We start from the raw sequence: 72,089 nt of genomic DNA, 5'->3' as shown, positions 1-72,089 counted from the left end.
GCTCAGTGTCGGAGTGTTGGGACCTACAGTGGTTTGAACTCCACAGGGCTTGGCTTCCCATACAGTGCATACCAGAGCTCAGGCCAACTCCACAACTGCTGTTGTTCTTGTACCTGTTCTGTGGTTGTACATGGTCTCTGCTGCAACTGGCCTGCATCTTCATGCCCCGACTCCCGTCACCTTCACTAATAGCCATTCTCGTGCTCTCTGGAGGGACTCAAGCCCTGTCACATGGTGTCAAGCTTCACCTTCTCCCCATGAGCCGTCAGTCCTCAGCTGAGGTCACACATTCACCAGTCCACCCCTGTGGCCTCTCACGGGGCCAAGCATCAGCAGCTCTCCACGAGCCCTCCACACCTTTGAAACCAGAATCTAAATAACTCTTGGACATTACCAAGTTCAGCTGCCAGCATGAGATGCAGCCCCAGCCCTCTCTGGACCACAGCTCTGTGTACTGACCCTGAGGAAACATTTGCTGGAATATCTCAACTCAGTGATGCTGGTCCCTTCTTACTGTCCATTAATTTCTCGACTCTAGATGATCAGCATTGATTTTCCCAGGAAAGCAAACGTTTTGCTGTAGTGGTTCTGGTCCCTTCTTAATCACAGCTGATTCTTTAGCCCCCACTGACCAGAACCATAGATTCTAAATTCAAAATATGGGATGACCCCAATAGTCTTTAGGAGAATCCCAAACTTCCCTCTGGTATGTTACAAGCCAGGCCCTGAACTGCTCTAGCATTATCTTCTTAGCTTCCACAGTAGCTCACAAAGCTCTGGACATAAATTTTTTTTTCCAGCCCAAAGTTCAAATGCCACCACAACACCCCTTCCCCCTCCCCAAACCCCACATGGCCAGGTCTGTCACGTCAGTACCCCCACAAACCTGGTACCGACTTCTGTCTTAGGGTTTCTATTTCTGTGATAAAACACCATGCCTGAAAGGAACTCAGGGAAAAAAAGGCTTATTCCAAGCTAATAGCTCCACATCGCAGTCTATCATCAAAGAAAGTCAGGGCAGGAACTCAAGGCAGGAGCTGAAGCAGAGGCCATTGAGGGGTGCTGCTGACTGGATTGCTCCCATGGCTTGCTCAGTCTGCTTTCACGTAGCACACAGGACGACCTGCGCATGGGTGGCATCACCTAGAATGAGCTGGGCCCTCCCACATTAACCACTAATAAAAAAAAATGCCCTAAAAACTTGCCTATAGGCAATCCGATGCAAGTATTTCCTCAATTAAGATTCCTTCTTCCCAGATGACCCTTGTGTCAATTTGACATAGAACTAGCTAGCATAGTCATATATACAGAAGATCTGCTACACTCCAGGTAGACACACACACACACACACACACACACACACTCACTCACTCACCAAATATGGTGGGAAAATATGTAAAATATAAGAAGCTTGGAAGCAGAGAGTCTGACTTTAGGCCAGTGAGTCAGGGGACAAGCTCTCTGGGAAGGTGCCCTCAGGGCTGAGCTTGAACAACCAAGCAAGGGTGAATTATTATGCATGGGAGCAGTGCTCTGGTGAGGAACAGAAAGTGCAGAGGTGTCAGGGCAGAGGAGGCAAGGACACTGAAAAGCTCAGGACATGACTGACTTCCTTGTGGACAGAGTCAAAACTGTAACAAAATACAGGTATAGATATAACTGTGTAAGTATACAATGATGGTAAGAGTAAGACATGCTTCCACCGAATTGTCTAAAGCAGTTCAAGTTGAGCTGGAAGTTTAAAGAAACACAACCAAGGACACATGTTGTAGAATATTATTTTAAGATGTGTTACATTTGTTTATGCTGTGGAACATTTGTTTAATGATGCAAAGATGTGTTGCATTCTTTTATGTTGCATTTGTTTAACTCTGTGAAGCTGTGTTACTTTGCCTGTCTAAAACACCTGATTGGTCTAATAAAGAGCTGAATGACCAATAGCCAGGCAAGAGAAAGGATGGGCGGGCCTGGCAGGTAGAGAGAATATATAGGAGAAATATGGGGAGAGAGAGATCTAGGTGTAAGAGAAGGAGGAGTACTCCAGAGGCCAGCCACCCAGCTACACAGCAAGCCACAGAGTAAGAAGTAAAGAAAGGTATATAGGATAAAGATAAAAGCCCAAAGGCAAAAGGTAGATGGGACAATTTAAGTTAAAAGCTGGCTAGAAACAAGCCAAGCTAAGGCCGGGCATTCATAAGAAAGAATAAGCCTCCATGAGTGTATTTATTTGGGATCTGGGTAGCGGGCCTCTCAAAGAATGAGAGAGAAAAAGTTAAAAACAAACAACTACAGATACCAGTGAAGAACTCCATTTCTTCTACAGCTGCTTTTATCCATGGAAAGCAGCTGTTCATCCACCTCTCCAGTCATCCATTCCACCTGTCAATTCACCTGTCCACTTAGCTATGCATAGATAAAATAAACAGCATTATTATGTATTTTTTTATTTTTTGTGGCTTTTACATCATGCATCTCAATCCCGTTTATTTCCCCATCCCTTCATAGCTGCCCTCCATCCTTGCAACCTTCCTGCGAAATAAAATAAAATTTAAGAGAAAAGAAGAGAAAAAAATGAAAAAGTTTCATCATAGAAGTTGTAGTGTGGCCCAGTGAGTCACACAGTATACCCTTTAGTCCATACATCTTTACTTGCAAGTGTTCATTGCAAAGAGTCATTAGTCTGGTCCGAGGCCTCTGGTTTCTGCTATCAATACTGGATCCTCACTGGAACCCCTCTTGGATATTCTATTGTTGCCCTGTATTGTGGAGATCCTGCAGCTTTGGATCTGTGGGACCAGCCCCTTCATGTGCCCTAGCTGGTCATAGATGGAGTGGATGTTGAGGGTGGGCCAACTCATAACCCTGGTTCTGGGCCTGGGTAGTTGCAGTGTTGGTCAGCCCACCTACTCTCCCCCATCCTCACCACCAGGGTGAGTGAGCTCTCCAACCCCAGCTACTTCACCCTATGCAGCAAGGAACTAGGGGAGGGGCCAGTTCTCCTGCTTTCACACCCTTGGGGCTGACTCATCCACACCTAAGCCACCAGGGCCAGCTCTACTGTGTTACCCAGGTGAGGTGCAGAGGCCACTCTCCTGAGTGCTGAAGCTGGTGAGGGGCAGGGACAGCTCTCCTGCTCTCATGACCACAGCTCCTTCACCTGCCACAGGTGGTGAGGGATGGGGGAGGGGCCATTGCATGTGGTGGGGAGGGCATGATGACAGATGAGGGGTGCAGGGCCAACTCTCCCACTCGTGTACCCTCAGGGTCAGCTCACCCCTGCCCCCACCAACAGGGTCAGCCCTACTGCGCTGCCCAGGTTAAAGTGCAAGGCCTGTTCTCCCAACTGCTGCAACTGGTGAAGGAGAAGGTGGGCTCTTCCACTCTCATGACCCAGGGGCCGGCTCTCCTGCCTGCCACAGGTGGTGAGGGGCAAGTAGGGGGCATCTCTTCCTCGTTCATGCTGAGGCATAACAGAAGAGTAGTGGGGCCATGTAATAGGCTTTCTCTGTCCCACCAGCCAGCTTCCAAATCATGCCACAGAGGCTCATTATTAATTATAAATGTTCGGCCTTAGCTTAGACTTGTTTCTAGCTAGCTTTTTTTTTAAACTTAATCCATTTCTGTTCATCTATGTGCTGACCCCAATGCTCATTTACCTCATCCACGTACTGTCTATCCTGCTTTCCTGCTTCCTCCATGTCTGTCAGTCTGTCTGGTCCTCAGCTGGTTGGCTCTTTGGCTGGGCCCTGGCAGACCTGTTGGTTCCCCTTTTCTCTCTGCCCACCAGCCCCGCCTATCCCTCCTCTGCCTAGCTATTAACCATTCAGCTTTTTATTAGATCGATCAGGTACCTTAGGCAGGCAAGATAAAACAGCAACACATCTTTACATAGTTAAGCAATTATTCTGCAACACAAACAAATGCACCACATCTTTACATAGTTAAACAAATATTCTATTCTACAACAGGACCAGCTCCCCCCATGCTCACACACCTTCGGGACAGCTCACCTGCATCTCCTGACAACAGGGTCAGCTTTACTGTACTGCCAAGGTGAGGTTCAGGGCCTGACTTCCCAAGTGCTGCAGCTGGTGAGGGGCAGGACCAGGTCTCCCACCTGTCATAGGTGGTAAGGGGTTGGGGAGGCATCTCCCCCTTGCCCACTCCACCACATGGCAGATGAGGTATGGGACCAGATCTCCCACACTCACATTCTTAGGGCCCAGCTCTCTCAAGTGCTGCAGGAGGTGAGTGGCAGGAACAATTCTGTGCAGCCCTCTTGGCCTTAGATGGTAACAGGAGCCATGGGCATCAACACAGACCATGGCTGTGGCAGGGCCACGGACTCAGACATGGGCCTTGGCAGCAGCCCAGGCAAGCAGGCCACCCACCTCAGCCTGCTCTTCGCGGCCTTCACCTCTTCAAGTCTGCCTCTCTCCACAAGACATGAACCATTTTCTATCTATCTATCTATCTATCTATCTATCTATCTATCTATCTATTATCTATCTATCTATCTATCTATTATCTATCTATCTATTATCTATCTATCCATCTATTATCTATTATCTATCTATCTATTATCTATCTATTATCTATCTATCTATTATCTATCTATCTATCTATCTATCTATCTATCTATCTCTATCTCCCATACCCCACCACATATTTGCTCACCATAATAGTGCCCAACCACCCAGCACCATACAGGCAGGCCTATGTTTTCTCACCATCCAGGGAAGTCTGCCAGCTTTATAAATTTTAAAAATTGTATGTGTATGAGAGTTTTGCCTGCATGGATATATGATGCCTGCCACAGTCAGAAGAGGATATTGGATCCCTTGGAACTGGAGTTACAGATAGTTCTGAGCTGCCATATAGGTGCTGGGAATCGAACCCCACTACAAAAGCACATGTGCACTTGAAGGCCAAACCATCTCCAGCCCATTAGAAAACATTTGTGTTTGTTTTTAAACATTCTTTTATTGTCTTGCCTTTATCTATTTGTTTTACTGAGACAGACTCCTGCTTTGATGTTTAGGCTATCTGTGAACTTGCAGTTGTCCCACCTTAGACGCAGAGTCCTGGGGGTCTAGGTGTGCCCACCATAGCTGTCTGGAGAAGCAACTGCTTTTGAGCTGCTGGTGTGGGCAAAAACTGTTTGAATGCTGAGGATACATCAGTAAAGAGAAAAGGCGATGCCCCAGGTCCTTGTAGTTTCTATCTTAATGTGGATGGATGATAAACAAATGCACAGCAAGCAAATTTCATCCTGAGAAAATAAAAGCCTTCGGTTATTAGGAAGTAGTGGATTATTTTAGATTCCAGAAAGAAATTAGCAAGCAAAGGATATACGTGGAACACATTTCTGCTCCATCTTTGGTCCTAGAGAAGCTTCCGGTTTCTGGAAGGTACTTTATGGATAGATGGATGGATGGATAGGTAGGTAGGTAGATGGATGGATGGGTGGGTGGATGGATGGATGGATGGATGGATGGATGGATGATAGATAGATAGATAGATAGATAGATAGATAGATAGATAGATAGACAGACAAATGATAGACTAGGTAGATAGAACAGATAGAGAGGATTCTAGCTAGAATGGAAATGTGAATGTGGACTGCTATTAGCCACAATAAGAATTAGATACCTCTGGACATAGTAATTGAAAAGTTTCTGCGGGTGGAGACAAACAGGCTGGAGAGAGAGACAGAGACAGAGACAGAGACAGAGGGACAGAGAGAGACAGAGAGAGACAGACAGAGAGAGACAGAGAGAGACAAAGAAGAGAGGAGAGACAGAGACGGAGAAGAGAGAGAGGAGAGAGAGACGGAGAAGAGAGAGAGAGAGAGAGAGAGAGAGAGAGAGAGAGAGAGAGAGAGAGAGAGCATAATTAAATGCACAGGGGAAAAGCAGGAAGGAGCCACACATTTGGATCACTGGGAGGGATGGTGTGAGAGGCTGCACTTCTCCCTTAATGTGCATGCGCACTAATTACATTTTAAGGGCATGTACTCATTTAGAAGCAAAATAGACTTCTCTAAAAATGCATATGATGATACGCACATCTGAAAGGTGGCCTGGGAGTGAAGCAGGAGTGTTGGTCATGAAAGCTGCCCAAGACTAAGTTCCTTTGCAGTTAACGATGTCTCAGGTGTCCAGGGATGGCCAGCGCATTACACACAATACTATCACCCAGGCTCCCAGCCGCTCCTGAAGCCTCCTGCAATAAAGGAAATAACCGTGTCGAGCACAGCACACATTCTAATGCACCTGTGCTTATTTAACAAACACAAGGCAGAAGGCAGAGAGAAATTAAAGAACTGCGCGTTTCTAATCTCAGCATCCTGTTGGCACCACAAAAAGAATTTGCTAGCATCTTGTGGCTGCTCAACAATCCAGGTTAGTGCCATGGAAAGAGACGACTGAGGCTGACTCTGTGAATGCAACGCTAGAGAATTCTGAGACCACTTTACAACAAAAATAATGGGTCAGGATGTGACTGGCCTTCGGGGGTCTCACTCTGAACGCACCTGCTGCATGTGGGGGGATACTAAAAACCTGGGAACAGGATGCTTGGCTGTATCCAGAGAGGAACTTGAAGCTGTGCCGTCCCAATGCATGTAGAGAGGCTACAGATAACAAGCATGCCCTATGTATTTCAAAAAAGTGAGATCTTTGAAAGATTTCATCATAAAGAAATACTAAGTGTTCGAGGAGATAATGCTAACCCTGGTTTGGACTGATAATGTATGTGTGTATACATCAAAACATGGAACTTCCAAAATATAATTCATGTCAACTTAGAAAAATTCTAAGTCAACGGACATCAAAAATTGTAATTTTTTGAAACTGGAGACAAAGACATACGGAATGGATTTTTGTTCAGGTAGAAAACTAACAAGCCATGGCCTCCCTAAATGGTCCCAGGCAGTGTTCATCTGAGAACCCCTTCCAAGGACAGTGGCACACAAAAGCTGGTGGGTGGGATGCTGGCAGGGGTGTCCCGGGTAAGGGCTCTGACCCCAAAGGCTGAGGGGGCAAGTCAGGTGACTTGAACTCCTAAAAGGCCCTGTAATTTTCAGGTGACTAAACAGGGAAGAGAATCAGTGTGTGAATCAGCTTTCAAGTGTTTAATTTAATTAGACAAGGAAAATGAGGCTCCTTGGAAATCCATACTCGGTATTAACTCCTGTCACAAAGCAGCCCAAGGTAATTGGTGAAAGTGAAAAAGTGGTTACCAAGGCTTAAGCTTATTTATCACAGCTGCTGCACTTTCACAAAGTGAGGCTTTCTGGTGCTAAACCCTCTGCCAGAGCCACAGGGGCCCTGGAGCACGGATTCCAGTGTTTGCACAAACCGCCTCTAATAAGCCATTGTAATAGGGTCAGCACATGGGGTGGGGGCCTGTTAACAGATGCGGCTGACCAGATGCTCACAGCTTGCACTCTGGTCCGGGGTGCCTGTCCGCTTCCCTTCTGGCTTCTCTGGAATGTTAGAATCATACAGCACAAGGTCGGCCACAGAGTCCTTAAAGTCTCCTCCGACTGACCAGTCACCAGCAAAGCTGGATTTTAGCCTGAGGACCCAGGACACCCATGTCACGGACCCTTTCCGTCTTCATCAGAGGAATCAGAACGTGGGGTAGCTCTGTGAGTGTGCTGCAGCAGCTCTTTAGCTGGAGGCCTCCTGGAACTGGCCCCCTTTGATTTGTCTTCTTTACTGGCAGGGCCTGACCCTCAGAAGGCTAGTTCCTGATCACACTCCTCTTTCAGGATGAGCTGTAGCACAAGGGCTTGAACTGTGTGGAAGGAGATAGGAACCTCACCCGGTAATTGAGCAACCTAACAAATAAACCAGAGTCGAGGAAATTTCTAGTAAGGCCTGGATTTTTGCAACATGCTGTGCTCTGTGCCCGGACTGAAAACTGAAGGGAAAACAGGCCCTGTCCACACAACATGTACAGCCAAGTATGTAAGAGGACTGCCCTGGTGAGTGTACAGTGCATCCCCAGCGTTCATGTGTTCAATGCTTGCTTTCCAAATGATAGTGCTATTTTGGGAGTTTCTGGAAGCCATAGTAGGTGGGATCTAGTTGGATGAGGTAGGTCACTGAGGGTGTCTCCTTGCATCCATATCTTGTTGTATACTCCAGTCTCTGCTTCCTGTCTAGCATGAGGTAAACAGATGCCTATGCCACACCCTCCCCACCACAATGGACAAAACCTCTGAAACCGTGAGCAAATACATAATTCCTCTTTTCATGCTGTTCACTCTGGTATTTTATCACAGTCACAGTTTTTCCTTTAGGGGTGTTCTGGTTCCTTCTTCTCAACTTGACAGAAACTAGTCACCTGGGAAGAGGGACCCTCAACTGAGGAATTTGCCTCCATCAGATTGGCCCATGTTTGTGTGTCATATCCTTGATTGATGATTGATGTGGGAGGGCCCAGCCCACTGTGGGTGGTGCCCTCCTGGGCAGGCAGTCCTGAATTGCATAAGAAAGCAAGCTTGAGCGAGCCTTGGAGAGTAAAGCCAGTAATCATGTTCCCCCCTGGTTTCTGCTTCAAGCTCCTGTCTTGACTTCCTTCAATGAGGGACTGTACATTGTAAACCGAAATAAAACCCTCTCCTGCCAAGTTGCTTTTGGCTATGGTGTCAATCACAGTATCAGAAAGCAAACTAGAACAGGGATAATGTTAAAGTGAAGGCCCAGAAAATAGTCCAGACAGTCGTGACTTTGAATTCCCAAACCCAAACAGATACATAAACTCAGTACTGTAACAGGCCAGAAACTGTCTATGATTCTCAACTAGTAGGTCAGGGATTAGACTGTATTTCCCTTTAGGAAAATGTCCCATTGTGTATGTTGAGATATGAGGGTTAGGAGATATGACTATTGAAATCCTAGAGATTCAAAGACCCTAAATATTTACTCTTGTTTAATATATGATGTCTGACCCTCTTCTCCCACACAGTTCTGCCAATTGCACCGGCTGTCTGGGAGGAGCTGGTGCCTCCCGCCCTAAGATACACCTGGTCAGGCTTCAGAACAAAGAGGTCAGCTGGGCCCAGGCCCCGAGTTGTATGTGGTAGATTTTGAAAAGAGACTTTGGACATCCTCTTTCATCCAAGGTTTTCCCACTTTCAAGTGAGAATGATCAACTCATCAGCTTGCACACATTAAACATGTGGTTTTTTTAAAAAACAAACAAACAAACAAACAAACAGCAGTTGGATCTGCATAAGGAAAGGGTCTTCATTTCAGCAGGCAGAGTTCACGCAGAGGTTCTTCTGTGTTGGTTCTGGAGAGGGGCTTCCTCAACAACCAGTGACAGCAGTTCAGGCTATACATACCACGCAGCTGCTCTGTGTTATAAAGCAGGAAATACCGATCTACTCCCCATGAAGCCCAGGTGCCTCCAGGAGTTGGGCCAGGTTCCCTCTGACTGCACTGGCTTTAGCCAGGTGAATGAGGCAAGGTGTTTCCCATCTGCTACCAGCATTGGGAACAACACTGTTGATGTTTCTCTCCTAGAGACACGCTGTTGGCAGGCTGTCTCCTGAGCAGAGCCAGGGCCCATGCTGGCCGAGGCAGTGAGAGTCTCCTCCCCCCCAGCAGGCTGGGGCTGTCATTATTAATGTCTGGCACACATATTTATTTACAAGTGACTACACTAGGCTAAAGAACAATAATAGCAGGAGAACAGAACTACATTGGTACTGGTTTTGTCTGTGTCCAACTTATTAAGTAGCTGCAAGAGATAATTGGAGACATAAAGGTCTAGACGTGGAGTCAGCTTGTAATGTGGCAGCAGAGATCTGTAGTCTTTGTTAACATAACTATTCTAGCCTGGTGCATAAAATAAGGAGGCTCACATTACATGTGGGCTCTGGGAATCCTTGAAAAGTCTATTGCCCACACATACCTCATGGGCAAGCATAGAGAGAGATGGTTTCTCTGTTTCTTAGAGATCACTGGACTTGGCTTCTTGTCTTTTCTCTTCATTGTGTAAGATTCCAAATTCCCTAATACACTGATTCTATGTACAAGTCCTGGGCCATTGGTACTTATATCACCCTGAGAACTCAAATATGTGCTGGGCTCAGTGCTAGAGCCCTTGCCTAGCAAGCACAAGGTACAAGATTTGGTTCCTATCATTGACAGAACAAAACACAACCTAAATAAAAAAAAAAAACAGATTGATCAGGTTTTTCTGCAATATCTGCTGTACGACTAGAGGTAGCCACCAGCAATATTTTAATATTTTGCCATGGGATTCTACGGCTTGCTCACTTGCATTCCTGTGTACAATCCACACTCCACTTGGAACTTGGAAAATGGAAGTCCCTTGACTAGCCATGTATGGCTCTTCCCATCCTACTCAGCCAACCCAGATCTCTTGTCCATCAGTCAGGTCCCTCTAAATGCTGTCCCTATTCTGTCCTTCAGCACAGACACTCAAAAACCTACGTCCTGAGTGAGCAATGAAGCCTCAGCTGGACCCTTCTTACAGCCTCTTAGAATCTAGTGAACAACTGTCAGGAGACAACACGATCTCCCATTTACCCTGAAAGTGCAGCAGGGACTCTTGAGGATTCTTATTCTACCATTTCCAGGGGATATACTCTGATTTGAGTCAAGTGTGAACCTAGGAATCCCACAAAGACAGGCTTCTGCTAAGCAGGCATTTTATGACTTCCCGTTAAAACAGAAGGTGATTAAAGCACTTTTTAATTGAAAACAATTATTAAATGGTGCAGGAAGCAATGGTATCAGTTAATCTCAGGGTAGAGCTCTTTTTTTTTTTTTAAACACCCTAATAGCTTCCTAAACATCAAGCGTTTCCATGAAGCTAGCCAAAGTTACTTAATTACAGGCTCTGCGAGTGTTTCTATGAATTCTCAAAGGAGTCACGAGGACCCTTGTATAATATAGGGTTTAGATGTTCCACACTGGAGCCTATAGACCAGCCCTTTTATCTTAATGCATAAAGGTGTCCAGAAGAGGATGCAATGGGGAATTAATCACCCAGGGGAGCCAGCCTGGCTCAGGGATGAAGCAACCAGCTGAATGTGTGAACTCAGTGTCAACATTCCCAGCCTGCCTGTCCATGGGCCACTGGAGCTTCATGCTAGTTACACTATTGGCCCCCCCAGAGGTTCTGGTGAGCCCCTCAAAGAGCAGTATCAGCTGCTCCTCTAGGACACTTTGCTGTACTATTGCTTCTCTGAAAGCCTTCTGAAGAGGAAGACTGTCGTCACACAGGATCGCAAGAAAACAGGGCAAAGACGAGCTAGGGTGCAGTAGACAGATGGCACTATTGAACAGCAGAATCCAGCCAGGGGTCATCACCAGACCCTTGGCAGGGCATGTGGACAAGCCCTCCAACTTCTTCTAGTCTCAGGGTTCCCTCCTCCCTGTCAGACGGCAGCGCAAGATTCTGAGGCATCTGTGAGCTTATATACTCTTTCCGTATCCTAAGACCTTTGTGTTTAAGATAGGACTCGGGAAAATTAACTGGGGAGATGAGAACAAAGCTGTCTGAGTGCTAATAGTTCAAGTCTGAAGTGGTTCCTGTCGGTCCCTAGCATGGCTCGCTCTGGGGAGGTAGGGTGCGTGTAGGAGGTAGAGCCTAGTGGGAGGTCCTCCAGCCACTGGGAACGTCTCTTCAAAGGGAATTGAAAGACCTTGGCCTCCATTTCTCCATTCTGATTCCCATGCATGGGTGATTTTGCTCCCACCATGATGTGCTCTGCCACAGGCCCATAACAACAGGATCAACCAATCAGGGACTGAGACCTTTACAGCCTGAGCCCAAAGGACCTGCTCTACCTGAGTCCATTATCACAGGCACGCTAACGTAAGGGGAGTGGGAAGCAAGCAGCCCTGTGTAACCTGTGTAAGCCTGAGTGTCAGCCAGGTGGGGGACACCGAGGCCCCAGTGCAGGAGATGGTGTGCAGCTCCCTTTCATTGATCACCTCAGTGCAGCACAGGCAGGACTAGATCCCTGAGGAGGCTGAAGAGATGCTGGAAAGCTATGGTGTGTGTGTGTGTGTGTGGGTCACTCAAATGTGCTACACTGTAACACTCCTAGTGCTCTGGACTCCTCTGATGGCTTGGCAACCCACAGATCCTCTTATTCGGAAAGGCTATCTGTACACAACCTCCCCCAGGGGCGGTGTGTGTGTGTGTGTGTGTGTGTGTGTGTGTGTGTGTGTGTTTTCAGGGTCCTGTGGGGCACAAGCACACACAAGAACAAGGTAGTGGGGACATGTGTCATGGAGCATATCTGTGAGAGCCCTGGTCAGGGTGAGCAAGGTCAGCTCAGAAGCTTGCTGAAGCTTTTCTGGCAAGATGGCAGTTGCGGGGGAGGGAACAGGGGTCTTGCCTCGGCTTTTTCTGTGGAGATAATCAAACTACATTACAGGGAGGAGTTAGAAGGCCCGAGAATGGATGTATAGTGACTTTACAGGAAGGAGGTGAGAAGCCAAGAATGAATGCATAGTGTCTTTACAGGAAGGAGGTGAGAAGCCAAGAATGAATGTATAGTGTCTTTACAGGAAGGAGGTGAGAAGCCAAGAATGAATGTATAGTGTCTTTACAGGAAAGAGGTGAGAAGCCAAGAATGAATGCAGGAAAGAGGTGAGAAGCCAAGAATGAATGTATAGTGTCTTTACAGGGAGGAGGTGAGAAGCCAAGAATGAATGTATAGTGTCTTTACAGGAAGGAGGTGAGAAGCCAAGAATGAATGTATAGTGTCTTTACAGGAAGGAGGTGAGAAGCCCTGAGAATGAATGTATAGTGTCTTTACAGGAAGGAGGTGAGAAGGCCTGAGAATGAATGCATAGTGTCTTTACAGGAAGGAGGTGAGAAGCCCTGAGAATGGATGTATAGTGGCTGTACAGGAAGGAGGTGAGAAGCCAAGAATGAATGCATAGTGGCTGTACAGGAAGGAGGTGAGAAGCCCTGAGAATGAATGTATAGTGTCTTTACAGGAAAGAGGTGAGAAGCCAAGAATGAATGTATAGTGTCTTTACAGGAAGGAGATGAGAAGACAAGAATGAATGTATAGTGTCTTTACAGGAAGGAGGTGAGAAGCCCTGAGAATGGATGTATAGTGGCTGTACAGTAAGGAGGTGAGAAGCCAAGAATGAATGTATAGTGGCTGTACAGGAAGGAGGTGAGAAGCCCTGAGAATGGATGTATAGTGGCTTTGCAGGAAGGAGGTGAGAAGGCCTGAGAATGGATGTATAGTGGCTTTGCAGGAAGGAGGTGAGAAGGCCTGAGAATGGATGTATAGTGGCTTACACAGTAGGTCAAATTCTGGTTCCCCCTGGCTCTTACCTGCTGCCAGGGCTACAGCAGAGCCATGCTTACTCTTGATTCACCAGATACCTCCTTGGGACAGTGACAATATTCAGGGCTGTTCTAGCTGTTGGGCAGCAAGGCCCACAGCTGGCTAACTCTTGTCTTCTAGAAGCTTCAGGCATGACAGGCAGAGAGAAAGCAAATGGGTTTCCCATTTATAAAGACCTTCAGAGCAATCCCTCCTGCCGGTACTTTCCCAAAGCCACAGCTTGGGCCAAGAGATGGGAAGTTGAAGGCCAAGTGTGGTCGGACTAAAGCAGGAAGACCTTGAAGAAATGGCCCAAGGCAGCCTTGACTGCCATCCTGAGTAGGGGCCCTGTGTCTAGCAGGATGGGGACTCAGAACCAGCAAGTGCCCCGTGAACTAAGCATCAGTACTCTCTTCATCATCATCTTCACCATCTCCTCGGGCTCCTTTTTCTAGCACATCTGAGCCCAAATGACTACACACCTGCAGGCCTTCAGACTGTAATAAATGACAGAAGGCTGGGGGTGCATCAGTTTAGCAGCTGTGGTGAAAGCTAACAGAAGAAAAAAATGGGGCCAGACTGCAAGTCACAGACCTCTTTGTAGAAGCCCCTAGGTTCCATTATCCAAGTCACCCTGAAAAGACAGTGTACAACAAAACTATATAGTAACAGTCAGTAATTCTCGCTGCCAGGCTCACAGGCTGGCAAGGGGCATGCACAGTTAGGGTTCCTCTACCCCACGATGTTTCTGTTTTTATGCTAAAAGTGGTGGTGGCCCTGGTTATCCCAGCACTAGGCATTTACACGATCTATAAGAAAAAATGAAAAGGATTTTTTTTTTAAAGATAGGATCTTAATATGCAGCCTTAGCTGGCCTAGAACTCTAGAACTTGCAAGGTAGACCAGGCTAGCCTTGAAATCACAGAGATCTGCCTGCCTCTGTCTCTCAAGTACTGGGGTTAAAGGTGTGCGCCACAACATCTGGCTAAAATAAAATTTTAAAAGTCTAAGAATAGGCATGAAAGGGCAAGACCAACGGGCATTCCGTATGGACCTTGATCAAGGAAGGGTACGGATGAAACCTTAAGCTCTATAAAATCTTGCCAACACATACGCCGTTCTATTATTGCTCTCAGAGCAGTGGCTAGGTCCCTACTCCACAGCAAATAACTGGCACAGGCAAAATCAAAGCCCCAGTAGTTTGCAGAAAACTGATTACTGAAAGGCTGGGAGGCCAGATCTTATGTTCTACCTGTAGTAAAAATGAGGAGCCAGAGATACAGAATTGTAATTCATAACTATTCACCTTGCCCGTATTGCAGGCAGAGTTTCACACACACACACACACACACACACACACACACACACACACACACACCCTACATCCCATCTGTGCACAAACAAAAAAAAATATGGAAAGAACTCAAGAGGTACCGTACAGGGTTCCACTGAAATCCTCATTCAGCTGTCTTGAGAACCCAGGGCACTGGACAGTCATAGATTGGACCCTGCATGCTTCAGAGACCCGAAGTGCTAGGGAAACTCAGAGGGGGTACCCGAGACAACTCGCTGCAGCCAGGGTTCAGGGGTCTCTGTGGAAGTTCACCGTCCAGGAGGCCTACTGCCTGAACTATGGCAAAGGAAGGGGCAAACAGGGGTTTGGGGGCCTGGAGGAAGAACCAAGCCAATATTGACAGGAAGCAGGACTAAATCCACCTGAGATTTGGAGAGAAGAACGTGGATACCGTCATCTATTTGGTCCTGTTTGCTTTTTATAGAACTGAAAAACAGGCATGGGCTAAAAAGCACTGAATGACCACCACAGCTAAATAAAACACTGAAAAATGGAAAGACAGGCAGGTAAACCCAGGGAGCCGGGTGTCGAGAAGCTCTTTGACTCGGAGAAAATGATTTCTTATAAGCATCACTAGTCAAACAGGAAGAAATGTAATCTGTTCTTGTGTGCATTCAAGATGGAAGACAGCTGCAGCCCACGCCACTTACTAGTCATTCTTTCCAAATAAAATCGAGTTGTAGTTTTACTTTGGTAAGGGAGGGGAAGCAAGCAGGTTAGGGCCTCACAAACAAGCCTAGTGCAGTTTGCTCAAGGTGAGTCCGTTCCTTGCCAACAGCATGCAATTCACTGGTATTGGGACTGAGCGCCTGGGGTTGAGAAGGAAATCTAAAATTGCTTGCTCTAAACCAGTGGTTCTCAACCTTCCTAATGCTGCGACCCTTTAATACAGTTCCTCATGTTGTGGTGACCCCCAACCATAAAGTTATTTTCCTGTTACTTCTTAACTGTAATTTTGCTACTGTTATGAACCGTAATGTAAATATTTTTGGAGATAGAGGTTTGCCAAGGGGTCATGACCCACAGGTTGAGAACTGCTGCTCTAGCGGCATCTGTAAGAACCATGTACGGTAATCCCATAGTCTCCAAGCGCTCTTTATTCTGGGAAAGACAAAGAAAACCAAGCTACAACTTGACCCACAGAACTACCAGCGGAAGGAAAGCCACAGGAGGTCAAGCAGAACAGCAGGACAGAGAGGACTGGGTTTGCCAGATAAAATAGGCACGCTACAGCTGCATCACCACCGTGTCAGTGGAGGTTAAGTCTACTCATGACACAAGCCAGTTTCTCAACCTAAAGGGAATCTACCGCCACACACAGCCACCCCATCTGATCTGTGAGACTTGGTTTCCCTGAGAAGTGACTCACTTCACTGTTCTCAACATGATTTAAACTATATTATATTAATTTAAAGGTTCCCCAAGAAAAGGGGGGAAAAACCCAAATAAATACCCATATGCGATGGCTTGTAACTGGAACCCAGCCTCTCAAGAGGCACAGACAAGTGGATCCCAGGGGCTTGCTGGCTAGCCAGTCTAGCCAGACTTCAAACTCAAGGTTTAAGGAAAGACCCTGTCTCAAAACAATAAGGTGGCTGGTGATAGGGACATCCTAGTGCCAATCTCTGACCTGCACGGATGAGCATATCTGCAGACACACTGTGCACAACACACACATTCCCAATGAGATTTTTGAATCCTAGAATAAGCCAAGATTTAATATCATTTATGATAACTACAGATGACTGTACTTTTTTCCCCCCCAAATAGAACAGTAGTATTTGGCTTCACCTTAGTCCCTGAGCTGTCTAGTCTCAAGTTCTTGGTCACTCAGGCAGTGTCTGGTATGATGGGTTCCATTTCATGGAGTGGGCCTTAAGTCAACTCTGATATTCATTGGTTCCTCTCAAAGCTTTGTGCCACCACTGCCCTAGCATATCTTGGAGGCAGGACACCACTGCTGATCCAAGAGTTTACATTAATCTTTTGGTAGCGTGCAGAGTACCTACCTGTAACAAAAACACCAGAACACAGGAGTGACGGCACCAGCTCAACTTCACCACGTTCGGTGGCACGTGGAGGTGCTGTCTTCAGCAATGGGGCCTTGCTGTCAGTTTGTAGAGAGCAACCTACAGTCTTGGCCACAGCCTGGGTTGTTTGGGGATTCCTGTGGGACCCCTTCAGCCAACAACTCAATTAGATGTAACCCAATCCAAGGATTGGAAGTGTCATTTGGTGACAAGAGATGGCCAGTTGGAGCTCTGTCTTCCTAATTACTTGGGAATTTCGGTTAGATCACCTTCATATATGTATACATTTTAGGAAGCTTCTACTGTATTAGGTTTCCACACTACCCTGCAAATGTGCTGTAATTTCACCTGTCTCTCCTTGTGTTCCTTCTATCACCCCCCTCCTCTTCCCCTCCCCACTCGGTCCTCCTATGCCACTGCCTCTCCAATCTACCCACAACTATCTGTTCTATTTCCCTTTCCTATAAATTGTAGCTTGGTTATCATTGACTTAACAGCTAACACCCACATATAAGCAAATACATACCATATTTCTCTTTCTGGATCTGGGATACCTCATTGAGGGTGATTTTTTTTTTCTAGTTCCATCCACTTACCTGTGAATTAAATGATTTCATTGTTTAAAAAAAAATGGCTGAGTAATACTTCATTGTATAGATGTACCACATTTTCTTTATCTGTTTTTCTTTTGGGGGCATTTAAGTTGTTTCTAATTTCTGACTATTATGAATAGAGCAGCAATGAACATGGTTGAGCAAGTGTCTCTGTGGTAGGATGAAGCTTCATTTGGATATATGCTCAAGTGTGGTATAACTGGATCTTGGAGGGAGATCCAATTGCCATCTTCCTAAGGAATCGCCACACTGATTTCTGTAATGGCAATACAAGTTTACACTCCCACCAGCAATGGATGAGTGTTTCCCTTACTCCACATCCTCACCAACATGAGCTGTCTTTGTTTTAATGATCTTGATGGGTACAGGATGAAATCTCAGAGTAGTTTTGATTTGCATTTCCCTGATGGCTAAAAACAAAATTGTAGCAATAAAATGACTCCTAATGATATTCTGCTATACTCATAGATCAGTGCCTTGCTCAGTCATCATCAGAGAAGCTTCCTCCTGCAGCAGATGGGAGAAAATACAGAGACCCACAGCCAGACATTATGCAGAGAATCAGAGACCTTGGAACATTCAGCCCGAAATGAGATATCTCCATCAAATCCCTCTCCTCAGGGATCAGGGAACCCTGCAGAAAGAGTGTAAGAGCCAGAGGGGATGGAGGACACCAGGAAAACAAGGCCTTCTGAATCAATACAATCAAAGCTCATATAAACTCAGAGCCTGAGACAGCATGCACAGGGCATACACAGGTCTCACTAGGCTTCCAATTTAGTGTTTTTACAGGATTTCCAAGTGAGAGAATGAGAGGGTCTTGGGTTTTTGTACTTCCTCTTGGGTTCTTCTTCTGTTTTCTTTTTTTTCAATTTATGTAGTAGTTTTTGTTTTATGTCTTACTAAGTTTTATTTTATTATTATCCCTTAAAAGCCTGTTTTCTAATTAGAGACAGAAAGGGGGTGGATCCAGATGGGAGGGAAGGAGGAAGTGGGAGGAGCAGAGGGACATGAAACTGTAATCAGGATACACTATGTGAGGGAAAAAAAAAAATCCACTTTCAATAAAAGGAAAAAAACAACAAATGCCTACTAGTTTTATAAAGCTCATGATTTCCATCAGAAAAATAATTTTTAGAGCTTTACGGATTTAAAAAAATATTTCAGGAGTGCTTGCCTGCATCTATGTATGTCTGTAACATGTATGTATGTATGTAACAAATGAATGTCTGGTATCTGAGGATGTCAGAAGAGGGCATCACATCCCCTTGGAATTGGAATTATAGATGGCTGTGAGCCACCATGTGGGTGCTGGGAACTGAATCTGGGTTCTCTGCAATAAGCAGGACTCTCAGCTACTGAGCCCCTTCTCAGGCTCCTAACTGTCAGATCATCTACTTCTAATGTTTCATTTATAGATATGTCTTCAGGATTGAGAACTTGTTCTGCTTGAAGATGCATACAGCAAACACACACACACACACACACACACACACACACACACACACACACACTTGAATGAATGACATCTAGGCACTTAGTGAAAGATCCTCACTTAGACTGAAAGAGACCAAACACGCCAGCCGCAGCATTGGGGTTCAGGGGTTTATCACTGCACTGACATTCTCTTGTAGAACATTCTTGACCAAACCTCAGTTTTTTCAAATGTGCTCCGGTCTGTGAAGACGATAACTTGTCCCTAGAGAATGAGAACTCTTCTGGAACATATCCAATATAGAAACATCTATAGAATGCATAATAGTCTGCAACATGAAACCAGAGATATACAGGAAATCATCTGATCCAGTTGGCGCCCTATGTTGGCTGATCCTTTGATTACTTAACACTTACCAGGCAGGTAGTGACAGCATAGTAATGTCAAGAATAAAGCAGCAGCAGTCTGTATGGCAGGAGTCTACAGCAGCTGTCCTATAACCCCAGGATCTAGCAGAGGATGCTCATAAAGTCTCAATTAGTTTTGAATGACAATACTAACATTAAAGTCAGGCTGGGAAGCTTGTTTCTTTAATCCTGCACTCAGGAGGCTAAGGCAGGAGGAGGATGAGTTAGAGGCTAGCCTGGGCCACACAGTAAGACACTGTCTCAAAAGCATCAAAATGCATAAAGTATCATTCCTTCTCCTTAGGGAACACAGGGCTGCAGGAAGTTACAGAAATAGAGGGAGGTGACACAGAGCCTTTCTTTCATCTTGGACATCCAACTACATGGGTGTGGAAATATTTCTTTTATCAAGCAGATGGTATGCTCTATCAACAGCTAGTAAGCCACTTTTGTAATCTTTCAGCTGAGAAAACAACACACTCCTTACATCATATCAGAAAAGGAATGACTCTAAGACTTCCAGGCAATGCAGCTATTTTTCAAATTCAAACTCCCTTGTTAGCCATTATAAATGATTTCAAATGTGCCATTCTTGGCCGTGATTTGCACCAAACCCTGGATAAGCATGCAGCAAAGTTGTAATCCCAGCATATCGCTGTCCCCCATGAGGTTCTTCAACAGTCTGTCTTTCCTTTCCCCTGGCATACCATCCTTGGGAGCTAGAGGTCTCTTCCAAATCAAGCTGTGCTTATGCTACATAGAGCAAGTGCAAACTCTAGGCTGTCTCCTGCAGGCTAACAAACTACCTCAGCTCTGCTCTGCCTGCATTTGCTCTTCTCCTTAGTGTGCAGTGGCCTGTACCCACTGTTGTGGTTTGAATGAAAAGATTTCCTCTAATTTATCAACACTCAGTCCCCAGGTAGTGGTGCTGTTTGGGGAAGCCTGGGAGTGAGGCGTGGCCTTGCTGGAGGGAAGCATGTCACTGGAGGTGGGCTTTGTGAGCTTCAGGGACTTGACCTACTCCCTGTTCTCTCTCTCTCAGCTTCCTGCTTGTGGGTCAAGATGTGAGCTCTCGGCTTGTGGCTCCAGCTACCACGCCTGATGATTGCCCTCCATGATGGACTTTTATCCCTCTGAAACCACAGCCTAAATAAACCCTCCTTCTTGAAGCTGCCTTGGTTGGGGTGTTTCGTCACAGTAACAGAGAAGTAGCTAATGAGCTTATTTTCCTAGTCAAAATGTGGCAGATAATGAATCTAACTCAGGAAGCCTTTGTGCTGGATGGACACCCTCAAGGCCAAGTCGTTTTCCAGTTTGTAGTCACAGAATGGGCTTTAAAAGGGGAGGGGGCAGTGAGAAGCTCAGCAGATTAAGGGCTTTGCAGCCAAGCCTGAGGGCCCCACACCCCCCCCCCCCCCCACATAGTAGGAGAGAACAGGCTCCTGCAGGTTGCCCTCTGACCTCCACAACGTAATAAACAAATAAATAAATAAATAAACAAATAAATAAATAAATAAAATGTAAAACACTAAAGAGTAAATAAAAAAGAGGATAAAAAAATGTCTTGAAGCCGGGTGGTGGTGGCGCACGCCTTTAATCTCAGCACTTGGGAGGCAGAGGCAGGTGGATCTCTGTGAGTTCGAGGCCAGCCTAGTTTACAAAGCGAGTTCCAGGAAAGGCGCAAAGCTACACAGAGAAACCCTGTCTCGAAAAAGAAAAAAAAAAAAAAAAAAAAAAGTATTGAAGTGTGGAGCTGTTTTGGAAATTATTTTCTTACCCAGTCACCAGTGACCTAACGTGCTGAAGAAGAAGAAGACAGCTTTATTTCATTTTACCAAACACCTGGAGTTGTCAAAAAGTTAAGGCAGAGCAGAAAGAAAACACGAATCCAGTATGGTTTTTTTTAAACCAGATTTAAGATTTTTTTTTTTAATTCAAATTGACCCAAAGCAAAACTTACATTACAAAGAAAGAACAGAATATATTATGATACAACACACTGGGAGTTACATGAAAGCTAAATTTGTGGGCAAACGGCCTCGTCCCCATCCCATCCTGGGCTAGCAAGTAATTCAGTAGGGAAGTTAGAAGCGCTTTCGTATGGTCCACTCTGCTCATGGTCCACTCTGCTCATTAAGCTACACTCTCTTGTGCCTTATGAGGGTGTGAGTCTAACAGGTCATGCTAGACTCTCTCATGCTCCAAAAGTGACTCCTGCCACTGCCAGAATGCTGACTTCTCCATCGAAACGTTGCTCCAAGCATGACTGATAATGAATTAAAAAAAAAACAAAAACCCAGTCATCCAAACTAATGAACCCGGGTTATTCTTTAGTAAATAGTTTAGAAATATGGGAATTAAATAATCTAGAAAACCACTCTTACTCTGCTGTACATTTATAAACACAAATATTTACAAAGAAACACCCTTGTTTGCAAAAGATGAGGTTTGCAGTTCATTAATGATCATAATCTTTTATGAGCTGGTTTCTTTGGTGTATTTGCCAAATGCATTTTATAAAGTTTTAGGAATAGGCTTAAATAATACATTTCAAAAGAAACACAAAAGAATCAGTGGCAAATTTTGAGTCAAGATTTTGGAATAGCCAATAGGCCGCGTTTCTGAAAATGCTTCTTTTTCTCTCCTCATGGCCACAGAACGCTTCTCTGATAATCAAATTCAAGTGCAGACCTACATGTCATCACAGCCACCTAAGCAACTGTACGGCCTTTCAGTCACCATCAGATACAGTATACGACTGGGATTCAATTAATAAACAAAGAACATTCTTTTAAGCTTCCAGATAAATCAAACCTCAAACAATAAATAATGGAATTATACACTTCTTCATTAAATAGAATTCTCGATTCCAGGAAGAGCGCTCATAATTTGTATTTCTGAAGTCATAGCAGCACACAGAACAAAGAATTTGCCTTACGATGATCTTTGTACTTGGGATTCCCTGACTCAGTCTCAGTGGCTTAGCTCAGAACCCTCTGAATGGCTGGGGAGTGAATGTCATTTCTAACTCACTGAATAAATTACACACACATATGAGCCCTGTGCGACCCGGACACTAACACGGCAGCTCCGAGTGCACGCTCCAGGCTCCCTCCCACCACTTCCCACGCTGGGCTTGGGGTTCTAAAAGAAGTTACACTCAGGTAACTGGTCACGTGGTGTCCCTCAGGCTGTTAATGAGTCTCCAGCCTTGACCTGGATCCTGGATAAAAAATGAGAACACAGCTGTCTGCACAGGGGAAGCTCCTTGGAGATAACCTTTCCGACAAAGTCACGACAAACACCTATCCCTATCCACTGGGTTCCCAGCTACTCAGGGATCAGTTAGAACTTGGCTATGTGCTCTCGAGCTTGCCGAAGGCATCTATGGGCCACACTAGCGATTCCCTGAATCATCTTTTTTCTCCAAGCTGCCTGTTCAGGAATCTTTACACCATCTAGGCGCACACAGATTCCACGTTCTGATGTCACAGCTACTTTGCAGCCAAGATGACACACTCTAGGCTTGAGAAGACAGCACTGTGGGCCTGCACTTGGTGAAGCTGAATTTCTGCTTAATCCCACTGTGGGGTGAAAGAGTGTTTGCTTGACGCCCCCAAACTGGCAATTCTGACAAGAAAGAGAAGCCCTTTACCTTGCAAACTTCTGACAGCAAATTTATTAACAGTTATAAATATTTTAAAGATTTGTCAGGGCACTAAGAATGACACTGGGGCACTTGAAAAGGCTCTCCTCAAACTAACATAAAGACGAATGAAGCAGTGAGCGTGTGTCCGAGGACACGTCCCTGATGCCTAGTGCCTACGGGCCTTCTCCCTTGCTACTGATCCTTCACCACACCCAGGTTTATCTTGTACACACATGTCCAATCAACCCAGAAAATAAAATATTTGTCTTGAAGAGCTTTACTGTACCTACCTTCAAAACAGACAGGAAATATTTAATTAGCATATTAGCAATTTGCCAGGATCACGAGAGTGCCCATTAGAGATTTTACCCTTAAAATATATATGTATACATATTACCAGGAAGGAAAACAAAACAAAACAAAACAAACAAACAAACAAAAAAACACCATGAAACCACCCCAAATTATTTAATCATTAAAATCAAATGGTTTAGCAAGAATGTGGGCTATTTCTAGGGAACACTGTATCACCAGGATATGAAATTTGTTCCTTAAAGTGAAAGAAAACACAGCGCTGAAAGTGGAGTTGAGGTGACACACAGTGGGTCTGCAGTGGGAGTGGTGGCTCCTGCTCTGAGGGGCACGAGGAAGCCGGCCGGTGAGGAACAGGAGGAGTGAGAGAGTGAGAGACCGACTGACCGACTGACCGACTGACCGACTGACCGAGAGACTACGCCAAGAGGGAGCCGCACAAGAGGCACGGGTTTTAAAACAGAATACACTGGCTTTAAAAAGTGAATTCCTTTCCCCATTCATTTTGTTTAAAAGCACAATTCAACAAGAGAGAGAGGAGTTGAAACACAATGTCTCAGGGTAGTGTCCTACAGTTGTTTAAAAAAAATAATTTAAAAATAGCGCACACCAAAAGGAAGCAGAGGTACTGGGTTTTTTTTTCCCCCCCATTGGAAAGCTACATTAATTAGAAGGGAAAAAAGAATTTTTAAACAGCTCATCTGTACTCGTTAAAAATGAATGAGGTGATAGCATTACTGTAAGTTTCTTCGCAGGGAATTATCCAGCGTCACCCAGGATCTACTAGGTGAGCCTGAGACCTCCAAACTTAACAAATGTTCTACTGGTTTCTAGTACCTTGTTCACCAATGAAACCAGAGCTCAAAAGGGAGAACCCTCCACTTTGAACCTGCCTGTGTTGGTGCATTTAGGAAAAACAATTTTTCTAAATGCAGTATTGTATAGAAAGGCTTGGACCTCATAGACTTGGACCAAGAAACCAAATTAAGACCTTCAAGCGTGGTGTGTGTGTGTTCATATATATATATAAAAATCCCTCCCCTAAAATGAAAACCAACCAAACAAAAACCCTAAAAGTGTATACCTGCCTTCTGACTTCACAGCAAATCAGAAATTGCATAGGATATACTTTGTGCAAGGCCCAGAGCCTTTTAAGTGTCTGGAATAACTCTTAATCTTGCTCACAGTCCAGGTATATCAGATATCATCAAATTTGTGTTTTAAGTAGTCTTTCATGACCTTGGCAATTGGTAGTTCATCAAGCAGCTTCAGGTTTTGAAGGCCTATACACTGTCGAATTTTAATTCGGCACAGGTCCTGCAGGGTTCTGGGTTGTCCTAAAATGACAAAAAAAAGAAAATGTTACAAAGCTACAAAGCACAGCATTGCAGAGGGAGAGGCTTTGGTGTCAGGGAAGTGTGGTTTTCCAGGGAAGAACCTGCTGTGGACCTCACAGGCAAAGGGCTGGAACGATGGACTGACCCAAACCTAAGAGTCATCAGTACCTTCATGTGGTGTCTCATCCACTGGTCTTCCAAAACCTTTTACAAGAAGGTAGCATTACGGTCTGAGTAGGGAATGACCCTGTCAGGCACAGGATTAGGATGCTTCATGCTTAGATCATGGCACTGTTTTGGCAAGTGCTGTGGAAGCTCCAAGAGGTAGGACCTAGCTAGAGGCTACAAGTTACCTGGAGCAGGGCATTGGGAGTTTATTATCCCTGGATTGTGTCCTGTCTTGTTCCCTCTTCTCTATCTACTGTGACAGGAACAGCCTCCGTTGCCATGACTTCCTGCCCAAACATGTGAGAGCTGTCAACTGTAGACATAGCCCTCCAAAACTGTGGTCCAAAAGAATCTCTCTTCAAACCGGGTGGTTGTGGCGCACGCCTTTAATCTCAGCACTCTGGAGGCAGAGGCAGGTGGATCTCTGTGAGTTGGAGGCCAGCCTGGGCTACAGAGCAAGATCCAGGACAGGCACCAAAACAACACAGAGAAACCCAGTCTCTAAAAACCAAAAGAAGAAAAAGAATCTCTCCTCTTCTAAGTAGCCTATGTCAGGTAAGTGGGTCACTATGAACCGACAAGCAACTGCCAGAGAGATGCCTCTATCTCTGCTTTACAAATAAAGTCCTCAGGATGAGAGATTTAAGTATAGTGGCTGCTGTTTGACAACCAATTGTAGCACAGAATAATTCTAAGGACAGTCTTTCTGATTCCAAGCCTGGGTATTCTTCTACTATAAATTAAGGAATTGTGGGTCTGTCCTGATGAGACTCTAATACGAAGGTGAGTGTCTGTGAGGAAATAGTTTCTCTGGGCCTCAGTCTCTTCACAAGAAAAGCATGGGCTGAATGAGATGCTCACTAAGGTGGACTGTTTCGACTCCAAGGCTGATATGCTGGAGCCTCAACATAGCACCACTTCTATGGGGCTCTGCAATGATATCTGCTTGCCTGGTCACTCTCACCAGGGCAGAGCAGACCCTGGGATAAGGGATGAGGGCTGGGTGGTCCAGCAGCCTGGGAGTTTGAAAGGCAGCTTAAGCTAGTCTGTATCTCTCGCTTACTTCATAATCCACACCCTGATCATTGGCGAGTAACCACTGTGGTCACTGACCAAAACAAGAGCAATAAAATCCAATTCTGTTTCTCTCAACAACTTTTTATGCCTTAACAATACTGATCATTACTGACCCGAGGCAAACTTCTTTAACAATGCCTCAGTAGGTGTCTAGAGTCACACAGGACTGACTAATAGTATGAGAAGGTTATCCCGTATTGAATGCCTGCTGTTCCATGTATAGCAGAAGCTCCTGAATCTATGGAGTCCTTGAATCCTTTTACAAGTGAGGTATACAAAGCATCACTCCATTTTACTGCAGTCTCAGAGAGATTAAGTAACAAGCTTCAAAAGTCAAGGAGACAGCATATTTCAGTGGCTATAAACACTTAGTCTCAAATCCCATTATGTTTTCAAAAATTACTGAGGATATGAAAGAACTTTTGATGTGGGTAGTATCGATGGTGATAACCACATCAGAAGCTACAACAGAAATTTTATAAATACATGTTAATTCATTTATTACACATTAAAATGAACAGCTTATGATGAAAACTCCATTTTCCAAAATGAAACAAAATGGTGAATGGGAAATAGCACCCCCTGCCCATGCCTTGCCTCCCCCTCCCCCCAGTCTGCCATGCTTTCCAATGCCTGACTTTCTAGAAGATAGCTGAACTTTCTTGGGCACATTTGCATTCAGTCTGTTAAAACTAAAAACCACACCATGTAGTCTCAGGAGAGAAGGAACATGGAGAGGGCAGAGAACACCACGCTGCTGCTATGAGATCACTCCGACCTCACAGCCTCCCTGGGAGGGTCTCGGGCTGTACCTGGATAAGCACTGCTCTTCTGAGTCCTTTATCTCTTGCTTGCATTGTTTTTAGAGTGTGACAGTGCAAAAGTAACTCACTCTTCTAAGTGAAAAGAGCTCCATAAGACTTAGGCCTCCAGGTCTGACGCTGGTGCTCAGCAGTAGCGCACTTCCCTAGTGAGTGCAGGGTTCAATTCCCAGCATCCCAAAAGAGGAAGGGAAAGTAAGAGACTGAAGACTTTGCTCTGGAAGGCCTGGATGAACACACTGCTTTCCAAGAGTACCACACACGCAGTCTCCTAGGAGTCCCAGCATGTGTATGACAGAAGTCTGCAGAAGGCTACATGCAAGGAAGTGACCACTCACATACTTGTCTGTCTCTAGACAGTTCATATGTCCTTTATTTTCAAGGGTGATGCAAAAGCAGCCCTTCATCAGAAAAGACAAGGTCAGGTTCTTCGTCACATTTTCAGAGATGCCCCTATCATTAGTACTTAACTGAGTTCACCTGACATTTGACCTTTAAGACAACACTCCATTATGTTATTTGTTTGCTCCATGCAGTGTTTCTGGAGCAGCTTGACTATGGATTCTATTGCCAAATAGCTCACTCACTCAGTGCCTAGTGGGTTAGCACTGTGGCCACTGGGAGCTCAGCCACCACCATCCGGGCCTACACATTCTGGAATGCTTCACTCAGGGAAGTCCTAGACCTAAGGATATTGGAATGCTTTTCTCAGTTTGTTGTTTTTCTTTTTTCTTAAGCAACATGCCATGTACAGCACCCTTTAATATTTTGGAAGAATATGGTCTTTTAAAGATTTTGTAGTCATATGTAACTCCTGAGTACAGAATTGCCTTGAATGATAAGGGCATATTGTAGTGGCTAAAATCAATAGTCCTGGAGGCAGAATCCACAGGCTCCTGGTTCTACCACTCACCACCCGCACAATCTAGGCTGAGTTGTTTAGCCTGCTGCCTTAGTTTGCACCTAACAGCACCCACCTCAAAGGCTTTATAAGAATTAAAATCATTCACTGTGATAAAGTGTTCAGAACAGTACAAAGCAAGCTGGAAACTCAATTCTAAAAACATTAGTTGAGGGATATTTCGCTCATTTTCAGGAAACTAGAAGGCCATCCTTGGAAGGTGGTCTTGATCTTCCGGGTGTGAAGATGGTAAGAAAACAAGATGGTTAGAAGGGACAAGTAGTACCCACTAGCAGGGAGGAGTTGGGCAAACTGCTGGCTGTCACCATAAGACATCGCCCATGTGACTTCAAAGACAAGACTTACACTGTGTGAAAGATGCATGTCAGGGAAGGGTCTAACTAGCCCTCTCTCACACACCAGGAAATGGACTCAAATCCCGCCTGCTTGTCAGCATGCAGATTCAACAGCAGGCTAAATGCAGAGGGCATAAAGGCTGCTCAGCATTACTGTTATGCACAGATATCTTGGGAGTCTTTCTTCAGGGAGAGCATCTTGGGACCAGAAGATTACGATTAAAGGATGAGTTTTTATCTCTTGTTAACAGACCACATGAAAGCATTTCCTGCGCACCTACTACACACTTAGCAGTGCAGTGTCCAAAGAATAGAGGGACAAAGAGAAGAAGAGCAGGGGGAAGGAAGAAAAGGAATATGGGTGGGAGTCAGCGAAATGCTTATCCCACTCACTGGGCATCATGGGAAATGAGGAAGTACTGCTCCACTGTGGACTTGTAACAGGGAAGCTCGAGGACAGCTCCTCACAGACTGTAATTTATGGAATTATAAACACTGGAGGATGCAGCAAGAACTACAAGGTGTTCAGACTAATGAACCACAGTGGCCTTACACAATAGTTCAAAGGGTTAATCTTGCCAGGCTGTGGAGAGGCCTATCATTACTAATAACCAGGTTGGCACAAAATAGGAAATCTGCTTCTGAAGGGCCCAGTTTAGTGTAAATAAAAAGCCCGGGCAAGGGTATAACTTAGAAAATTAACTGTCCCAAAGCACCTCCCCTTGTGGCTTTTATGAGGGAGACCTGATTTATTTCTTGGGATAAAGATATCTGGACCTGGGGACTGGAAAGATGGCTCAGCTGTTAAAGAATGTGAATTGGTCTTCTAGAGGGCCTGATTCCAGCACCCATGTCGACTACTCACAGCCATCTGTCACTCCAGTTCCAGAGGATCCAGTGCCTTTGGTCTCTGTGGACACCTGTGCTCATGTACATCAACACCCATACATAATTAAAAATAAATCTTTAAAACTTACTCATATTCATAAAGGTAGACAAAGACTAAACATTTCAACCAGTCAAAGGCAAACCACAAAGAGACGAGTCCTAGGCTTCTTTGTGGTGGCAGACAGTGACACAGAGGGGGAGGGGAGGGAGCCTCTCCTCTGGATTGCTTCAGTCTGTCATTCCTTAAAGAACCTCTCCATCTCCATAAGCATCCAGAAGGATCTCCTAATCTTTCTGTTTAATTCCAGTTCCTATTTTAAAATTCTACCGTAAGCATATTTTTTTCTTTTAAAGACAGGGTCTCATTATATAGCCCCAGCCAGCCTGGAGCTTACTGTATGTACCAGGCTGGTCTACAATTCACAGAGATCCACTTGCCTTTGCCTTTCGAGTGCTAGGATTAAAGATGTGTACCTCATGTCTGGCCAACCATACATTATTCTTTTGCTTTTGCTTCTGAAGTCTTCTCACTAGGGCTAAGTATAAAGTGGGATAAACAACTCTTACTTTATAGGTCCAATGGCAGGTTCTAGCTCCCTTAAAGTAACAATTACAGTATTCACTTACACTTTCAATATACACAGTATCAGCTTTCTGACATAATAAGTCTATTGGTTACATTTCTCCTTGGGCAGCTGAGCACTGGTCCTCTGAATGAGACGTCCCCCATAATCCTGAGCATACAAATGCTTAGTCTCCAGTTGGTGGGACTCTTTAGGTGGCTTAGGAGGTGAGGACTTGCTGGAGGAAATCCGTCACTGGAGGCGGGTTTGGAGAGTTTAAAGGCTCCTGCCGTTCCTAGTTCACTCTCTCTGCCTGGTGCTTGTGGCTCCTGCCCCATGCCTTTGCTCTGCCATCATGGACTCTAGCCCTCTGGAACCATAGCCCAAATAAATGCCTTCTTCTATAAATTGCCTTGGTCATGGTCTTTTATCATTGTGACAGACAAGTCACAAAGCCAAGCAAAAACTATACATGATTTACTCACAAATGTCAAGACATCTACAGATGCCAACATTAAAAGTAGGGACTATAAAAACACTACAAGGAGGTACAGAACAAGATACTTTCTAGTCAGTTTGAATAAACTGATTTATTAAAAAGACGTTTGCTATGTCAAAGAACTTAAAAAATCTGAATGACAACTGTGTACTGTTGTTTTCTGAAAACAGTTTTTAATAAGTTAGAAATAAAACCTCCTGTAAGAGTCTAATGTCGATGGTCTGGTAAAAAACTCTAATTCATTAGGAAAAAAACTTAAAATACCTGGTTAAAATGTGTTGCACGGATTTCTTCATAGAGAGAGCCCACTGTATAATAGGTCACCCCACAAAGTAACGATGGAGGCACTGGGAAGGGGCACAGTAGGCCAGGGCTGTGGATACCCACGCCATTTGGGGGGTAAATCAGCTCACATTACCTACCCTGTGCTGGATTTAGCTGAGAAAGCCATGGCCTGTTTCACTTCCTTAAAATTTAGAAAAACAGAAGAGCATGTATTTTTTAAAGGTTTGTTGCTTGTGTATGTTGGTGGTGCCAGGGATTGAGCCCAGGGCCTTACACACACTAAGCATGTACTCCAATGCAGGACCACTGAACCACACATCCCCTACACACACACACACACACACACACACACACACACACACACACACACATACACACACTCAGGTTTTTATTTTTTCCTTTTTTTTTAACTTTTAGTTTCAAATCTTATTTCTGTAAACATAGTACTTTTGTTTTTTTGGTTTTTTAAGTAACATAGTACTTGACCATTACTGAAATCTAAACAAAAACATATTTCTGGTTCCTTCAATATTTATAAAATAGTATTTTTAAACATCTGTGATTACTGTTCCAGCAAGCAAATATCTTAAGTACTTGACAGATTAAGTCTCCTGTGAAACAGTTTACACAACTCAATTCCCAGCCACTTCAACTTTTCCTTTTAGCATTATGAGCTATTCACTTCCTTAAAACACACAAATCAAAATCCACCCCAGGCCTACCTTTTATATAGCCCTGAAAGCATACTGATTGGTGATTCTAGTCTTTGAATGATGTTTCTGGAACACAGGGCACTGCCTTAGCTCAGATATCTCAGGATATTAAACATAAACTCAATAAACTCAACCAACCTAAGAACAGCCTAGACCAGAGTCAGAAGAATAAAAGATGTTGCACATAAGTGTGCTAGGAGCAGCCCACACCAGCAAGGTGGATGGTGTATTTACTTGAGGACCTGGCATTTCTGACATGCTCTATACATGACCAGTCTCTGCAAACTGCCCCCAGAATCCAAGGAACTAAAATCCTCAACTGATAGGAACCATTTGTCCCAAGTCAGCAAAGCCACAATTTTCTAAACAACGTCCAGGAGTAAGAGACCTCTCTAGATCCTGAGCCATAAACAGGCGAGCAGGAGGCAAGCTCTCAGCTTACCCACAGATTTGAACTTCAACCAAAAATACATTAAGGATTCTTCACATTCTAAAACACCAGGCTGATAGGATGCCCCTAACAAACCCTGAATGTAGGGTTGGAAATACAGCTTGTGGCAGAATGATTACCTAGTATGCCCATGGCCCTGGCTTTGATCCTTAGCATTGAAAATATGAAAACTACACATTGCTTGGTTTCCACTTCTTAGCTGAAGGATGCCTCTGCACCTTTAAAACAGGAGACTCTCAAAGAATTTGTGCTTATGTGGATTATCTTTGTCTATATTTACTATATTTGGAAACTAGAAATTTCAGAAACATTTCTGACTTGTTTATTAAAAATAGCAGTGGTCAGTTCATCAGCTGAAATAAATTTTATGAAAACAAACAAAAATTGGTGTCATTTTCTGAAACAAGGAGGCTGTGAGGCTGCGCCCCCCCCCCCCCCCCCGTTTCTCCTGTCCTGCAAATGTCTCTTGATGTCTATCTTCTATCTGCTTTGATTTCAGTCTGTGTGATATCCTGACTACAGGACTAGAAGAACTCTAGCTCAGTGTTCTCAACCTGTGGGTCACAACCCAACCCTTTCACATGGGTCTCCTAAGACCATTAAAAAACACAGAAATTTACATTATGATTTGTAGCAGTAGCAAAATTACAGTTATGAGGTAACAATGAACTTATTTTATGGTTGGGGGTCACAACAAGAGAAGCTGTATTAAAGGGTCACAGCATTAGGAAAGTTGAGAAAGACTGAGCTAGCTTCTGTGACTAAGAAAGCAAGGAATACTTAGAATAGCCTTTTCCAGACAACCTTGGATACTCCATGAAACCCTCTTAAAATAGGACAAGGGACTTTTTTCTTTTTAATTTTGGGGTGTGTGTGTGTGTGTGTGTGTGTGTGTGTGTGTGTGTGTGTGTATGTATGTTGCATATATACGTAGGAGCATGTGTATGTGGAGGCCAGCATTAAATACTGTCTTCCTCAACTGCTCCCTCACCTTATTTTTTGAGGCAGGGTCTCTCACGGAACCTGAAGCTCACCATCTGGCTGGGAGCTGGCCAGAAGGGCCCAGAGATCCTCCTGTCTTCACCCCCCAGTGCTGGGGTTACAAAACATGCTACCATGTCCACCTTTGTATGTGGGTGCTGGGTATCCAAACTGATGTCTTCATGCTTGCTTGGCAAACACTACCAACTGAGCCATCTCCCCAACCCTAACAGCTGTGATACAGAATCTGAAAACACACTGATGAAATTTTTGTACTTTTAGATTACAGTCCATTGGTATATCTTAAAATTTTAGTGGACCGCCAGGCGGTGGTGGCACATGCCTTTAATCCCAGCACTAGGGAGGCAGAAGTAGGTGAATCTCTGTGAGTTCAAGGCCAGCCTGGGCTACAGGGTAAGTTCCAGGAAAGGCACAAAGCTATACAGAGAAACCCTGTCTCAAAAAAACAAAAAAAAAAAACCAAAAAAAAAAAAAATTTTAGTGGACCATTTACCCATACACAGAGTAATATAAATTAATCATATGATTCCAAAAAAAAAAAACAAAAACAAAAAAACCCCCCACTTTTCTTAATATTTCTACTGATCTCAGAAAAAAAAAATCATTACATAGTAGGACTCTCACAATGGTAAATACAAGTTTTCAAAACCACTCTTTTCAAAGCTCAAGATCTGGCTGGTCATCAATACTGTGGTCATTTTCCTTAAAGTGACAAGTGAACTTTGTGCATTTCCAAGAAAACGCCTGCTAAGTGCCCATGATTAAATGGTATACTTTGGCTGTCAGTCACTCTTTCAAGGAAAAATGGATCTCCATGAAAAAAGCTACCGGTGGAGCTCAACCCAACCTGTCACTTCTCCTCCACTCAGTCATTTCCGTCTACAGAGCATTTAAAAGGTATGTGCACAAAGGGACAAGATGTAATTCAATTATGTTTACTGCTCTGTCACAGACACTTGGAAATGGGTTGGAATACTCATGACTGAGGTTTCCTGGCAGAGAAGAAAACAGTCATTATCAGCACCATACAGCCAGGTCGTCTGTCTGTCATGCTAACCTGGAAGCAGTTTTCCTCCAGAGCTCATACATCCCCAGCCCAAAGGTCACCACAGTGTAAAGGGCAAGAGCTACAGCTGTGCAACTGGACCTTATGGCCATCTGTGGACTCCTAGAAGCCCAGCCTTTGGGAACAATACAACAAATAAACAAAATCAGCTCTACACAATCCTCTTTCCCTCCTTCCTTCCCTCTCCTCCTCCCCTTCCTCTTTCTCCTCACCTCCCTCCCTCTCTCCTTCCTTCTTTCCAAGTAATAGAAAACCATTGCCTTTAAAAGTAGCAGATATTGGCAAGAGTTTGGTCCAGTTCCCCCCATTTTTTCGAGGAAGGTACCAAGCTTTGTAGGGTGGAGCTAGGGGCTGACGCTCTTGCCCAAGGTAATTAGGTAAGTCATTGTGGCACTCTGCACCACCCCATTCTGCTGGCTTAACAGCATGTGATATGGGCACATGAGAGCCTGTGATGATGAAGAGAAAGGAGCTTCTGATCCCTGTGTGCGAAACCCTCCTCAGCTCAAAGAACACAGCGAGGATGCTTTCACACTTCAAATGAAAAACAATGATAAAACCAGATGGCTGTCCCATTACAACTCTAGCATGTGTAGAGCTTAGACATCATCAATCCTGAGTTCTTGACACAAGAAAAACTTGCACAACTTTAAAAACTAAGCCTTATCTTGGAGCAATCAAAAAGACTGAGGTTGCAGGCAGAGCACTTTTATCAAAAGCTCTGGAGATTAAGATAGACCCTGAGCACTAAGTCTGACCCATGCTTACCTGAGCAGAAGCCACCGGGCCCACAAACAGAAACACTGGAGACCATGGATGGACAGAACATCAAGAGCCAGTGTGAGGAAGCCCTGCCAGGTCCTCAAGGTGAAGACCAATAAAGACCCTGATGGCTATGGCAGGGGAGGGTAAGCACAACTGGCACCCCAAGCCACTCCATAGCTAAGGCTGCTCTCCAAAGGAAGAGACTCACCCAGGGAACAGACCCTTCTCAGGCTTGGCCTTCCTCCCTCACCTTACAGGACTGGAGGAAAAAGCCTACCTAAGGGAAAGCACATGACGATTCCTGCCTGGGGACACAGGCCCACTTGAAAGACTGGAACTGAACTAGAAGATTACAGGGTGGTGGCCCACCACCACACCTTACAACTACACCCACAGGCTCCAGTGCAGTAACAGTGGGCTACAGCCGACAGACTGAGGAGGAGTCAAGGGCATGAGCAAGGATGGATGTGCAGTGAGGGAGAGACAAGGGCACTGGAGAACTCTGCGCATCCAGCTATCCGTAGTGATGTCAACACAATCCCATGGCTAGCCAGATTAATAGGAAGCCTTACATGAAGACTATTAGAAGCGGGGCATGCTGGCTCACACATATAATCCCAGCACTAGGGAGGCATAAGCAGAGGAATTTACTGCAGGTTTGCAGACAGCATGGTCTATACAGCAAGTCACAGGCCAGGCAGAGCTATATAGCCAAGATGGTCTCAACAGGGACAAAACAGAAAAAAAGGTGGTGGTGGGAGCATTCACTATCACCTGAGTTCTTGCCGCTCTCCACATCATGCCTAGCTTCAACTTAAAAAAAAAGTTACACAGCATGCTAGGCAGGCTAAAGAGAAAAGCAGCTAGAGATAAAGCTAGCGTCAGAACCAGACTTCGATGTGACACAGATGCTGTAATTACGGTAAGCCAGAGAACTTAGAGTAACTATGATTATTCATTTCAACCTAATGAAAACATTAGAGTGAGGGAAATCCTGACTAATGTCCTAATGAAGCAGCAGTTCTGCAGAGCTGAGTTCCCACACAGGGTGAATATGGACGTGGCAAAGTGAGGACCAAGAGGCCAGATGTCCTGAGAAAAGTCCTGACTCCACCTGCCTGGCCCCGACTTTGACTCTACTGTGTCTTCTGAACATGGTCCTCTCCTACCCAAGGGGACACATTAACAAGGAAAGGTCCCCGAGGTAGCCAGCTCTTCTGTACAGTCTTATCAACCAAATGCAGAGACGGCTAGCCCCCTTTCAGATCCTGCACTCTAGCTGCTTTCCAGACTGTAAACACCAGCAACTGCAGGTCACCAGCTCTTTGTTTTGCTTTCTGGAGACAGGGTCTTGTGACTGTAGCCCATTCTAACACAGCCTGGCCTGGTCTGGCCTGGCCTGGAACCCAAAGTCCCCTTGTCTCAGCCTCCTGAGTGCTAGGATTACAGGTGTGCACCATTACAGTTCTTTTCAACACTTCCATTTCCCGGATGCGGAAGCGGCTGGTATAGCACAGAGACTTGTACCACCCAGTCATCTAGTCTATAATCCATGCATGAGTATTTCTAGATGGGCCATTGCCCAATACTACAGTTTCTCTGTGAATAAAATTCCAGGCATGAATTCATTAAAATCTCATCTTTTAATATCGAAGTTCTTGTTAGTCACTACCCGAGGTTAAGCCTTCTCGTGATATTTCTGTCTTTCTCGGGAGATTGTACATTCTGGGGGCTGGCTCAGCAGACAGCTCTTACAGAGGATCTAGGTTCCCAGCGTCCTCCTGACAGCTAACAATCCCCTGTAACTCGAGGCCCCAATGCCCTCTGCTGGCCTCCTTGGACACTGTACACACACACGAGGCACAGACATATAGGCAGGAATACGCCCATACACATTGAGTAAAAATAAATACGTTTTTAAACATATTCCATGCTCTGAACAACTACAACTCTGCAGTCTGTGGTTATCGAGTAACTAGAGAACTTTACACTGTGAGGGAAGACGATGAGAACAAACTCAACGAAATTAGAACCAGTTCTCTGGTGGGTTCCATTGGTAGCTAACCATCCCCTCAGGTTACACTACATGTAGATGTTTTCACAAAGTTATAAATGGTACCACCACTTCAACACTCTTTCCACAGCTTTCCCCTGTTCTTTGTATAAACCGGTTCACCTTTTCCTTTAGGTAAGCACTTCCATAACCTGCTTTCCCCCTTAGAGCTGGAACCCAACCCCAAAGGTCCACACCCCCAATGATGTCCATGTGGTGTAATCCTACAAACTCTACCCAGTTCTAGCCTGGCTTTCCATAGGGGAAGGGCAGTTCATCTCCTGAGGATTCTGCCGCTGTCCTCACGACCATGCCAACGTGTCATTCGACACACCTCCATGGACTCCAGGCTCTACGTCCTTTTTGTTCATTGGCACCGCCCCCTGGCTTCCAAATTTAAAAACTCAAAACTAAAATTGGCCTCTCATAAATGCCACATAATCAGACGCTGGTCTTTCTTCTGTAACCAAGATTGTGCGGGGGAAGGCAGCTGGGCACTGGACAGTACAGCAGAGTAAATGAATGGTGCTCACAGCCCTCGGCTTCTTGGTTCACACACTAGCCTCTGGTGCATACACTGGGCCAGTCCCAGGGAAGCACGGCAAGAAAAGCTAACAAGGGCCACACAAACTGACACTGCCCTCAGAAAACAATGTGGACACCATTACTCTACGTTAGATGAACCAGACACTTGGAGGTGTAAAGAAAGATCTCTCGGAAACTGGGCAGGCATCGGTGGAAGCTGTGTGGCGCGGGGACATAGTGCCTAATTTCTCAGTTTTCTGACAACCATTTCTAGTATCCTTAACCTCCATTACTGGGGAATCTAAATAAGCCAGAACAGCATTCCTTTCACTGGAACTTAGTAATAAAGTGCAAGATCTAGACCATCTCTATAGCTAAGGGATCTAGACCCCCAATCTCCTTCTAATTCCTCAACCTGAATCTCACACGGTATTAGACAGCCTACTGTTTGGAGCGGTGGGAACTAACTACCTTCCTCTAACATCCAAATTTGTTCATCCTAAAAAAGGTCTGTCATTTCCTCTAAACTTTACTGTCCACTTTCAGGAACACAACTGGGTTTTGGATGAATGAGTATTACTTACCAAGCAGGACTTCTAAGAATGATTAATGTCTAGTCATCTTGTATTACAAAAATATCACAAGCAACTCAGAAGGTACGAATTAAGAGGAAAAGATGCAATAAGAGTAGTAATTATGTTACATACTTGTGACTTCTTGTAAGAAATCCAAACACGGCCGACTACTTCCTGAAATACTTATTGAAACGGCCAGTGGGGTCTGACCTTCATAGTTCCTTGTGTTCGTGTCTGCTCCATAGTTATACAACATCCGTGCACAGAGCACGTCATCACGGAGGGCAGACAAGTGCAAAGGAGTCTGTCCGTCTTCTAGGCGCCCCAAGTTTGTGTCTGCCCCTCTCTGAAGGAACATGCGGCAGTAAGAGTGATTGCTTTTGATTACAGCGTAGCGCAACAGGAATCCATTCTGAATGTCGATGTTGGCATTGTGGTCCAGGAGGATTTTCACACAGCTTGATCTCTCTCGGATGATGGCGAGCTGAAGGGGTGTTGTACCTTTATCACTAAGTGGGTCGACCTCAGCCTTGAACTCCAGAAGGAGCCGGACGAATGAGTCCCTACCGTAGTGGGCAGCCACGTGGAGAGGAGTCCAGCCATCATTGCTTTTTGCATTAATAATGTCACTCCTGTATTCAGACTCTAACATCAGGCGTGCAATCCGGGCCCGGCCGTGCATGGCTGCGTAATGCAGAGCGGTGAAGCCTCCGATTAAGTCCTTAACCGTAGGATCAGCTAGGGTTAAACCAAAATGAAAACATCAGTGGCTGCTGAGACAAAGCAACTCCATGAGGGCGGATATGGTTCAGCCACAGGCTGTGGAGGGTTAAACACCAGGAATAACCCCGAAGACTTTCCCCAGGTTTAACAGAAGTTGTGTCTCAGTGGCAAACGTGTTTTAGTAGGAAGTTATCAAGCCCGTCAACGGAAGGAGGGGATAAGAGCAACAGTGTTTAAGACAGACCCGATGGCAGACTCACAGCACCTCGCCCCTGCTGCTGAGTGAAGGGAGTGTGTCTGCCCTGCACTCTTACCACATTCCTCCTGTTTTCAGCTATCTGCTCTCTCTTAAATTGTGCTGCTTCTTGGCTTAAAGAGAAGCATGTGTAGCAATCCGCTGCTCTGAACTAGAGTCTGGCCAGACTTGTTTTAGAGTTTCACAGGGTTGGGGTGGGGGTGCAGGCAAGGACTCGGGCACAGTCTCTGTGCCCCATGAAAGAAGCAGGCGAGACACATGCGAGCGACATGACCATGATGAAGCATGTGTGTGTGGATGAGACAGGACTCCAAGCCTGGCTATAGGTGGCCTGCGAGTTTGTAAGAATTAGCAAGCACTTCATGTCAAAAAAAAAAAAAAAAAAAAAAAAAAAAAGAAAAGAAAAAAAGGCAGAAACCTCAGTACTACATTGTGGTTTTTTTTTTTTTTTTTTTTTTTTTTAAAAAAAGTTTTAAAGCTCTCTCCTAAATCAACAGATCCCTGGGGAGAAAACCTTGTAAGAATTATCTGCTAAGCGACTCAAGCTACAGACTTTCCCGCCCGCTCTGGCCTTCTTGGAGGCCAGCACTTTGTAGTTCACATTGCACTGCCATTCCTGAGCCGTAGGTTGGACACAGAGGGCAGTTGCCTCCCCCACAGTACGGACGCTGCTTCCTGGAAGCAAGTAAAGCAACGAGGAAGAAAAACCAGCCCGACCTAACTACTAGCATTAAAATGCTTCTTGTGCAACTCAGCCTTGAGTTTGTTTACAAAAGGAAAAAAAACATGGATGTTTTTCACAGATACAGAATGCCCCCAAAGCTACATGATGAAATACTTATGTACTATTTAATAAGATCTTATTTAGTTCCAGACTGCAACAGCTGGGTTCTCTATAAGAGGCTTTGAGGCAGAAAATGATATGTTGAAATATTAATAATACTGTAGTGGGTGAAAATTGTAGTTAAAGAGTTGTTAGCAAATAAAACCTATACAAAGTAAACTATTATTTTAGCTCCTCATAACATCTGATGCAAAGTGACAGCTAACAACCACGATATCAGTTTGATCTGTCTACAAAAAAAATAAAAAAAAAAATAGGCATCAGCCTTAACTAAAAGAATATTCAGTACCTAGGACTATGAACCCTTCAGTGTTCAGAGAACACTGAAGCAAAGCCCTCTGCTGCCACCTACTGGAAGAGGCTGAACATGCACTAGTCAGCTTTCACTTTGCTCTCAGACCAAACTGATGGGTCTTACAGATCCCTGCTGATATCTAAAATAGATGAAGTGTTAAGAGTTCTTGCTGCTCTCTCAGAGAACCTGAGTTCAATTCCCAGCACCCATAGCAGGCAGCTCATAAACACCTGCTTCTTCAGCTTCAGGGCATACAACGCCCTCTTCTGGACTCTGCAGGCACTGCATGCATGCACATAAACCCATTCTCCTCACTCTCCCTCCCTCCCTCCCTCCCCCCCCCTCTCTCTCTCTCTCTCTCTCTCTCACACACACACACACACACACACACACACACACACACACACACACACACACAAATAAAGACTTAGAAATAAATGAACACATAAGTAGAACAGATGAAACGAAGACAGGCAGGAGAGATAAATGACCACCCCTCTATTCAGCCACCTGTTTCCAGATAATCCCTCTTGATCTGTCAGTGAAACCTCTCCCACCTTTCGTCCACCAGGACTATCTATCTTGAAGGGTGCCAGCATCCTCACACCCTACAGTCGTTCTATTTGACAAGTCAGGCTAAAATGCTGTTACAAAGTTGCTCCTGCATGGCTGGTTTTCGCTGTGGGTCTATGTAAAGTTTCATTTACATTCTAATGAACTAAGAAAACACAGATTAACACACAGAGCAACGACCCAACTCATCTCAGCCAAAAGCATTCAAACCAACTAACTGACTTCATCTTGAGAGCAAAGCACAGGACCAAGAACTACAAAAATGCATACAAACTATAGCTATTGTCCTCAAGAAAAAGTGACAGGGTGAAATAACAGCATATGAGGGTACAAATGAGATGTACTAAAGGGTCAGGATCAGTCAACGCAACATAAGAGCTCACTTGCAATGCCAGTGAGCATTACAGATAGAGAACAATGGCAAGTTCAGTGAGAAATGGGTAACACACATGTGAAATCCACTTGGCTGAATTTTCTTAACTTTCTTCAACAGTACCTGCACAAGTTCTCCTTGTCAGCGACTTCCTGAGTACTCTAAAACAACAACCCTGCTTAGAGGTGGCGCATGCCTTTAATCCTAATACCCCAGAGGCAGAGGCAGGTGGATCTCTGAGCTTGAGGTCAGCCTGGTCTATATACAGAGCGAGTTTCAGGACAACCAGGGCTACACAGAGAAACCTTGTCTCAAAAACCAAAATAAATAAACAAATAAAATAACAACCCCACCAAGCTTCTTCTGCCTCCTTACCAGATACTTCACCCACAAGTGAGACCATTTTAGACAATCGGTAGCATAATCTAATCTAAACACACAGAAACACAACACATCTACAAACAAAGAAACCTTACTATGCTGCATGTAGTTTGTTTTCTAGGAGCTTTGTTGAGTGGCAGTGAGAATTGTTCATCAAGCGCACAGATTGACAAGCCAAGAGTTCATACAGTCAGGTTAACTAAAAAGCAGTTAAAATCCAGAATATTTTTGTCACCTCAAAGTTCCTAGATTCCGGGATGCAGGCAAACCACTAGTCAACAAAGACAAAGCTTTGCTCTCCTAGGAGTTACAACAAAGGGTCATCTGCAGATCCCTGTGACTGTCTCCTTCACTCAGCATGATGCTTCTGAGATTCACGGATTCCACTTCTACCCACGTGCACGCAGGGCTCACTCGTCTGAGGCTATCTGAACCATGCTGTCACACTCCTCTCTATTTCCATTTTGCTTTGTAACAGGAGAGAGCTGCAGACTCTGAGGCTAGCTACTGTTTAACTTCCTAAGAAGCTGCCCGGTGGCCTGCTGCCAGCGGCTGCCCACGACTGCCCTGCCCTCTGTCCTCGCCAGCCATGTACCACAGCTGCAGATGCCCCCATCTGTCTCACCAGCACTTTCAACTTTGCTCGTTAAAAGAGTAATCGATGACTCCCTGTCCTGTTCATTGACATTCCAGGTGACTAGAGGGCTGGCTTACTTGTACACCGTCTTTGTGAATTACCTGTCACAGTGTTTACTCATTTTTGCTAGGCTGTCCGATTGTGGAGTTGTAGAAGTTCTTTGTATGTTCTGCATATGAACCAAATGGAGTAGGCTTATTTACTGATTTGTGTTTGCAATGCTACGGACCGAACATAGAGCAAGCCCTCTCTCTACCACTGATCTGCACTCAGCTCTTTGTTCTTGACTCCATCTACGATCACTGTCTTCTTTTAAGCATTTACTAGAATTTTGTTCTGCTGAAGAAAACTTTGCCCAACACCACATGACACATTTTCTTCTCTTCTAGATATTTTGTCCTTTCAACCCTTACATTTAGGTCAATGATCTACTACCAGTTAATACTTGTGTACGGTATAAAGTAGGATCAAGGGTCATCATTTGCCATATAGCTGTCTACTTGTTTTGGCAGCATTTGTAAAAACACTTTCTTTACAAAACAGGGGGGATGGGGGCAGTGATGGTTCATCAGATGAAGGTGCTTGCCACAGAGCCCAGTGACCCGCATTCTATTCCCAGGTCCCATTGAGGAGAAAAACAGACACCTGAAGCTTGTCCTCTGATGGTTACATGCACACCCCGACACACACACACACACACACACACACACACACACACACACACACACACACATTTTTTTTCTCAATGATATATCCTGCTGCCTTTGCTGAAATTCATCTTATCATCTACGTGTAGTTTTATTTCTGAACTGTTCTATTTATCTAAAAGTATTTCCTAGCTGGATATGGTGGCACACACTCAGAGGGGAAGGCAGACTGGGAACAGGTTCAAGGCCAGAATGAGCTTTATAACAAAAATGTATCTCAAATCAAGGGGCAGGGATGCAGCTCAGGGGCAGCAGGCTTACCAAGCATGAACATGGCCCTCAGTCCAACCCCAGTACCCTAAAATGCAATTAAACAAATAAAACAACTAGTTTTTCTATATGCCAAGTCCAGACTGTTTTAATTATTGTAGCTTTATAGTATATTTGATATCAGGTAGTATTAACTCCTCCAGCCTTTCTAAAAATTATTTCGGTTAATACATTTTCAAATTAGGTGGTTAATTTCTGGTCTAATTTTTTACTGTTCTGATTCCATCAACTTTACAGATGGCAAGCTCCCTCAAATGATCTAAATAATACTAATTTTCCCATAATGAACATGGAACACTTCTCTACTTACTCAGCACTTCTTTAATTCATCCCAGCAATGTTTCAGGATAGACTATATATTTATTTAATTAAACTGACCACTAAAAACTTTAAATTATTCCTATTGTGAGCTGCTAACAGACGTTAACTGTTGGCAGAACTTGAGTTTTGTAACACTGATCTGCAATCTAGCTCAATTTACTTTATATATATATACACACACACACACACTTGTAGACATATATACATACAATGAAGATAGTTTTACTTATACCTTTTGTTATTATTAGTGTGTGTGATATTGGGGGGACACATATGCCCAGGTATGCCTCTGGAGGCCAACTTTCAGGAGTCCATTCTTTCCTTCCAGGGATCAAATTCAGATCATCAGGCTTACACAGCAAGGGCTTTTACTTGCTGAGCCATCTCGTTGGCCACAACAGTTTGACTTGTTCCTTTCCAATTAGTTTGCTGTTCTTTTACTCCAATGGCTAGAACCTACAAGAGAATGCTGTATCAAAATAGCAAAAGCATGCACACCCTTCTAGACGTGTTTAGAAGAAAAGCATTCAGTTCAGCTGGTACAAAGAAAGCTGAGGCTTTTCCAAGGTCCCTTTGCTCAGGTTCTGAGTTGCCTTCTGGCTTGCTCAGTCATCTTAAATGGGTAGCGCTTTCACGGGCTCTGAAGTGACCCTTTGGCACTTATCTTTGATCCTATTAACCTGTCAAAAAACTCAAGGGTTTGTGGATGTTAAACAAGCCTTGAATCCTGAGATACACACCACAGAGCCACACTGTAATATCCTTTTGAAAATGCTACTGATGGACCATTCCAGTTAGTATTCAGGTAGGATCTTTGTGCCTGCTGTCATAAAGGCTATTGCTCAGCAGTTTCTTTTCTGCCTGTGTCTTTGGTTTTGCAGCAGGAGATGCACAGTGTACTGCACCATGAATTAGGAAGCACTGCCTTCTCTAAAGAATGTGTGCTGGATTACTATTTGTCTCAGGAATACACGAAACAAGAGCAAAGCCGGCTGGGCCCGTAGCTTTCTTGGTAGACATTTAATGAGGAACTTAATTTTTCAACTCTACAATGATGAAATCATTCCTTTCCTATGGGTCAGTTTGGCAATTTGTGTCTTTCAAGGGATGGGATTCTTCTCCATGACATGGTATTCTGTGTCTTGTTGTTGTTGTTGTTGTTGTTGTTGTTGTTGTTTTTAACATCTATAAGATCGGGGCAGTGTCTGTTACCCAGTCCTGAAACGGGTAGTCTTTTCTCGTTTTCAGTCTGGCTACAGATTTTTCAATTTAATTGATCTTTCCAAAGAATTACTTTTTTTTTCTTTCAGCTCCATCAACTTGCTCCCTTTCTATTACACTGGTTTTTTTTTTTCTTTTTTTAAAGTATCTTTTATTTTTAGCACAATTATGTCATTTTCCCTGTTCCCTATCCTTCCTCCAAACTCTCCCATATACCCCTCCTTGCTCTTTCAAATTCACAGCCTCTTTTTTTTTCCCCATTAATGTTTCTTACATGCAATAAATACATGGATATTTCTAAATATAACCTGCTCAGTCTGCATAATGTTACTTGTATGCATGTACTCAGGGCTGACCATTCGGTACTAGATAACCTATTGGTGTGCTCATCCCCGGGGAAGACTACTTCTCCCAAGTCAGCATTCCTTGCTTGTCTGGAGCTCTTCGTGCAGGGTTGAGGCTTTGTAGTTTTTGTTGTCCACTTTGGCATGTCTATTGTTGGCCTTGTTTAGCTCATATTGGTGACATTTTTAAGGGTGTGACTTCTGATACTACTAGGAGACACAATCTTACAGCAAATTCCTGATCCTCCGGCTTTTGCAAGCTTTCAGGCCCTGTTCAAGACTGGCTGAGCCATAGGAGGGGGAGTTATACTGGAGACGTAGCCGTTGGAAGTGGGGTCCCCAACTTGTCTGTAGCAAAGAGAAGTTCCTTGAGGAGGGGTGAGGACTATGCTTACACTTATCTGTGGGTGTGAGGACACACGTTTAAGAGTGTAGTTAAGGGTTGTGCTGGTCTAGTAAAGCAGCAGTTGTAGGTTCTCCTCCAAGATCGTAAGTTCACTGGCCCTGGGTAGTTGGCTAGGTTTCCAGAACCAGGCTTGGTTTCCCTCTTGTAGAGAGGGTCTTAGGACCATTTAGAGAGCTGCTGGCTACCACCAAGGGTTGTGTGCCACTACTGTGCCCGTAGGGTTATCAAGCCATGCTGGTTGTTGTGGTTCATAGGCATCATAGCAGGATAAGGACTGTCGGTTGCTTCCTTCCTTTAGAGACTTGCATGATACCTTCTGGTACCATGAGAACTAGTCCTCAGAGAGGAGGTAGGCTTTTGGGCCAGTTCCAGATCAGGGCTTCTGGGCACTGGGTCTGAAGTACATGGTGTCTTCATCAATAAGACTTACCTCTGGGGAGCAACCAAGGGTAATAGCAATAGCTGTGGTGTTTTGGAAGTCTCTTGGACAACCCTGACCAACAACTCAAAAGAGCACTTCTCATGCCTGGTGTTGTGAAGAGAGTACTGTTAGCCCAGATGAGAAAATTTCATTTAAAATATCTATGCATATTAATAAGCAGACCTCTTTGTATTAGGTTTTTTTTTTAAGGTAGACAGTTAATAGCATGATTCATTATGACTTTTATAGACTTCTGTTATTTTACACTCAGTCTCCTGTATTTCCCTCTCTTCCCCTACCTAGAGCCCCCTTTTCCCTATTCAAATCATTTGTATCCTGCTATTCTCCTCTGTAATGTACCTCTATACCCCCAATTCCCCAGGAATGGTCCCCTTTCACTTTCTTGGTTTCTGCATTTATTATAGGATATTAATTATATATGCATGTGAATATATACAGATATATATTCACATCTGCAGATTTGGTGGTAGGAGCCTCCAATAAGAGAGAACATGTGACATTGTCTTTCTGAGTCTGGGTTACCTCACTCAAAAAGAACTTTTTTTAGTTTCATTCATTTACCTGCAATGTTCATGATTTCAATTTTCTTTACATATGTATAGTATTCCATAGGGTATATTTACTACCATATTTTCATTATCCATTCATGGATTAAAGGACATTTATGTATTTCCATATCCTAGCTATTGTGAACAGAGCAGCAATGAACATGGCTGAGCAAGTATCTATAGAGTAGGATGTCAAGTCCTTTGGGCATATGCCAAGGACTGGTACAGCTGGGTCATATGGTGGATTTATTTTTAGCTTTAAAAGAATTCTCCACACTGATTTCCATGATGGTTGCAACAATTTGTAATCCTACCAATGGTTGAGTGAGGGTTCTCTTTCCCCTGCATCTCCTCCAGCATTTGTTGTCAGTTGTTTTGTTGATATTTGCCATTCTGACTGGGGTAAGATGAAACCTCCAAGTCACTCTGATTAACATTTCCCTAACTGCTAGGGACAATCAACACTTTTGATTTCTTCCATTTTTTTCTTCCTTTGAGAACTCCAAGCCTCAGGCACATTTTTCAAATAGGCTTGATTTTTTTTTTTAATTTTATGAGTTCTTTGTATATTCTGGATATTAATCCTCTGTCTGATGTATAGCCGGCAAAGATTCTTTCCCATTCTGCAGGCTTCCTATTCACCTGGTTGACTGTTTCTTCATTTTTGTTTGTTTTGTTTTTCAAGACAGGGTTTCTCAGGGTAATAGCCCTGGCTGTCCTGAAACTCACTCTGTAGACCAGGCTGGCCTCAAACTCACAGAGATCTGCCTCGCCTCACAAGTGCTTGTGGCACTGTGTCCAGCCAGTTGACTGTTTCTTTAGCTGTGCAGAACTTTTTAGTTTTATAAAATCTTGCATGTCAATTGTTGGCCTTTGTTCTTAGACAAATGGAATGCTATTCAGAAAACCCTTTCTTATACCTGTATCATGTAGGGTACTATGTTTTCTTCTAGCTAGTTTAGTGTTTAGATCTTTGATTCACCTGGAGCTAGATTTTGTGTAGGATGATAGATATAGGTATAATTTAACCTTTCTGCATATGGACACCCAGTTTCCTCAACATCATTTCTCCTGTATATGTTTTTGACATCTTTGTCAAATATTAAATGGCTGAAGTTACATATACTAATCACAGAGGTCTTTGATTTTATTCCATCGGTTTCCATGTCTGTTTTTGTGCCAGTATCACAGTTTTTATTACTATGGCTCTGTAATATAATCTTAAGATCTGGGATGATAATCGACTGTGCATTTTTCTGGACTGTTTAGGCTATATAATTCCATATAAATTTTAGGGTAGTTTTTTTTCTATTTCTGCAAAGAATGAAATGGGGATTTTCATTGGGATTGCATTGAATCTGAAAAGCTTTTTTGTAAAAGGCATTTTTACAATATTAGTTTTACTAATACATGAACTTGGAAGTTCTTTTAATTTTCTAGTCTTTCTATCTCTTCAGAGCTTTACAGCTTTCATTGTTAGAGGCTTTTCACTTCCTTGGTTAGGTTTATTCCTAGATGTCTTATTTTCTTTCAGACTATTGTGAATGGAAGTATATCCATGATCTCTTTATGTTTATTGTTGGTATATGGAAAAGCTATTAATTTGTGTAACTGATTCTGTATTCTGCTACATTGCTGAATTTATTCACCATTTCTAGAAATTTTCTGGTAGAATTTTTAGGATCTCTAATATGTAGTATCATGTCATCTGCAAATAGGGATACTTTGACTCTCTATTTCCTTCTCTTGCATAATTGCTCCAGCTAGGACTTCACACATAATGTTGAAAAGGAGTGAGGATGGGGGCACCCATGTCTTATTCTTGACCTCACTGGGATTGCTTCAAGCTTTTCCTCATTTAGGATGTTGTTTGCGGTGGGCTTCTCGTATACAGATTTATTATGTTGAGGTGTATTCCCTTTAGCCCTACATTCTATAGGACTTTCATCAAAAAAGCATGTTGGATTTTGCCAAAAGCATTTCTGTGTCTATTGAGATGATCATGTGATTTTTAAGTTCATTTATGTAGTTCATCATGTTTATTAACCTGGCTCATGCTGAGCCATCCTTGCATTCCAGCATAAAGCCAACTTGGTCATGGAGAATAACATTTGCTGTGTGTCTGTATTCTGTTTTCAAGTATTTTATTGAGCTTTAGTGAGACTATGCTCATCAGGGATATGGGTCTGGAGTTGTTTTTGTTGTATCTTTACCTGGCTTTAGCATTAGAGTGATACTGGTTCATAGGAGGAGTTTGGGAGTGCTCCTCTATTTTTGGAATATTTCAAGAAGGACTGGCTGTAGATCTTCTTTGAATGTCTGGTAGAATTCTGCGGTGAATACATCTGGCCCTGGATTTGTTTGTTTGTTTGTTTGTTTGTTTGAAGCTGGCAGGCTTTTTATTACTATTACAATCTCATTTGTTATAGGTGTCTTCTTGGTTTAATTTTGGTGGTTTGGTTGAAATCTAAAAATCAATCCATTTCTTTTAGATTTTCCATTATTTTCTCAAAGAACCAACTCTTAGATAAGCTGATTCTTTACACTTTTTTTTTTTTTTTTTTGCTTCCATTTCACTGATTTCTCCTCTGATTCCTATTATTTCTTGATGTTGACTGGGTTTGGATTCAGTTTATTCTTGTTTTCCCAGATTTTTGAGCTGCATCATTAAGTCATTTATTTGTACCCAGATGATTTTGATGTAGGCACACAGAACCATAAGTTTCCCTACAGGGTTGCTTTGAATGTGCCCAGAAACTTTGCTGTGCTGTGTTTTTGTTTTCATTTAGTTGCAGATTTTGTGTTTTTCTTGATTTCTTCTTTGACACTTTCATCATCCAGTAATAAGTGGTTTAATCTCCATGAGTTTATGCATTTGTTAGAGACTTGTTTGCTGTCAGTCTTACTGCATTTTGATCAGATAGAATACAAGGATTTTGATCAGATAGGATTCAATCTTTTTGAATTTGTAAAGAATTGTGAGCTTCTTGTATCCGTATGGGTGTGTCTTCTTTAGTTTGGAGACATTTTCTTTTATGAGATTGTTGAACATTTTCTCCCTCGCCTATGCCTATAATTCAAAGGCTTGTTTTTTTTTTTTCATGTGTCCCACATTTCCTATATGCTCCTTTTCTCGTATTTTGTTTGTTTGAATTTGTCATACTCCTTGCATATTCCGTCTAGATCCTCTACTTTAGCTCCCAGTCCTGATACTGTATCATCTGCTTGTTTCACTCTACTTGCAGGCTTTCCTTAGGGTTTTCTTGTTGAGTTGTTTGGGTTATTCAATTCTATCATCATTTCGGCCTGAGTCCTCCTCAGTGTTTCTAACTCCTTACTGAATTCTGTCCTCCAGTCCTGAATTGTACTCATCATTCCATCAGCTTTATGTTTGTGCTTTCCTGGGTATCATTCAGGTATTTATTTTCCTAAAGTTCTTCCTCCTTGATTTCAGTGTACTGTTTGTAGCTTTTAAAAATCTTTGAATTCTTTAATGAAGCTTATGAATGTTCTTTTAAATTCTGTGTCCTGATGTTCATCTAGGTGATTCTCATTAGCAAACACTTCGATAGGACCAGTCAACTGAGGAGAGAAGATACTGGCCTGATCTTCCATTGTTGATGTTTTGTGATGAGATCTGGGCATATGAACTTGTAAGTTTGATGGACAGAGCAGGTTAGGGAAGGAGAGCAGATGTACAGGCGGGTTGGGTCTAGAGGCTGGAAATGGATTGAGTGGACAGAAGGGACTGGGGTGGTGTTCAAGATGTACCTCCTGGTCCAGCCTGGAGTGTGGGGGTAGATCTGGCTGGGTGGAATGGCTGGATGTGGTGTGGGCCTTGGATTGGGGGTTAGGTAGGTAAGGTCTTAAAGAAGACTAGAGATTGGTTATGGCACAGACAGGGGTGGCCAGACTAGGCTGGGGCACTGGATATAGGACCCAGGCTAGATCTGACAAGTTGGGGATGTAGCATGGGTGGGAAGAGTCAGGGAGACTTACCAAGCTAGGCTCTGGAGAAGGTTGGGTGGAGAGGTTCCGTTTTTCCTTTATTTCATTCCTACTTTCACTCTGGGTTTAAGTCTAGTAGCTTAAAAACTATTTTAATATAACCTCCTTCCCCTGTGCTGTGATATCAGACACACAGACACACACGCACACTAAAGCCGAATAGTAGCTCTAAACATTTTTGTTTTATGCCATTGCCAATGATGAAATAAGAAACAACAAACAAACAAAAAGACAAATGAGAGAGAGAAAGAAGCGTGGCATTTTTATGTAGAAAATATTTCCTGCTTTTAAGACTCTACCCTTGTAATAAATTAATAAACCTTAGTTATTATACAACCAAGTTTAAGCTAACAGGTTCACTGGGCAAAAGCATCTACCACTTTGAAGGTCCTAATGTGCACTATCAAGTTCCTTTCCGAAAGTGTTTCCACAAATTCCACATCATTTGCTTATTTTTACTCTGCCTGGGACATCGCAAACCCTTGTTTCTACAGAGCTGCAAACAGCTCTTCCCACTGCACCTTGTGTGTCTAATGCTACCTGCTCTCACTTATTTCCACATGTCTACCCAGAGGACGCTGCCTGCTCTCCTGAGGGGACCTGGCCTCTGTAAGAGACTCTTAATCCAAGAGCTTGCTACCTTCTTGGGAAGACTACCCCATTTTTATTATTATTGTTGCTATGCACATACCCCTGCCACATGTGGAGGTCAGAGGACAACTCTGTGGAGTCACTTCTCTACCTACACGTTTACATGGGTTCTGAGGGCTGAACTTGGGTTGACAGCTTGCATGGCAAGTGTCTTTACTGCTGGGCTATCTCACTGGCCCAACTTCCAGAATTTGTACAGAGGTATGATAATATAGAGCCATTTGTGTTGAAAATGTCAAGTTTTTAGACACCTGAAAACTCAAAGTTTTCATTATTTTGAAGCAATATGTAAGGCAACAAAATGTCCCTTACTCATGCAGTGCTACTCAGCACATGTGGCTACTAAGCACTTAGTTCTAAAACTAAGAATTCAATCTGTCTAGTTTCACTGAAATACAACAGTCTCTCACACCACAGATAGCACAGGCTTAGTTAAGGTAGAGAGTGGGGGCCATGTGCCCGCACCCCGCTTTTGTGTTACACAACTCAAACACAGCTTTGATGCTGTTTATGCAAACTTGGATCTCTCTTGTGGCAGCAGCACAGCTGTTTCCTAGCAGGCTTCTTCCCGGGGTTACGTCACTCCCCTTGACTCTTGGTCCAGAGCTTGCTAGCTCTGTGTGATCATTCATTGGTTGGCATTACCACGTGGCTGTGTGGACGTGATAGGTAGAACTGTATTTTGTCATTGTATCCCTTCATGTGCGAATGTCTAAATGAACGATTTCCGGCTATGTAAGTGGCTTAGATTTCTGTCTTCTTTCTCATCTTCCCTCTGGCTGCCCCTTTCTCCTAGTAAGTGGCGACAGTTCTCCCTTATTCTTAACTAAAAACTGCAGTTGCTTTTGAGTTTTCTCACTGCATAGCCCACCTGCCCTTCTTGCCTTAGGTCTTAGGCCTTTCTGATAAGCTCAGAAACTGTAACCAGAGACCTTCCTACAGCCCTGTCCACTTCTCCTGGCCCTCCCTAGCAAGCCTCTGATGGCTCCCCAACATCCCTAAACTGGTGGGCATGCTCCAATCAGACTCAACTCTTTCAGTCCTTAAAATCACACATGCTCCTTTCCTTCAACCCCCCATGGTTGGTGTCCCACACATGTAGACTGTTCCACTCCACCAAGTTTCCAGCCTTTCCTGCTTCACACCTTTCAAGAAACCCACCCAAGCCTTGCATTCTGGAGAGATCCTAGACTCTCACACCTCACACAGAGAGGGGCCTTGTTACACACAGCACATCACTCTCTTGGAAATGCCTCACTTCTTTTCTAGGCAATCCAGAACCAGTGTAGACAATGGTTGGGAGTCTAGCTCCACTGTCATCAAGGTAGAAGACTAGGGTATCTGAATTGCTTTGCTTCTGTGCCTTATTTTCCAATGGGGAAGCTAAAAGCATCACCCTCTTAGGAACTTGAAGTACATCCTCAGTCCCCAGGGAACATTGCTACCAACCTATCCAGCTGCTGGGCTGGGAAACACCAGACAGTTACCACTGCAGCTGTGCCCAAAGGAGGGCCTGCATAGGCTAGGTGCTCAGCAGCATTTTCTGAATACGGGTGAGTGCTTTCTCAGGAGCCAAAGGGCCACCTCATCCACCTCAGAGCTCTGTCCCTCCCCCAGAGTCAGCAGAGAAGGGAGTGGCGTGCAGAGCGGGAAGGAGTGCAGAGGGCCAAGTGGACTGCCTCGCTCCTTCCAAGTCCTTCCCCTCACTCCTCTATCTGATGATTCTGGAAGAACAGCTGTCATGACTCTAGGCAGCTTCTGACCCTGACCCAATGATGGTCCCATCTTTTTAAACTTTTTTTCAAGATCAGTTTTCCCTCACAAGGTTAGGAACCAATCATTTTGGATTACCGGTGTCTGCTCTCTTTCTCATGGGGAACACACATGTCTGTGGTTCCGCCTTCAGGCACCTTCAGGTGAACTAAAGCTACAGACATTGAACAGGAAGTTAAAGCCCTTCAGCATGCTTACGACTGGGGAGGCAACAACGTCCAGGGGACAGTATCCCATGGGGAGAGAGAGCATCATCCAGGGCCCAGCAGCAACATGGAATGGGGCAAAAATGAAGTTCTCACCTAACCTAGTCTACTGGAAGGAGATGGTAGCCCTAAGAAGTGCTCGGAAGATTTAAAAGGGAAGCAGGTACATGCAAAGGAAAGGAGACAGTGGTGGGGGAGCTTTGCAATGACCTCTGTGACTACGCCTCCGAGCTCAGAGACCCCCAGAAGGTGGAGGGGCTGCTGCACAGAGCTGCAGCTGCAGGGATCAGAGGATCTGCTGCTGTGCTGAGCACATGACGGACTGAGAAAATTTTGTGCAGATAAGAAGCCCCTAAACTGCATTTAATTTCCACTTCTACTTAGAAATGTCTCATTATTTGGAGACTGGGTTGGGACAGGGCAATATAATGTGGAGGTGAAGGAAATCGATCCACAGTCCTGATGAGGAAAGAGGTTTCCCTGCTGAGGGATGGCACAGTGGCTTCATGAAAAGAAGTGAAGAAAAGAGACAGTTAATCAGAGAGGAAAAATTTAGAAGATCAAGCAACTGGCCACATCACAGGTGAGGACAAAGGTCCCTTCACAGTCTGCAGCCTTCCTGCACGGCACTCCTAGGCTGAAGGGCCATTTACAGATGTGCTGGGGCATTACATGGAGGATGTGCATGTGTATCGAAGCCTCCTGCATGACCATGGCCAAGGGGGTCGGGGTGGGGGATTATGAGTTTCCTTTTTAACTAACTTCTTAACTAACCTTTTCAAACTTGTTCATAATTTGCAGTGAAGGGGGTGAGGGGGTGCATTCTCCAAATCTCTTTTGAGAATTGTTCTCATAGAACAATACAAACAGCATCACCCTGGTCCTGAGCACTAAAGAATAACTCAGAAGTAGAAGCACAAACGTTAAACCCCTGTATGGGACCCAGCAGTGTGTAGTCATGAGGAAAGAAGGGAAGTTTAGGCAATCTTTGTGGGGAAGAGCAGTGATACTGTACCAACACGTCTCTTCTCATGCACGAATGCCAATTCTGGGCAGACTGGGGATCTAAGTGCCACAAAATCTTGAGAAGAAAATGCAGGCCAATAATGACCCTGCAGGATGAAGTATTTACTAACCAGGAGCCAAGAGACACAAGCCAGGCAAAGGCAAAACAGAATGTGCCCGGTTATATAGTGAGGGCAATAGGAACGTGGAATCACTCAAGCTGGGAGAAGGTTTCCACCTGGAACTGACAAAGGAGGGCACCTGAACAAGCCAAAAGTGAGGATGAGCCGAACGAGCTCAGTCTTGTCAGTTTGATACTCGTATGCCATCTTGGGAGGGGGCAAGCATGTCACACAAGAAAGAGCCAGCCATCTGGCAATATGCTGCTGGGCAAAGTGGAGACTGGCCACTGTCACACCCAGGCAGGGAGGGCATAGGCAACTGCAGGCTCTTTGGAGGACAATGTGTCAGCATTTATAAAATACTGTTTGACTTGGCAAGTACTTCTAGGAATTAAGAATAAAAAACTTTGACAAAGGTTAAAAAAAAAAAAAAAAAAGTCAAGGATGTTTCCTGCAATACTGGCCCTAGCAGAAAAATTCAAACAATCTCAAATGTCCCACAACTGGAGTTAAGTGTCAATCAATCATATCCAAACAGTGGAATCTGAGGCTGAACTGGGCACTGACAGGGAACCACCATGACAAACCCGTTCTGTGACAAAAGTCAAGATAGTCAAGAGAGCATTAAAAAGAGAAGCGGGCTAGAAGGAAGAGGCTGGGAGCCGCTGGGCTCAGTGCACGGGCTATTTCTTCAGCGGCAGCAGAAGCCAGTGAAGGCCATGGCTTCGGAGGGGAGTCTGGTAGTCAAGAGCAGTTAGTGGCCACCTCCCTGCACAGTCCAGAGAACACTAATCTGGGTTTTAAGCAGGTATACTATGTACTACCTTCTCAAAGTCTGCTGAGAAAATGTCATGCTTTCTAAACAAACTAAAAGGAACCAAGTTGAAAGTATAACCCAGTGGTAGTATATTTATACGAATGAATACTATACTGAAGACAGCAGGGTAAGCCTGAATGTATTACTAACAGAATCACTGTAGTAGGAACAATTACTTTAGAAATTAATTGTGGTGCTGGACATCCAACTCTACAAACGCACTAAACTGCAATACACTGTGCAGTGTGAGTTCATGAACTGCAGTTTGTCACACACACACAAACACACACTCACACTCAAACACACACACATGCATATGCACATACACACTTTTCTTTTTGTGCCGTGTTAAGACTTGAACTCTAGGTTCGGATATACTAGATATACACTCCACCACATAGCCACCCTCGACCCTGTAAACTGTCTTCCGAGGGGTGGAGGAGAGAGAGATGTTTAGGAGCTGCAGCCCACAAGTTAAATCCGACTCATCATTAGCTTTTCCTTTTAACCCTCATCACTCATTGACTGAAAGAAAAAGTCCAGTTGGAGCACAGCCACAGCTATGACATGTTTTCCATGTCATATCACATCCACACATTACAACAGCAGACCTCAGAGAGTTAAGAAAAAAAATGTTCCATGAAGTTAAGTGAAAAACAACTGTCGCGGGGTACTACATGAACCACAATTTCTACAAGTGTGTTAAGAAGTAGCTAGAGGGCTAAGCACCCAGAGTCACTCATGCCAGGGATACTTCCGAGTAGTGGCAGGCAGGAGCTGGGCAGGTCAAGCAGGGTTTGGCTCCTGTGTGTAGTGTGTCTGAGGATGCGCTTTGTTTTAAGGAGAGAGTATCCATGCATTAACTGACTATCTGAACTTATTCTGTATTAAGTAAGCATGACAGAGCTGGAAGGCACAGGACTAGGTAAAATAAGCAAATATGAGTTATGATCTTAGTCTTAATTTTACCAAGTACAGGCAGAATTCGTTCTGATCCTCTTTGTCCAGGCATTCCACTTACACTCCCCTTCATTGACTGCAGAACTGATTCTGTAAGTTAGAAGGTGGAATGGCATGGAACACGGCCACGAGTGGGCACAGGCCCGTGAGCTTCTGGACTCTGTCCACAGTCGATGAGCTGGGGCATATAATTCCTATTGAGGACCGCTGGGACACATGATTACTCCGTGACTTGGATTTAGCCTTCCCTGGAGTCAGCCTAGGCTCGGAGCCTTAGCACTCATACAGTCACTAATTCATATGGCCTGTGTGAGGGCTGTGGAACTTGTAACCTTTTCTGTGCTTCAGAAGGCAAGCAAGCCTGGCCAGTCTTTTAACTAGTACACATCCCATAGTACGCTCTCGGAATGAAACAAAGCACTGCTGGTGGCCTGGAAGAGCTACACCCTAATATATGGACAGTGTAGACACAAATGATATCTACAAACGGACACACACCCCTCCGCCTCCTAGCGTCGGGGTAAGAATGAAGTTGAAATTCACTGGGGAGAGTCAAGTGAGGGGATTAGTTTCCAAGCCTTATAGAAACGGCCAGTTTTCTGAAGCAGACCTATCATGGCAAATGCAGTCACTGACTACGTGTGTCTACAGAAGCCCTCAGAAAAGCAGCCTTCTTCTGGTGTCCCTAACCCCCTGTAAGTTCTGGAAAAGGCAAGAGCTCCAAGGGAACAAGAGGAAAGGGAGGTACATTCACAGTCGAAGGCACGGGGAGGCTGAGATGTTTAACAGGACCTGTGCTAGGTTCCTCTGCCTGAGCAATTTCCACAACGGGGAACCTGGGCAACTCCCAGTGGTAGAAGCCACTTCTGCTTCTGAAACCCACGTGGCTACCACCCCAATAAAGGCTCTGAGTTGAAAACCTGGGATAGCTTGCCTCCCTGTAGAAATCACACACGCCAGGGGGAAGCCCACTCAGTAACCTGGTTTGAAACAAAACTCAGTGTTTAGTTCACAAAAATCTTTGCAAAGAGGAAAAACAAGATACTGAACATTAACGCAAGTGAAGCTTTAAAAACCGCATGTAAGCATTCACAAGTGATACTGTCAACACCATGGCAAGTTTCTCCTTGCAACTAGTAAACTCACCTCCATGTTCTAGAAACACCCGAACACATCTCTCCTTTCCTCTTGCTGCAGAGAAATGGAGCAAGGTCCAGCCGTTGGCATCCCGGCCGTTTGGGGAATAGCCTTGCTCCAACATCTTCCGTACTGTGTGAACATCCCCGGCAGCTACTGCAGCCTGAATCTGCAATTCTTCCTGGAGCTCAGGGTTCCTCCGACAGTGGTGGTGTAACATCCTAGCAGAGTCCGCTTTTCACCAACCAGTCATTAGGTCAAAGGAGTCAGCCTTTCGGGGAAGGTAGAACATGTGACATTTAGAATATGTGGCTCTTCACACTGTGCCCACTGACCACCACAGAACTGTTCACTTCCTAAATCAGTACCATAATTAACGACAGTTCCATTCTACTGACTAACATGCATCTCCTCAGACCAAAACTTTCAATAGTTGCATTAAGGTCACAAATTAATTGAAAGAGAAAGCCAGACAGAAATCCCTGAATTAACAGGAAAAAATCTCTTCTGCATCCTTTTGAAAACTTGAAACTACATTTGACCATCATGGCTCTATGTGAGGCAAAATGAGAGGTGGCATCCAAAAATTAAGAGGGCAGGACCAGAGGGGCCAGAGTGGTATCGGTCTTGGAAAGTCTGATTTCTATGATGCACCATCCAGATTTAAGTCACAAACTACTCAGATTCTATCACGAGTCAGAGAAAACAGCCCGTAATTTACGAAGACTAAAGCCCATGATGAGGAAAAAGAAAGGCCACCTGTAGGCTGAGTGTCTGAAGTAGTCCAAAGGTATCTTATTGTTAATGCAGTTAACAAAGCTTGGGGGAAGCAGGCTGAGCGAACTAAGCTAGAGTAAAATAGATTAGATTTACGTACACGCTTGTATGTACGTGTGTGTATATGTGTGCACGTGTGTGCGTCTCTTTTTCTTGGTTTTCCCATCTCAGGCTCTTTGAACATGATGCTCTGTCTCCTCTTTTGCTGTCATATTCTTTTGCAACATTTTTTCTAATTTCTGTACCAGAAGTTTTACTTTATAAACACTCAAAGATAAATGGTCTGTTGGTTAACCACAAGATAAAATGACTTTAGTGAACAATAGTGCTGAGGATTCCACAGCCTCTGCAGAGCTCACCCATGTACACAGGGTGTTACTTCTCATGTGGGGGTACAGGCCTGTCTGTGTGTTTCCAACCATCGGAATACACACAGACACCTAGACTGACAAGATCCTGGGAAGACATTCCAACTGGGCTGATTTGAAAGAAGCAATTAGCCTAACCTCCTGGTTACTAATGTCCATTTACCTAAGTAAATTTGCTTGGATGAAAAAAAAATGTGATAAAGCCCTTTGAAAATATTCTGTTCTCATATGTAGATTAGACATCTCAGGATAATTTTGCTACTGATAATTTCTCTTGTAAAATTTCTCATCACAGACTATACACAGGTAAAGTAACCTACTTTGGTGGAACCAACACAGGTTAATAACACAAACATCTGATGTGCTTTTACACATGAAAGTGACATCATTACAGTCTCAGCAATATCACTAAGTGATGTAATTTAAAAATATCAAGCTATTACCTCAAATACCTGTTTCCTCAGAGAAAATTAGGAAATGGGAAATTTCTTGATAATTTGTTCTCTTAATAAGGAAGTTTCCTTTTCTTTCTTCACTTAATTACTTCCTTGAAATTCAGTCTCTTGGCTTAGAAATTTAACATAAAAAATACCTTTCAGAATAGGTTTCATATTAGTTTCAGTGCTATAAGAGACAATACCGAAATTCATCAGAATAGGTTAATGGAAGCTCTTACTGTCTACTCAGACCATCATCTTTAACAGAATGCTTTTGAAATTGTTTTTACTTTACTATTGTTTTTGAGTCAGTCTCATTGAGCTCAGGTTGTCCTCCCAACTTGTAGCCTAGGCTAGCCCTGAGCTCTTGATCCTCCCGAGCGTTGAGATTGCAGGTGTGTGCCACCACACTGGCTCTGAGTGAGTTCTGTGGGTACATGTGTGTGGTACATGTGCATACGCACACACTTAGGGTGTCTTCTCTACAGTTCTCCACCTTATTTTTTGAGACAGGGTCCACCACCGAACCTTGACCCCACCATTTCTCTAGCCTGGCTGGCTATCTAGCCGCCATGATCCTCCTTGTCTCTGCACTCTGGTGCTGGAGTTACAAGTGTGCGTTTCCATGTTTGGCTTTTACGTGAGTAAATGGGGATCCACACTTTAGTCTTCACTCTCGTACTCAAGCACTTTACCCACTAAGCCCTTTCCCCAGCTCCCAAAGAGCGTTTTTAAATAGGAGATTATCTTGGCACTTGAAAGAGGTCTGCTATGTAGGAAAAAGACTGAAACAAATAAACTGAGGTTTTTCTTTCCGTGCCTGCTGCACTGTGGATACATTAGTTTATTCTTTAAGTCACAATTTTACTCATTCATTTCTGCTCAACTCTATTCTATTCATGCTAGAGCCTGACCCTAGAGCCGTAAGCCTCTAAGTATATACTCTATTACTGAAGCTGCAGCCTCAACCAACCCACTAGCAGTGTTCAAGGGGGAAAGTAACAGTTAGATGGTGTTCTCCTCAAAGCAGCCCAGGAGACTGCTGGCCCTGAGTCACCTCACCTTACAGAAGAATGACTCTTCTCTAGGAACACAGGTTGTCTAATGACCATCGTGTACAAGCAGCATCATGGGGAAGGGGTTCCCAGTGTGTCCAGGCCTCAGAGCAATTCTTCACCTAAAGACAAATCAAATAACAATCACGGGGAGTTTCCTAAACCAGGGAAGAACCACAGCTATCTGTACATTCTACTTTTTGACGACTCTGTTTCAGGAGTTTATAACAAGTCAACAGAACTCAGAGAAGGTTTGGGAGAAAATGATCTTGCTGCTTACAACAATCTCCAAGAAGCAATCAAGTATGATTTATTTTTGGCATTATGTCCCCTTCTCCCCCAACCCCCAAGCTGCTTGAAAAAGAATAAATAAGGAAAATAACAAATCACAAATTTGGAATCTGGATACAAGCTGAGGGTCTTATCTTTTCTACTGAGAATGTATCTTCAGGCCTGCTTCTTTTCAATTACTTTTTAAAGACACCATCAGTCACCTGCTCTTTTTAAACAGGACTAAAAGGAAAAATGTGTGCATTCAATACAGCAGCTGCCCAGGGCCAAATGTAAACCATGATAAGTAAAAGGAGATTATGCCTTTGAATGGTGGCTCTTCACAGGCCTTAAAGGCATCCAGTCAATAACATTTACGTGCATACAACAAGCTACTTAAAACATTTAACTAGCCAGAGTTTTTCCTAGCTTCTCCATATGAATTCTTAAAAACAAAACAAAACAATAAAAACCCAACCTCTTTCTCTCTACATAATTAAAAGACTCTTTCTCCATTCCCACTGAATCCCAGTTCTGTACATTCCATTCAGATTAAGGACATCAGACTCCCCACAACATCACAAGGAGACCACTCTAGGAATTAGCCTATTGGGAGACCTGCCACCCCTGGTGGTGGGGGGACTGCTGAGCCTTTATCACTTAAACTTTTAGACAAGGAGAGGGACAGGCCATCTGCCAACCTGACATGTGAGGGGAAGAGTGGCAGTTGTTTTTGTTCTCTTCATGTTTTATTTGTCCTTGCCTGAAGTCTTTCAGGACAGATAAACGTTTGCATGCACACGGAACTAAAATCTGAGTGCAACCTGTGCCTATTATTTCCAAATAAATGAAGTAGACATGGTCAGAACAACTCCTTCAAAGCAAAGTATAAATACCACAGAACAAGCCTTGCAGAAATGGATGAAGACTGAGGCAGGAAGTCTCCAGGGTGAGCCTGGAGCATCTTACAGTGCCTGAAGGCAATGAAGTGCTCAAGGAAAGCCACAGGAAAGCCACCCCAGGATCAGGGCTCTCAACAAGCAGAGACCACTGATTACTTTTCACTCTGATGGCATCCACTTGTCAAGAAGCTTACCCAGCACTAAGCCACCAGGGTCCAGTGGATTGTTACAACCCTGGCTGAGGTCACACAGACAATCCTGGTTAAAATCAAGGTGGGGGACAAAACCGGCAGGCAAGGAGGTGGTAGGGACAGGAGAGGTGGGCAGGGAGAGCAGACAGAAGGCAATATATACAGGTATGAAATTGCCAAAGAACAAACTTAATTTCTAAAAATGAAAACCAAAAAGGATAAATGTTATCAAACACCCTATTTCCAAGTATGTCTTCAGTATTCTGTCTCCCTAGAGACACAAAAATGTCCCAACATGCTTCAAGCCTTTACGAGTCCTTGCAGATTCTCACTGGCCTGCAAATGCTCATCACCACTTTCACAGAGACAGTTGGGTATGACAGAGAGGAAACATGGGAGGTAGGTAGGGAAGAAAGCATGAAATCGTATTTATTCATAATATCACAGAAAGGCTGGGTGTTAAAAGATAAAAGGATCAAATTATTTCTCCCTGCAAGAAAGATAAAAATGTACAATTCCCTGTAAGTGACTTTAATGGGACAAATAGATGGCTAGCAAGTGCCTGACGTGTGCTCAGCACCACTCAAGACTTCCTAAAATAGTCCTGTACATTTAAAATGATGTTTTAAAAAGATTTTTAAGTGTGTGTGTGTGTGTGTGTGTGTGTGTGTGTGTGTGTGTGTCTGCATGTATGTAGGTATGTACACCACATGCATGCCTGGTGCTTGAGGAGACCAGAAGAAGGCTTCAGATACCCTGGAACTGGAGTTACAAGCAGTTGTGAGTAACTCTGTGGTTGTTGGGAACTGAACCTGGGTTCTGTGTAAGAGAAGAATTCTTAAATAATGAGCCATTTCTCCAAGAACCCCTTAAAATAAGTTTTAAAAGTATTAGATACTTTAGGATTTTTTTTCTGATAATACCAAGGACTATAAATAACCACAGATTTTAAACTGAAAAGTCACTCCTTACATACATGTGCTGCATCACAGGGGAGAACACACACATGGTGTACCATGTACATGTCATCTCTGTTGTTTGCACCATTGTGAATTATAAAGAGCAATGATTTATTATCAAAGTAGCTCCAAAGGCTGAGGTACCCAACTAGTAATTAATATTCTCTTGGTGTTACTTTATGGGCACTCAGGTATATATAAATAGAGAGGAAAAAGCACCATGGACCTTAAGAACAAATACAACTTCAGCAGCAAAAGTGCCTATTAAAAAAGTCGTCAAGAAAAGCCACAGGTGGGAAAAGCCTAGCTTTCTGCAGGGAACACCAGTTCAAAATTCTCACAGGAATCACCTATAAAACAGAACTCATGACAAAGGAGCAATTTTCTAAATGATACATATTCAATGGGAGGTTCTCTTAAATTAATGATGGCTATAGACTCCAGCAACTACTGATACCAAACTCACCTCTAGAAAGTACATTCTGGGTCTCAGAAAAAAAAAAAAAAGTAAATAATAAATAAATATGGAAGACTTTGGGAGTGTCAAAATGAATCATTCTCCCAATAAGCATCATTTTTTAAAGTAGTTTTACTACTTAATGTTAATACTATGTTTACATTTTGCTAAATCATCTTTTCTACTGTAAGAAAGTCAAAAGATAACAACCTAGGTCTCTAAGCTTTTATACAGTCGACCACATTGAATACTACAAATTTTTACTGCCTAATTTCTTTACAAGTGGACAAGTGAAATCCATTCAGCTAAGATCAAAATGTCCTCACATAGTTAAAAGAAAATCTATACTGAGATAACAGACTGAATTAGAATATACTCACAAATCAAGGGATGTTTGAAATTTGCCCAAGAATACATAGCCTTCAACAAATCTGATGTCTCTATAATTTCCTTTGGCACAAGACTAGATATTAATGACTTCTGAGTATTCTTTTCTTCCATGTTTTTTGTTTTGTTGGCTTGAGATACCAGGCTGCCCATGTAGTGCAAGCTGGCTGGAAAGCTGGGATCCTCCTGCCTCAGCCTCCCAAGTGAAGGCCTGCAGGCCTGCAGCCTGCTTCTGCAACTTTTCATGAAGTGATACAAGTAGGAACTCAGTTTCCGGGTCTCAAACCAACAAGAAATAAGGTAACAGTTCCTGACTCAAGAAAGGACAAGTGCATTTCTTTGCAGAGTAAACCAAGATATGGAGAGAAAACCAGCAACTTCAAAGATACTGGTTTTGAGGACAAAAACTAAAAATCCACCAATGGCTCACCAGATCCCAGAGGGAAGCAGTGACAGAAATATACTCTGTCCCACCAAAGTACACAACATGGCCAACAGGCAGGCTGCCGAGCTCCACTTACACAATCAAGGGCCTGATGCCCAAAATAAAGCACGTGTCATTTTAGTATCACTCCACATACCATAGTGTTTATGTCCCTAAAGAAGGATATCGGATTTCCTCCAAATGACTGGACCTCCATGTGACATCAAGATTTATTATCATGTACAGCTCACCTAGGACTCACACAAATTCTACAAGAACACCCACTGATTTTCACAAAATGCAGATGAGGTGACAGAAACGTTTAGAATCATTTATCCAGACCTGACTCAAAGCTATACCACAGGTATTAGAGACGCTGTGTCAATCCGTCCTATTAATGCAGGTATGCCAATCAAACTTAGCAGCCCTGGGTCAGTGTCTCAGAAGTCTGCCAGGACATTACACTGAGGGAGTGCATTCACATGAGAATGAAAGACTGAAGCCAGGTTTCAGATATACAGACTATATTTGACTTTACTTACCCATTCTAAGAATAGAATCACTAAGGCTAAATGTGAACAAAGATTACCCACACACTAAATGTGAACAAACTAAAGACTATACACACACACGTGAATAAGACATTATATATTTACTTTATATATAATGTACATATATAATCTAATAGAATTAATTGTGAATGACATCATTTTAGGGATAAAAGATAGAAGTGGCCATAACATACTAAAGATGTAGCACTTGAGTAGCATCAATTATTCTCCTTTGTGATATAAAGCTGTATTGGGTTACCAAATAATAGCACCCCCATGTCACTCATAATAAAATTAATACCAAATTGACCGCCAGACAGAGAAATATACACTGTCTAGCTGGCTATGCTGTTAAGTAAATGTCCAAATTAAATAAATTTAAATGTTTGATATACCCTAGAGCAAACATTCTCAACCATGCTAATTATTACAACCCCCCCCCCCGTGTGTGCGTGTGTGTGTGTGTGTGTGTGTGTGTGTGTGTGTGTGTATGTGTGTGTGTGTGAATGTGTGTGTGTGTGTGTGTGTGCATATTTATCCCTTAATCTTAGGAAAACCATTGCCAGCTGAGCAGATGCATGTACTATTATTTAAGCAGCAATAATGGCCTGGCTGGATAGAGGAATGTCCATCTTTACAAGTTTGACTAGTGCTCCTCATTTATAATCTCAGGTAAACATATCCCTCACTTAGGAACCCTAGCAAATACATCCTAAGGTTAACTCTAAAAATATCCCACCCCCACCCCCACCCCCACCAAGGAGGCTAGACTACAAAATATATACTACATTTTATCTTTGAAACATACTTCAAATATTTTATTATCATTTTTAAGAAAGATATAAAGTACTCAGAAGGCATCATACTACTGAGTTCCATATTTAACTGTGGAACCTCTTCAGTCCTGAGTTCTGTATTTAAATATCAACTACCCTTTAACTTGAGAGACCTTTCCTTAATTCTCATACATGTGTATATGAACGCTACCCTAAATTTTCTCCATAGTACTGTCACTGATGAATATTAGTTTTCTTGTTTCTTGTTTTTTGTTTTCTCTTTCTTTCGCTTGGTCCTTTCAAACTGTGTCTCGCTCTGCAGCCAGCCCAGGTTGTCTTTAAGTTTTCCATCCTCCTGCCTCAGCCATGAAAGAACAGCAATTACAGCCAGGCAGTCGTGGTGCACGCCTTTAATCCCAGTACTCAGGAGGTAGAGGCAGGCAGATAGATAGTTCGGGGCCAGCCTGGTCTACAGAGTGAGTTCCAAGATAGCCAGGGCTACACAGAGAAACCCTGTTTCAAAAAGCAAACAAATAAAATAAGTATAGTAATTACAGAGAGGGCCCCATCACATGGAGCTAATACACACTACTTTTAAATTTCATTCTTTCTTTGGCATCTAATTTCAAGTCCTAAAAATATCCAAGCGCTCAGAGTTCCTTAAAATTATCTTTATGTCTTAAGGATCAGTAGACTGAAAAGGCATTATTTTTTGTATGTGTGCAAGACAGGAAATCTAAAGGGACAGAGTAAAAAGTCTACCATTTTAAATACTTCTTTTTACTTAAAGTTCCAAAAACATTTGAGTTACTAAAATAAATGAGACACTTTTTAGTTGTGATCATGAGTTATTCATTAGGCAATCTCTGTGTTGTCCTTTGTATATTGCTCTCTCTATGTTGGTTTGTAGATATTCTCTCTTGACACTAGTCTAAACTTACCTTTAGGGCATTTTCAGAGGCAGCAACAAAAGAGGCAGCAGAAATCTGACCACATGAACTAGGTGCTTACATTTCAATCTAGCAAACTCTCTGTAAGGGTTTTAAAACGAGAAAACAAGAGTGACCACTGCCAAAACTAAGCCCCAGATAGCTAAACATACCAAAAGACTACTTTGTTTTAAAATTCCTGACTGTGCCGCTATTGTCAAGGAGATACAATGTAAAATTTTGTAAGTTCACCTAGAACCCCAGAGATGTAACAAATATTATGTATCACTTTATAACAACTCTAGTGTCCATCCATTTTGTCACACACAAAAACCCAAAGAGTAAACTATATACTTTGTTTCAGGGGCTAATATTGCTTTTATACAGTTCCCATTCCTCAGCTACACACGTTCACTTTTTCCAGGAAAACCAAATCAAACTATTCTCTTAAAAACCCCTAAGTTTCAGTCTTCCAGTTCACCTTCTGCCACTAAGCATTCTCAGTGAGGTAACTCTACAGCTTTCCTGATGGAGGTAGAGAGAAAACCGTACATGGGGAAAACAGTAAATTGTAGTTTAATTAAAAGCAGCATCATTCAGAATTAACAAGCAATTAACATGGAATTGAGGAATTCCTAAGAGAATAAGGAAGGCAGGGAGCTACAAAAAGGTCTCAAAGCCTCAGAGCAGAGTAAATGACACGGTGTACCAAAAGATAATGCGAAACACGGAAACATTCTGAAAGGGAACCAGAAGATGCTTCTGGGGTAGAGAAGTTATTGAGATGTTAAGGATCAGGCAAGGGCAGTGTTTCTCTTTTTGCTAGGAAACTAAGGTCCAGGAAAGCTTGCATTCCCAGGCAACCACCCTGAAAATAAAGCATTGCTTAATGAGGTAGGGGCCAGGAATAAACAATGGGGGAGGGGAGGTCTGGTCTTTACCTTTAGAGAGGATGCTGATCCAAAGCACTCTCCCGGCTGCTTCTCTGGTGGGTGGGCAGACCCCTTCTGCTCGCGAGTGTCCTCCAGCCAGCTCAAACCTGGAAAACAGAAACCAACGAGTGGTGCAGTGATCCAGGGGCGAGGAGAGGGCTCTGAGGATGGGGGGAAGCTAAGAAAGGCTGGCGAGTGGCAAGGGCAGGCAGGCGAAAGCAGGGTTTCTCCTTCCTCCCACACCCAGCCAGCCCCTTCCCCTCGGGGGGGTGGGGAGGTAATTGACTTTACCTGTCTCCTCAGCTGCAGCTCCTCTCCCTCCTTTCAGCCTCTTCCACATTCACCAACTTCTCCATTGAAGCAACACCCCAGGCAGGGCCGGACACCGTGTTCCTGATCCTCCTCGGTGCTTCACGGCCCCAGCCCAGAGAGCATCCAGATAGCCGATCAGGCTGGAGGTGGCGGTCTTGGCCTCGGAGCAGCCTCCGGGAAGGGGTGCAGGGAGGAAGTGCCGGCTCGGGTTGGGGGTGGGGGGGCAGTCCCGGTCCAGGGGCTCAGACCAGGGGTCTGCCGCGCGCCGGGCCGGAGGCTTCCAGCTACCGAGGGACTCCAGAGGTCTGGGGACAGGGAGACCCCAAATCGTACCGGGTCCGAAGTGTCAGCAGCGGGGTGTCCCGACAGGGGGCTTTCGGGATGCACTTTGCACTGGGCCACCCCCGCCCCCTCCTTCCAGCACTTTGGGGTCACTGGGATGGGACCAAGCCTTCGGCGACCAATCAGCGGCCGCACTGGAGCCTGCGCTCCAAGCCGTAAACCAGATCCGCGGCGGGTGGGGGTGGGGGTAGGGGGTGGGGGCGACTTGGTTGGTTGGTTGCTTCCTTCTCCTCACCCAGAGGCCCCCACCCCCTGGCTGCCGTAAAGCTGCCTGCGGACTCGCGACAGTTGGAGGAGGCGGGCCGGGAGGGGCTGGAACTCGTCTCCGATTGGTCGCTCTCGCTTCGTCCCTCCGCTTCCCCGCGGGGGTTTCCGAGGCTCCACCCCCCCGGCCTGGAGACTCGAAGCGGTTGCTAAGAGACACTGTACTACGAATAGGGCTTCTACGCACGCTGAGGGAGGGGCCGGCCAGGCCTGCCGTGGAGTACGGTGGCCCGGAGAGGGCAGCTGTGGACGCGAGTGGCGGGGTGATGGCGGCGCGGCCCGGCCGGCTGGCGGCCAGGTAACCCCGAGCCCAGGGTTGAGCTGGGCGGCGGGGGCGGCGTGTGAACGGCAGGTTGAGGGACGGGCGAGGCGACAGGGCCGAGGGCAAGCGAGGAGGGCTCTGACTCGCCGCAGCTCCGCCGCGCTTCTTGGAAGCGAGCGGCGGGTCCTGGGTGCATCTGTCGGTCTCTGAGACCCGGTTAGCTTCCAGGCTGCGGACGCCTCGCCCAGCCTGCCAGAGAGAGCACGCTCTTTGGGATCGCGATGGGGATTCAAGGGCTTTCCTGGGAGGATCGCGGTCCTCGCGGTTTCCTGTGAATGAAACGAGCAGGGGCGGGGGATTCAAAGTGGCCACATGGATACATGCTTAAGTGCATTCATTCGTTTAGCAAGTGCTTACCGGCTCGATACTGCTCTAGTTGTTGGGGAGACTTTGTGAACCATCTTTTGCTTTTATCTTAACAAGAAAAGATGAAACTGCAAAATGATTAGAAAAAAAAAAGTAATGGAATCCTGTTTGACTAGGATGTGATGGGCTCTTTTAGATTGGTAGGAAAGGTCTCCTAGAGAATGACATTTGCGCGACTTGGATGACAAAAAGCTAGCCCAACAAAGATCTGAGGGAAGAGCGTTGTAGGTAGAGTTATTCAGAAGCACAAAACCTTTGGTACTGGAATTAGCTTTGCTGTTTAGAGGTGTGGAAGGAAAGCTCTGTGGCCGAAGCAGAGTAAAGAGGAGAAAGGTGGAAATGAGATTACGGGGTGGGGGCAGGCTGCAGATTTTTCAGGACTTTATAGGTCATGCCAGAAGGATTATAGTCTGTCTCTATGTTTTGCAACGATCACTCAATAGAGAAAGCTGTTATGGGGAACTGGATCACTGCAGATGTTTTAACTTACTGAGATATTTTGTTGCAGATGGGAGTCAAAGTGTTCAATTTGCCTCTGGTTCTTTTCTTCGAGGCTGTTACTCATTTATTCAAAAGTACTCCTTTGGTGTCTTCCACGGGCGTTACCTCTTATGTGGGCAAACTAGGTTCACTCATTCCCAGGAAAGGTCATAGTCGGGGATGGGGAGTCCAGAAGGAAGGACCAATGCTGAAAACATCTGAGGACAATACATTGAAATAAATACCGTGGTCAGGCTGTCTAGTCCTGACTTCAATATATGCGATGTTTCTAGGGACTAGTTAGATTCTCAGTTAAAAGGTGAGAGTAGTTGGGAGACTGCTGAATGTGATTTCATCAGAGAGGGGGTTAGTGAAAGCCTGAGTATTTTCCAGTTGTAGAGTCTTTGGGGAACCTCAAAAAAAAGAAAAAGAAAAAAAAGAAAGCCTACAAATTAGTTTGTGGGCACAGAAGAGACCCAAATAGGCAGGTCTTAAAGGCACTGGTAGGCCATGTGTTTTTGGAGTTTGGGACATTAGCCTAAGAAAAATTGATTTTTTTCAGGATGTGGATGGATGTAGGGTAAGCCAAGATAAAACTACTTAGGAATGAATCCACTGTCTCTGTAAAGGGTAGAAGTGATTCACTCAAGCAGTGTCAGTGAGGGCAGGGTGAGATGCAGTAAGGAAGGGTTCGAAAATGAAGGCTTCTAGCCTCCCTAAGTGACCGAAGTGACCGATATGGACTCCATACACTCAGCTGAGGAGGAGGAGTATGGTGTGGGGAGGGGTGAGTTTGAAAGGCATGGAATGAGTTGAGTTTACCTTGGGAGTACCTGTGGGATCTCCAAGTGGAGTTCTGCAGGAGTCATGTGAGTACTTACACACAGACTCACTGTTAGTATTCAATGGGAACCAAACGCCACATTTTGAATTGTAAATGTTTCTTGGAGTAATGATATACAGTCCGATAAGATGCTGGGCCATGGTGGCTAGCCATGGCTCCCAGGCAGCTGCACGATCACCAGGGACAACAGCCAGTGCTCTAGAGTGTACTGTGTTCCCAGTATTGTTGGTTATTGTGTTTTTACATCCCCCATGTCTATAGCAGGCTTCACTGTGTCTCCTATACACATACAGCTATGGTTTCTCCCTTGAGGCACAGCACTTAATAAAGGACACGGGAGAGTCAGTACTTCGTTATAAAACGGGTTTCTGTTAGATGAAGTTTGCCCATCTGTAAGGTAATGTGAGTGTTCTAGATGTGGTCAGAAAGTTAGGCTAGAAGTGGGTTTTCTGCTTATGCTGTGTTGATTGGAATGTAGCCCCATGATAAGTCAAGGAGTATCTGTACACAGCCCAGAAAGGAGCTAGCCCCTAACTTGTAGAAGTAAAATTGAAGACATAAAAGTCCATGGAATTACTCTGAGAGAGGGAGTGGGGAGGGCTGAGCTCTCAGAGGTCCTGACAGTGAGACACCAGGAGAGGAAGAGGAAGCAGAGAGGGTGATGGAGATGGACTTTCCAGAGAGGGAGAAGGAGCTGCAACCCAGACTGTCTTGCCAAAAGTCAGTGTGCTTTTAGAAAAGGCAGGCATTTTTTTTTTTTTTTTAAATGGGAAAACAGACACAGGCCTACATTCCCTTTAGAGAATCTATCCCTTTGGCCAGGAGACATAGTGATAAAATCTTAAGTGGAAAGCATGTATGAAAATTATAGGAAAGAGTAGTTAGTACAAGGGTTTGTTTTAAAGGTTGCATCTCAGGCATGAGAGCGTATGGCCAATATGGGCTAATGATTAAGTTACTAGTTCCCTTGGTGAGCCCCACAGGTTTCTTTCCCTCCTTCAGTAGGAAGCTTTTCAGAAAATACAAGTTCTCAGAACATCTGTACATGTTTTTACACTTCTCTGTTCATTGTGTATGTGGGGGATGTACATGTACTGTGTTACCTGTGGAGGTCAGTGGGATGTTTGCACATCTGTAGGAGCTTAAAGGATGTTCTCTCTCTACAATATGTGGGTTCCAAGGATCAAACTCAGGTCATCAGGCTTGGCAGCAAGCTCCTTTACCCGTTCGTTGAACCATCTTGCCAGCTTAGGAGGGCATCTTTAATAACTGTTTACTTAGATTAGAAAATGTATTGTTTTGTTTCAGTAAAAACCAGGTTGTCACAGGAGACATTTTCAATCATGTTCTGGCTATTAATTAGATCAAATGTGTGTGGAACCTACAGCTATGTAACTGCATACTCATAGGAATATGTGCTGCTCTGCAAGCAGGTTCAGAATTCCAACAAACAAGCAAACAAAAAACCCCAGCAACAATGACACAAACTATTCTGAAGGATTCCACATGTTTTCCAAAGCCTTTCAATCCTCAGTTTTATCTTTTGTGCTCCCTACCAGTCATGTTGTAATTTCAAACGCTGAAGTTTCTCCTTAAAATGAATGCCTGGTGTATAATTAGAAACTAGCTATATCAAGGACGATCAATGGTATGTTTCAATCTTTTCACTCTACAGTGATTTACTGTAAAAATGAAAGATTGTCTCAGACAGTTTGGAGACCAGAATACCTTGCCTTTAGCCTAGCTCCTTTACCTTTCAATGCATTTAAAGCACCAATGTAGTTACAAGTTAGTCTAGGCTTAGTCTGTAGTTTCTGCCTAAAGTGATTATAACTGAAGTAATTCCCCATAAGGTCCTGCGTGAGGTCTCCAGTGCTTTGGGGTTATGGGATTTGAAAATTACGAGAAATAATCTAGTCCACGGCTTTTAAGATGTTCTTGCAATGGCTTGCCACTATTTCATGATAATGTGAAAGAAACCTGATGGAGGCTTTTTTGTTTGTTTGTTTGTTTTTGTTTTTTCGAGACAGGGTTTCTCTGTGTAGCTTTGCGCCTCCCTGGAACTCACTTGGTAGCCCAGGCTGGCCTCGAACTCACAGAGATCCGCCTGGCTCTGCCTCCCAAGTGCTGGGATTAAAGGCGTGCGCCACCACCGCCTGGCCTGTTGGAGGCTTTTGCCTTTGTATCAGGCCCAACTGACCACCTAGACCAAACCAGAACAGTCAATTGTACTAAGTATAGGTAGTCAAACTGAACTTCAAAATAAGCCAGTTTTTTAATAATGGTAAAAAATAAAAAGCTCACAAGGGCTGTACAGCAGGGACTCATTGGAACCCAATGTACTTGAGCCAACTTGGAAGGATGTCTTTTCCTTCCTAGAAAGAAAGTGACTCAGAAGTGCTTGTCTTTTGTACTCTGCTTTTGTTTTTCTGCCTATAGAGCTCAGCTCCACTCTCCAGCTCCTTAGAATGCCTTTTCTGTATCTTTATGTGATGTCTGGAGTTTGGCTCAGGGGTAGAGTACTTACCTAGCATGTGCAAGGCATTGGGATTAATCCTGAGTGTTACAGGAAAAAAGAAAAAGAAAAAGAAAAAGAAAAAGAAAAAGAAAAAAGGAAGAAAGAGAAAAAGAGCATAATCATTAAATGAGACATTACCTAATTTGTGAATCACTAATTTAAAAAAAAAACTATTAGATCTTTACATTTGTTAAAGTTTTATTTTCTAACAGTTCAGATGTGCTTTACAAGTTAGTTTGTAGGACATTTGCTAAGCATAGAATCAAACAGTTTCAGACTCCATAAAGAAGGGACAAGAGAGAAGGGGAATCAGTGTATAAGGTAGGAGGAAGACACTGTCCTACAGTGGCAGAGCACTCAGAGCTCGGGCCAGATTCGGCTGCTTTGGGGAAGGAAGGTCTGGCAGCACCTTTGTGAGGGTCACCGTGCTCTCTCCACATGGCCAGCACGGCCATCTTCCTGTTAAAATCCCACATCTGAACTACAGCAATTTTTCTAACGATGTAGAGATAACAGGAGGAACATCAGATAGCCAGAATCTCACAGGGTGTGCTACTGGAGAACCCAAAATTCTTTATTGACTTCAGCTATCAGATTTGCTAATTCTTACATTATAATTCTTTGACTTGAAAGCAGTTTAGAGTGCAGAGCTTTGGAGCTTGGAGCTTGGAGGTTGCTTTTTTTTGCAGTGTTGGGGATCAAACCCAAGGACTCATGCCTGCTAGGCAGGTGCGGTGACACTGAGCTACACCCCAGCCTTAGACTGCAGAATATTATCATTTATTTTAGAAATAGTTAGAAAATTTGCCTAAGTGACAGAAGGTTAAATGTTACAAAAATGGAAAATATTAGTACTCTAGATACAAAAAGTGAATTTAAATTAGCCAACTCCATGCATACCCCAGTTAAGCATCTATATAAATACCTATTTACCATTTTGTTTATTTGAGGATAAGGGTAGTGTTTGCATACAAACACAATACAAAGATTCTGACCCCCAAAATCAGACTACGAATAT

General features: G+C 44.0%; 1 protein-coding gene across 3 annotated transcripts; it reads right to left on the bottom strand.

The window, feature by feature from the left end:
- Positions 1-23,790: 23,790 nt before the first annotated feature.
- Asb7 (ankyrin repeat and SOCS box containing 7) lies at positions 23,791-71,121 on the bottom strand. 3 transcript variants are annotated; one of them, XM_059273191.1, is made up of 9 exons: positions 71,081-71,121; positions 67,720-67,927; positions 65,915-67,132; positions 65,633-65,730; positions 58,853-58,967; positions 57,797-57,920; positions 56,218-56,479; positions 37,321-37,926; positions 23,791-24,480 (listed from the first exon to the last, which is right to left on the bottom strand). In XM_059273191.1, exons 7-9 carry the CDS (start codon positions 56,426-56,428, stop codon positions 24,341-24,343), a joined length of 957 nt encoding a protein of 318 aa, XP_059129174.1. In that variant the 5' UTR covers positions 56,429-56,479; positions 57,797-57,920; positions 58,853-58,967; positions 65,633-65,730; positions 65,915-67,132; positions 67,720-67,927; positions 71,081-71,121; the 3' UTR covers positions 23,791-24,340. The 3 variants fall into 3 exon arrangements, with proteins under 3 accessions (XP_059129174.1, XP_059129182.1, XP_059129189.1); XM_059273199.1 differs by lacking the exon at positions 71,081-71,121 and adding an exon at positions 69,657-69,815; XM_059273206.1 differs by lacking the exon at positions 57,797-57,920.
- Positions 71,122-72,089: the final 968 nt, after the last annotated feature.

The sequence above is a fragment of the Peromyscus eremicus genome, chromosome 1 (genome assembly GCF_949786415.1).
Source record: "Peromyscus eremicus chromosome 1, PerEre_H2_v1, whole genome shotgun sequence".
Lineage (NCBI taxonomy): Eukaryota > Metazoa > Chordata > Mammalia > Rodentia > Cricetidae > Peromyscus > Peromyscus eremicus.
This window is presented reverse-complemented; position numbering and strand designations above follow the sequence as displayed.

What these genes read in the sequence shown, in the direction of transcription:
- Asb7 (XM_059273191.1), bottom strand. Translation starts at nt 56,428, where the DNA reads ATGTTACACCACCACTGTCGGAGGAACCCTGAGCTCCAGGAAGAATTG. An exon ending in GGTGTTTCTAGAACATGGAG is followed by an intron (nt 37,927 to 56,217) that starts GTGAGTTTACTA and finishes GTTTAACCCTAG; the next exon opens with CTGATCCTACGGTTAAGGAC. An exon ending in TTTCTTACAAGAAGTCACAA is followed by an intron (nt 24,481 to 37,320) that starts GTATGTAACATA and finishes TTGTCATTTTAG; the next exon opens with GACAACCCAGAACCCTGCAG.